At 37.9% G+C, this 72,089-nt stretch overlaps 1 protein-coding gene across 1 annotated transcript; it reads right to left on the bottom strand.

Moving 5' to 3' along the window:
* Window positions 1–4,047: 4,047 nt before the first annotated feature.
* Window positions 4,048–57,816, bottom strand: Ak6 (adenylate kinase isoenzyme 6). Its single transcript, XM_067147540.1, has 4 exons — window positions 57,750–57,816; window positions 46,264–46,415; window positions 37,972–38,117; window positions 4,048–5,050 (listed from the first exon to the last, which is right to left on the bottom strand). Exons 1-4 carry the CDS (start codon window positions 57,784–57,786, stop codon window positions 4,855–4,857), a joined length of 531 nt encoding a protein of 176 aa, XP_067003641.1. The 5' UTR covers window positions 57,787–57,816; the 3' UTR covers window positions 4,048–4,854.
* Window positions 57,817–72,089: the final 14,273 nt, after the last annotated feature.

Here is a 72,089-nt window from a genome sequence, read left to right on the forward strand (position 1 = left end):
ACAGGCAATTTACAAGCAACGGTAAAATATGGTGGAGGAAATGCAATTGTGTGGGGATGTGTTGCATCAAACGGGCTTGATGCACTGAGTTTCACTGAACATACTTTGATACAAGAGGGCTATTTGGCTATCTTCAAAAACAATTTGCGACAATCTGCGGAACAACTTGGTATACAGCGTACTTTCAAGTTCTACCAACATAACAACCCCAAGCACAAGTCGTAACTTGTCAGGGAGTGGCTGTTGTATAACTGCCCGAAGATTTCGGAGACTCCACCACAATCACTCGACCTGAACCCCATCGAGAATGTGTGGAGTTGAATGAAGGCAGCTCTGCAATTGCGGCCACCAAGTTCCCTCACAGAACTGAAGAGGAGACTGCTACAAGAAAGGGCGGCATTAAGCAGTGATTATATCAGGAAAGTTATCGCCAGTATGCCGAATCGACTGGAAGAGGACATAAAACATCAAGGTGGACCTAAGAAGTACCGAATGTATAACAGGGTTGTCAATTATGCGAGTTTAGCTTGCTTTTTGTACAGTGGCCAAATATTTTTGAGGCGGCACTGGAATAATTGTTTTTATTTAATGTACGACAGATGGCATACTAATGACTGTCAGAAGAGTCTGACTTACATCACAATGTTTGTAGAACCTTTGTTATTATGTGTTCCCACATGTTTCGTTGTAGTATATGTTATAATTATAGTGTAAGATTAACTACCCAAAAAAAGTGTGTCAAAAATCAGAGTGACCGAATATTTATGGGACTATCTGTACCTACCTCTATGTTGTCTCAGAATCAGACTGATATGAATTTCCATATTTGGATTCAACCAAAGAGAATGATGCATCGACAAGCATGGATATTGAGCACCTGAAGCAATATATGCTTAATAATAATAATAATACCCACACATTAAAAAAAAAATTTTGGGGTTCGAAATTGGGGTGCGGGTTTTATTTGTGTCAATGTTGGCATTATTTTTTTTCAAAACCAGCCTTCCTAAATTTAGGGTGCGGGATTATTCGGTGGCGGGTATTATTCGCGTAAATACCTATATTTACACAAATATTACCCGCACATTTTAAAAAAAATTTGAGGGTCGAAATTGGGATGCGGTTTTTTGCGTCAAAGTTGGCATTTTTTTTTCAAAATAAGCCTACCTAAAGTTAGGGTGCAGGGATTATTCGCGTAAATACGGTATAAGTCAGAAACAATTGTCACTAGTAATGTTATTCCTTACATTTTTCCTAAATAAACTACAGTTCTCAGAAAGGGAAGCATAAAATAATAATGTGTAATATTCCTATAAAGTTATTGGTTTTTGGACGTTATAATACCAGAATATTTTTCCTGAGAAACATATCCATAGACAAGGTGTCTTTCATCTAGGCACTTTTGAATGCCAATCATATTCAGTCTAACACCCATAAACAGAGGAAGCAAGCAAGTGGCCCATAATTTACACCAGGTTGTCTACTCTTTCCATTTTTTCTTTTTCCTCAGTAAGACACAGGTACCTGTTGGGTAATGAGGCTCCTTTACCAGTTAGACAAACTTGGTAAATTCTTCAGATTGAATCTATTGCTAAGGATCAACAACTCAAGTATGTAAATAAAAGGACACAAGCTTAAAAAAATACAAGTCAAAATATCTACTTAGGAAGATAATAAGGTCCAAAAATTTTAACATCTTAATACCCACTATGTGTATATTTAGTTTAACATCTACCACACATATTACTCAGCATTCAGAAATTTTGTTTAGATAGAGTAATTCATTGAGGCAAGGATATGACAGAAAAATCATTCAAGAGTATTTTAACATTAACAGCAGTAAGAGCTTTTTGGGTTATTAGGCCAAGTGTATGAACAGTGTTTCAAGCAATGGCATGATGTGGGCAAATACTGTGAACACACTTGCCCGAAGCCTAATAACGTAAATATTGCTGAGACTTTTTGATCTGCAGCTGTGAAAGCCTTAATGGCAGAACTGGGATGTGCGACAGAGACTTACATAAAGGGCAGGCTAAAGTTATACATCTCCATATAATGTTCATTTTCCTCAGTAAGACAGGGGTACCTGTTGGGTAATGAGGCTCCTTTACCAGTTAGACAAACTTGGTAAATTCTTCAGATTGAAGCTATTGCTTAGGATCAACAACTCAAGTATGTAAATAAAAGGACACAAGCTTAAAAAAAAAAAAAAAAAAAAAAGGTCAAACTACACTGCAATGGATAAGGGTATTAGAATGTGTAAAACTGAAAGGAACTCAACAGGTACAGAAATAACTGAAAGCTAGTAAATCAGAGCATAATCTTCATGTTCTTTGTAAGCACAATTTTCATTCAGGAAAAATGGGGAGGCAAAGGGCACTCTTCATTATTTTTAATCCAGGGAACACAGTTATTATTTATAGGCAAGAATAGGTTAGATTGCAAACGTATTTGAACAAGCTGCTAGAGTATTGCTTATTCTGAATACAAAGGTGTATATTTATACACTGAAACTCCATTTACATGTTTCTCACTTGTACATTTTTCACAATTGTACATTATGTACATTATACTGTACTAGTTTTACATGCATAATAATCCCATTATTACATTTTTCATTCATTCGGTTTCACATTTGTGTAGCATGTGTTTTATTCCCAGTGAGCTGTTTAATCTCATTTATATGTAAGTTATCTGGTTCAATGATTTTTGTGTCCTGAGTCAGTTGTTCATACTCATCAAAACTGGCAGACTTAACATGGACCTTGAGAAATGCATAATGACTTGATTTCTGAGGGGTGATCCCTGTCATGGAGGAAAATAGAGCAAGGGGAGACTAGCAGTACTACTTACATCAAATGTGGATGGATTAGATAAACTACGCCATCTAGTGATTAGGAAATTGCAGAATTCCTGGTGTTTTAAGGGGGTAAAGTTCTTTCCTCTGGACTATGAAGCCAACAAGAAGGCGTGGAGGACTGGTAACATATTTACAAAACAACTGGAAAATCTTAATGCCCTCGTATGTTGTGAACAATTGTATTGTCACTGGACAATTAATCAGCACATCCTCCATCCTTGCAGCTCAGCAAAAGAGTTGGTGTTCTTTCGTGCAAACTGCACGAGTCATCGTCAGCCTTTGGACTTGGGCATCATTGCTGCCACTAAAGCGAAGTATCGGAAGATGCTTGTTCAACATACTGTTGCTCAAATACACGCTGGGAAACACAATCATAAATTTGATCTTTCAAGAAATTTACAAAATTCAGACTTTTAGTTAGTGTACTTAAACCCTAATTAAAATGTGAAGACAGCTTTCTACAGTGCATACTGGATAAAAATTTATTAATCATAACTTTTGATGATCCTATAAAGTTCTGTACCCAATATTTTACATCTCCTTTGCAGGGTATGAAATGTATATACACTGTCTATGACCAGATGCAGCCAAAGACAGCATGAAAGTGCTTCTGCAAAGCTGGAATGAGGAAAGAAGGAACTGATGATGAAACTATCAAAGATTGTGGTGAATTGTTCGAGGAGCCAGATGATTGCGATTGGGCAAGAATTTCATATGGAATAGATTTTACTGATTTTGTTGACTGTAATGATGATGATGTCATGTGTTCCACCCTAAATGACCAGGAAATCATTATGGAAGCTTCTCCACCAGATGAAAGCATCGGTTCAGATGAATCTGGAATATCAGATGGTAAATCTGTGGACCCTATATGGCCTCCCACACTGGCAGAAGCATTTAATGCACTGCAAATAACCCAATATTACACCAGATCAAAAAAATGCTTGTGATGGCCAGATGGGTACACTGATTGCATATGAACGTTTAATCTATGAGATTTTTTTGGTAATATCTGAAGTCATCTTTTTTCAGTTTTGACTCGGTTAGTTTATAACTGTTAGGTTCTCAGTCTGTTGAAACTAGGATGTGCAATAGCCCAAATTAAGGGTTCTGTGCAGGATAGTTTCAACAGATCGAGAAACTAACAGTTATAAAATAATCTACGAGTGCAGTGCTGCTTCCAAAAAACTAACCAAAATTGAACATTTTTTTAAACCTCAGTAAATGCAGTTGTAATTAAACATAATAGTATTTGTATCAAAGTATGCATTACGTACAACTGTGTATGATTCATTTTCTATGTATAAAAAGTTAAAATTTAAAATTCATTACAGTAGTTTCATATTAATGCCTTTTTCATTTGTATGCTATTTTTATGGTTCTGCTTCAGAAATGTACAAATAAGGTCCTACTGTATTAAATTTAACTTTAAAAATATAATATTATTAACAGAATTACCAGCCTCATGAGTGTAAGGGTGAGATCACAAAGCCTACACACACTTTCATATCATTATAAGCTTGAACTCAAGAAATAATTTGGAGAATTCTAATGACAGGCAATGAATTTTCATTGAGCACTGTCCAAGTTCATTTGGATTTGTAGCTATAGAATGCAGATAACTGCTAAATGCATCAGGGTACATATTTATGGAGTGGGCAATAAATAATAAGCAACTACTATGTTAATAGAATTCTGGTGCCATGCAATTTTATAGAATGCTTTTCGAATGAGTATCTTCTAGTTCCTGGGTTAATAATTACACTCTGATTAAAAACTAGAAGAGGATGTTTGCATCCTCCAGGTCTGTGTATTTTTCTGCCATGTCCTTGCCTCCTCAGTAATACTCTCTTTCTTTCTGAATGCTTAATATGCACAAAATCAGTCATGTTCCACTCCTACTGCACCTTGAAAAGCAGTCAAATAGTTCTTAAGATTAATTACCACATGAGCTGTCAGTCATGTTATAAGGCAACAGATCAGTGGCCGAGTTATTAACACATCGAGCGGTTCTGCTTCCACTGTTCAATCCATGTAGCAATTTTGGTAATATTCTCTTCCATTTCACTCACAGTATTACTAGGTAACTCATGGACGATATCTGGCTCATAAGAACTGTGTGCTTCTTCCAGGATGGTTTGGAAAATTTCACACTGTACATTATCTTCCAGCTTCTTTCCATTATATCCCCTGGAAAATAGAGAAGGCAATGAAAAATAAAATGAAATAAAATAAAAATCATTACAGCTTTGTGAAATTCACAACTGCACATCATACAAATGAAGAGTGGATGTGGTGGTTGTTTTAGGAAGAAGTACAACTAGGTAACCATCCTCAAACCCAAGATGATTAGGACCTAATACTTTCAAAATTTAACAAAACTTTATATGTATTCTAAGGGCACCTGGACATGAAATCTGCATGGTTTGAAGGCCATTCAGTAGGATCATATCTAAGAAACTACTGTTCCAAGATTACCGAACACTGCTCACCTTTTAAAATTAACTAGGGCAAAATACAAGCATAATATGAACTATCTCCCTTCGTTATTAAAAGAGATGTAAATAGCTAAAAATCACATTTAACAATTTGAATTTCTGCCAACATTTTTGGTACAATTTTCGTGGAGGATATTCATTAGTAAGTCATAAATCATTTGTGCAAGTTAATACCACTAGTACCTATAGTAACGACTTACAAGTGTATAAAAAAAGTATTTTATGCTATTATCCCTCTGTCGGTCGCAACTGATACTGACAGACACAGGATTAAGGCCGCTATTAGCCGTGGGTGACTAGTGGCGCAACTAGTCGCCGGATGTACCTCCCCGTGCATACGGAAACGTCACTCAAGTTCGTGTTCTCACACCAGCTTGATGCAATGCGGACGATGGAATGCAATTGAATCAGCGATCCACCTAACCTTTCTTCACTACCTTGTTTGGTCTCGTGCTGTGGCACTTACTGGCATAGTTTATTTATTGAACATGGAGACATCAAATAAACTACAACAGCAAATGAAGGAGATGGCAAAATAATTTGAAAGTCAAATAAATAATGAAGACCATTTTTGACTTAGATTGAAAACCGGTCACTTGGGATTCCAGAACTGAAGCTTAGGCCTACACTGACAAAATAAAAACACGGAATTCTTGGAACAGCATTTTAAAGAACTTTAGGTGAGTATTAAATTTTTTTTGCTAGTGGCTTTACGTCGCACCGACACAGATAGGTCTTATGGGGACGAGGGGATAGGAAAGGGTCAAGAGTCGGAAGGAAGCGGCCATGGTCTTTATTAAGGTACAGTCCCAGAATTTGCCTGGTGTGAAAATGGGAAACCACGGAAAACCATCTTCAGGGCTGCCGACTGTGGGATTCGAACCCACTATCTCCCGGATGCAAGCTCACAGCTGCGCGCTCCTAACCGCACAGCCAACTCGCCCGGTGTGTGAGTATTATAAAACGTTTACTACTCTTATATGGAAATACAGTATGTAAAGCCCATATAAATTCTATAATCGTTTACATTTACAAGTAGCATTGATCCATTATATGGCTCTATTAGTGAATTACAGCTCAACTGGGAAACACTTGTTTAGTCCTATGTCATTTTCCGTTATTTCTTCTTTCATGTGGCCAAGCAGTTCGCAAAATGACGACTTTGACATGCGCAGGTAATTGAAAAATTTACTATCATTCTCATTTAGATCGTCAAACAATGTATAATATAATCCTCTAGTCAGCCGAAAAACAAATATAGGATGTTTCTGCACTTTACTAACCCTTAGGTTTTTCCATTTTAATAGAAGAGCAAGAAGAAGTTCTTTGTAGGACGCTATTCCCTCAACTGACTATTCCCTGGTATGAACCGAGCAAGTATTCACAAGTTGCGCCACTGATCGCCCGGTACTTAAATCCACTGGCAACTAGTGGCGCAACTAGTCGCCCACGGCTAATAGCGGCCTAAGTCATCGGTTGCTACCGCTCCAGTGTGCGGACCTAAAATTCTCATCTTTTCACCAGCCTCACTCCTAGCTATGTTCGTCACTCACGTGACTGATAGTCTGTGTCCACTTGCTCTATAAGCCAGAAGTGTTTCATCTGATCTGGTAGATCATTGCGACTGCTCCCGTTACGATTTATGTTTCATAGAGAGGCACTTTGCAAATACTTACGTCCCAATTTCTGTTTATTTTAGATTCACCATCCATTATGGGCAGTAGACAGAGCAGAAGATATGGAGGATGTTTAAGGACCGTCAAGCTGGAAAGTGAAAGAATCTAGATTTTGAAAAAAAAGTGGAGATGACTTGTTTTCAAACTCGTCGATCCAATTAAATAACATCCCAAAAACACACAAAGACCTAATTGTATTGAGATTCACTCATACAGTTACAACAGTCCTTGGAATGTACGATAGTGTGTCAAAATGAGATAACATATGGGTTATTTTAGTTTTAATCAGCTGTCCGATAGCTACAGTACTGCCATTTAAATCCTTCTGGTAGGCACATTACACAGATCATCCTGGAATTCTGTAGCTACTGAGTTCCCAGAGTTGCTCAACAAACCCACCTCTCATCTAGGTACACAGTTATAAATTCACTTGCTTGCTATTGTTACACAACAGGAGAGTTCAATCTTCGTACGGCAGTAACAGATGTTGCTAATTACTTTTGTGCTTGGATTATTGTAGTACTGGGAGGAAAGTAATCATCGGGGTGTAAAAAGGCAATCATATGGGAGAGATTTATCGTTAATGAATGGATAGTTAAACTGAGAGGAATTGATTACCTAGCAATCAATGGCTGTTTGACAAAAGAGGCTACACATCTTCAGAGTGGAAAAATGCTATGAAGATCAAAGGAAATGTAATACCTGTACAAGATCTACCACGCAGAGACACTGCAATGAGTATGAAATCTTTATGCATGTTCTGGGATCTTGTCATCACGGAGAACTTAGGCCAGGGACACTTCCTTCCTACTCCTAGCCCTTTCCTAACCCAGTCGCCATAAGACCTATCTGTGTCGGAGTGGTAAAAAAAAGAAAGAAGGGAACGTCCGTCATCACTCAGTCAGGAAGATGATAGCAAATGGAGGTATATGAGGAAGTTCATTGTCTTGCTACAGGATATTCTGTATGTCAAATGGACGTTACTGTAGTTGACAGAAAGAAAGAAAGAAAGAAAGAAAGAAAGAAAGATAGGATGTGCTGTTGTAACTGATCCAACAGGTTTGAGGACAATGCTGAACAGCCAAACAGAATTAATTTAGAGCAGAAAAGTATATAAGAGCCTACAGTTCCCTACCCAGAGGAAAAATACAGTTAATGGGAACATCAAAGTTATAGGATTAATGATAAGTGCCAGAAGAACTAATTCAAAATTTTTAGTGGATACTTCTAAACTGTACAAAATTAACCTAAATTTAACATCAGATATAGTTATTACTATGTAGAAACTACATACTACATAGAAACCACTACATGCGAAAGCACTTGTACCAGAATTAGCAAGGAATTACCATAATACATATAAAATTACATCCCCTAATTTATTTCTGAGCCTTGTGATTTTTGCTATTTCAATATGGCTCTTTCTAGCTAATTCACCAATGACTTGGAAGACATAATATTTTGTTGTCGATATACTTTGTCCTTGTGGCAGCCTCTTCATGGGGGAAGTTGAACTGTATATAATGCTGAATGTTTACTTTTATGTAATGTATTATACTTTGTCAACTGGCAACCTCTAGTGAGATGAAGGTGAAATACATTTTTCATTCTCTCTGGAATTTATGCCGTGACCAGAATATTTTATTGCTACAGACGGGATTATTGTTGTCACATGAAATAAAATTCATCATTAAAGGCCGTATTGTCAACCTAATACAAGTATTGGTTCTGTGAGGAAATTCCACCTTTAATTATAGTATTGTAATTATAGTATAATATAATTATAGAATTGTTAAGATGAAATTTCCCCAAAGAACCAATACTTGGATTATTATTGTTTCAGTAATCGCTGTATGGAGATCTCATTGTATATTTATTAGATACTGTAATAGGATCTCATCTCTAAACATAAGGTAACTTGATGTTTTCGGGGTGTACAGACCTGGAAAGGGTGGCTCTGACGCTCGCGCAGAATTATTTGATAACATGATGGCTATGGGAATGACAAAGAAAGGAATGTTATTGTGCCAGGTGATCTCAATTTACCAAATGTTAACTGGAAAGATATGAATGACAGAAAGCATGACCAACAAACAGCAAATAAGTTCATCTGGGAAGGATTGCTAAATCAAAAAGTGTTTAAACCAACTAGAGGTGAAACGTAAACATTCTATGTGATGGGTTTAAAGCAATAATTGTTGAGGAGCGTAAAAACAGGTATGTACCTTCAAAATTGGTAAGGAACGAGAAAGACCCACTATATTATAAAAGAGATATAAAGGGATTAAGGAAAAGGTGCAGGTTAGAAAGAAACAGAAATGGTTGTGGAAGAAAGAAGAGATTGAAGGAATTTAATAGGAAACTGAATTTAGTAAAAAAAAGTCAGCTAAGGATAATATGATGGCAAGTATAATTGGCAGTCATACGAATTTAAGGGAGTGGAAGAGTAGTATGTATAGGTACTTTCTGGCAAAAACAGGTTCTAGGAATGACATTCCAGGGATCATTAATGAACAAGCGGAGTGTATATGTGAAGACTTACAGAAGCAGAAATATTCAGTCAGTGGTATGTAAAGATAGTTGGATATATAGGTAATGTCCAGGTAGAGGAGGAGACTAATACTGGCGAAGTACTTCAATTTACCTATGAAAATACATTCACAAAGGATACAAAAGTTCAAAGCTAGAAAAGCAGCCAGGATTGATAAGATTTCTGGAGATATCTTAAAGGCAATGGGTTGGAATATCTATGAAGCGGTCATCAGCCAATGGAACAACTGCGGTATGTGGACTAAAATGTGATGTAAATTACTTTGCAAGGGTGTTGGCAGCGATAGTGTTCACAGTGCTATTAGTAATTGAAGGAGTGGAAAGCAATCCTTGACCACTGAGCTGGGAGGATATTGAAAAAATTAAAAAGTTAATAAAGGTCAGTCAAGCAGACACAATGAAGGAGCTAATCATGGAGCAGAGTAAGGACATTCAGGACTTGAAAGACAGCCTGAGAGGTGGCATGGCAGGTATAAAAGAATCCCTGGATAAATATCAGGATGAAGTGGAAATTGCGAAGGAACATCGCTTGATGTTAGAGCAGAGCACATGGGAGTTGGAGATACACTCGCACAACGTAGCAGATGCCTGTTCATATATGGAATTAAAGATAATAGCAGCAAGGCAAATTGGAAAATAATCTTTTGTGTTGGAAATGCTTACAGTAGAAGTGAAAGTAAATGGCACAGAATTTTATGTGGATGACGTGCAGAGAATCAAAAGGACCCAAGGAAATAAGCCGGTTAAGGTGCAATTGGTACCCAGGATGAAAGCCTATCAAATTCTCCAGAATGCCAAGAATTTAAAAGAGACGGAAGTTTGGATCCAGAGACATGGGAGTTGAAGAAAGAAAGGAGATAAGAGTTTTTTGATTCTACCTCGGAAGTAGTGTACAGATAAGAAAAGTGTTCCACTGATCAATACTTATTTATTGTAAATGGATTTACATTAGTACCGGTTTCGGCCTTTCATGGCCATCATCAGCTAATATATAATTATATTACAGCCATTAGACAAAATCACAAAGATGTTGTTATGTTAGAACATCCGGATGTCTATGGGTATGGAAATGAAATATATTGCAATAGTGTGAAATTAAAATAACTATGATCAAAGGTGGTGGTAAAGGTTACATTAAACTAGAACCTATTGAGTGTATATTAGACATGAGTACATTAAACATATTAAAATACATAGGCCACAGTATAAAACACTTAAAAGGTTAAACACACTAAAATATGGTATATATATGTTAAAAAGCTTATTAAAATTTGAGTTCATGTTGCGTGGATTTCATTTTTCAATCTTCCTTGTGGTTCCTGTGCTTCTGTATCATGCTGATTTAGTTATATGAGGCAATCTTCGAGATTGTTCTATGGCTGATATAGAGTCATATTGATACGTGGTAAGAAACCTTGTCATGAACATTTTTTTTGTACTATGTAATCCAACTGTTGATGTACTTCAGAAAGTTTTTTATGATAAACTGCAAGACTTGAGTTTAAATTTTAATTAGAAGCTGTTGGTGGCGACACCTCTCTCGTCTATGTTCGTGTTGTGGTAAGATAAGCTAATATGCGTATGAAGGAATGCTCGGTGTATGTATGGAAGTGAAAGAGTACTTACTATTGTTGTTGTGGAACACTTTTCTTATCTATACATTGAATCCAATCAATACGGAAAATGAAATTTATAAATAATAATAATACAGAAGCCAACCACGCAAAACGTAATGCATTCAAATACCAAAACCTGAAAATTAAACTAATGAACGCAACCAAAAGCATTGCTTTTTTGAAAGAATGCCTTTTCAAACAACTTAACACCAAAATTTCTCCAGAAACCCCAATTACCATAAGCAAAAGCCTACCTTAAAATTCACAAAGATAATGTACCCATGAGACCGATTATAAAATATAGAGCCAGTCCAACCTATAAACTATCTCAATTCATTCAAAAATTTTTGAAAAAGCATTATTCATTTTTAGCAAACAAAACAATACAAAACTCAATAGATTTTTGTAACAGAACCAAAGAACTAAAGATCGAACAACACCATACCCTTGCTTCATTTGACATAACAAACATGTACCCAAACATTCCTATTAAACAAACAATCAAAATAATAGAATCTAATTTAAAAAACCACAGCAACTTGAGCACTTTAGAAATAGATGAATTCATGAATCTACTTGAATTTGCCATAAACAATAACTACTTCAGATTTCATGATACCACATATCAGCAGCAAGGCCTACCTAATTCTAATATGTTTAATGTGCTCATGTCTACTATACAATATTTCATTTCCATACCCATTAGACATCCGGATGCTCTAACATAACAACATCTTTGTGATTTTGTCTAATGGCTGTAATATAATTATATATTAGCTGATGATGGGCATGAAAGGCCAAAACCGTTACTAATGTAAATCCATTTACAATAAATAAGTATTGATCGGTGGAACACTTTTCTTATCTATACATTGAATCCAATCAATATGGAAAATCAAATTTATAAATAATATCTACCTCGGGAGAGCGAGAAGAGAGAGCCTTACAGCGTTCATAAGGGGCAGGAGACTTTTCATCATAGGCGATGGTTGGAGAAAGAACTACTCGTCATCTCAGCTGGAAGCCTTAGTGCGAGAAGGAAGAGCAGCACCAGCACAACATGGAAGAAAGAATGACGACGTGCAAGAAACAGGGGCGGAGGACGTGTCAATGAGTTTGCTGACAGCTACCGAAAATGAGGGCGTTGTCACCAGTGCTGAGCGGCGACCTGTGAGTAAATGCTTAACACTTGATGTTGAATCAGGGGCTAGCAGCTGTAGTACACCGATAGCTGTAAGAAAGCAGTAGCAAAATAGAAACAGAAACAAGGACGGAACTTGAAAGACACATGGGCTAAGAAAGGGGATCTCGTAGATGGAACAGGAAATAAACGGGAAGGAAAGATGCTAGGGATTTATAACTCTCCTCATAGAAGTATAGTCCAAATTGATAAAACAATAAACACACAAAGTAAAATGGGAAATGTGACTGATAACAGAAAAGCGAAATAACTAGTATGGAGAATTGGCGTAGTTAACATACACTGTCTGACAAAAAAAGTTAGGCACCCAGAAGGAGTGGTCCAATATTATCCCATTTCAGTATACATGCATACCATTGATGTGTGAGTAAATGATTGTTAGATTTACAAGGATCTGTAATGTGTAGAACACCCACCAGAGTGCATTCCTGATGGTACCGTCCTGTTGTTGATAAGTTGTTACCAATCGATTTCTGTGAGTCAGATAGTTAAGCAAGATGTGCAGAGAGGACTACGCATAGTACGAAGCACCCGCGATGCCTCGCAGACACATTAGACAACCTACCCATCAATTGACAGCATTTGACAGAGGCTGCATTGTGGGACTGCACAAGGCTGGTTGGTTGCATCGTGCAAATGCCAGGCATGTGGGCCATTCAGATGTCACAGTGGCCCAATGTTAGACCCGATGGGTACATGAGGGCACCCATTCACATCGTGCAGGTTTGGGTCGACCAAGAAACACCACCCTGAGGGAGGACCGTTATATGGTATGCCAAGCATTACGGGATGCCATAACTTAGGCATCTGCCATCCGCGAACATGTACTGGAGTCTCTACAACTTGCATCTGGTGGATTGGGGTCCTACTGCCCCAAGTGTCAGTTGCCATTGACAGCAGAACACCAATGCCTGCGTTTGGAGTGGTGCCTTGCCCAGGAGGCATGGACAGAGGGCGACTGGTATCACATCATGTTGAGTGATGAGTCCCGCTTCTCCATAACCGCTGATGACCATCGAGTGCGGGTTTGGCGGAGTTGAGGGCAGATCCTGCCCATATTGTGGAAAGACACATAGGTGTAATCCCTGGCATCATAGTGTGGGAAGCCATAGGATATGCATTTGGGTCACCTCTAATAGTGCTTCGGAAGACTGATGGTACCGCGATACGTTACAGACATTCTGCGTCCGCACGTCCTACCTCATATGGCACAGCACCCTGGGACAGAGTTCCAACAAGATAATGCACATCCACACACAGTACGTGTGTCTCTGGACTGCCTAGAAAATGTTGAGGTCCTCCTGTGGCTAGCAAGATCCCCAGACCTCTCATCATTGAACACATGTGGGATGACATTGGAAGGGGACTCCGTCCCAGTACCAACCTGCAAGATTTGGAGGGACAGCTGCAATAACTGTGGATGAACTTGCCTCGGGAGAGGATCCAAAGGCTGTTTGACATCATTCCGAACCGCATAAGGGCATGCATTGCGGTCGGAGGGGGGTGCGACACCTTACTGACCTCCACAGACAAGAAATGTGTTCCACCTATCAATACTTATTTATTGTAAATGAATTTACATTAGTACCAGTTTCGGCCTTCCATGGCCACCATCAGCTAGTACATAATTATATTACACCCATTAGACAATATTACAAAGATGTTATTGTGTTAGATCATCCGGATGTCTAATGGGGATGAAAATGAAATAAAATAAAATATATTATAGCAGTGTTTTGTCTATGTGGGGTTAAAATATCTGTGATCAAAGTGGTAACGAAGGCTACAGTAAACTAAAACCTATTGAGTGTACATTGGACATATTGAGTACATTAAAAATATTAAGATACACAAGGCACAATATAAAACACTTAATAAGTTAAACACACTAAAATATGGTATATATTTATTATATGTTAAAACGCTAATTAAAATTTGAGAGTTCGTGTTGCGTGGAGTTTCTTCTTCAATCTTCTTTATAGTTCTTGTGCTTCTGTATCTGTGTTAATTTAGTTGCATGAAGTGATCTTTGAGAATATTCTATGGCTGATATATGTCATATTGATTCGTAGTGAAAATCCTTGTCGTGAAATTTTTGAGTAATTCAACCGTTGATGTACTCCAGTAAGTTTTATGACAGACTGCAAGACTTGAGTTTAAATTTTGATTAAGAGCTGCTGGTGGCGCACCTCTCTCGCCTGTATTTGTGTTGTAGTTATTATTATTGTTGTTGTGGAGGTCGTGTAGCGATATGTTTGGAAGCTTGTGTCGCCACCAACAGCTCTTAATCAAAATTTAAGCTCAACTCTTGCAGTCTGTCATAAAACTTACTGGAGTACATCAACGGTTGAATCACTCAAAAATTTCACGACAAGGGTTTTCACCATGAATCAATATGACACATATCAGCCATAGAATATTCTCGAAGATCACTTCATGCAACTAAATTAACACAGATACAGAAGCACAAGAACTATAAAGAAGATTGAAGAAGAAACTCCATGCAACGCGAACTCTCAAATTTCAATCAGCGTTTTAACATATAATAAATATATACCATATTTTAGTGTGTTTAACTTATTAAGTGTTTTATATTGTGCCTTGTGTAATTTAATATGTTTAATGTACTCAATATGTCCAATGTACACCCAATAGGTTTTAGTTTACTGTAGCCTTCATTACCACTTTGATCACAGATATTTTAACCCCACGTAGACAAAACACTGCTACAATATATTTTATTTATTTCATTTTCATTCCCATTAGGCACCTGGATGATCTAACACAATAACATCTTTGTAAAATTGTCTAATGGGTGTAATATAATTATGTACTAGCTGATGATGGCCATGGAAGGCCGAAACCGGTACTAATGTAAATTCATTTACAATAAATAAGTATTGATAGGTGGAACACATTTCTTGTCTGTACAGTGAATCCAATCAATACGGAAAATGAAACTTATAAATATTTGCCTTTTTAGAAACATGGATACCCAAAGGGAGGGTCTTATCATGGAAAGGGTATGTTATGAGAAGGGTAATGAAAAGAAAGAGAAGGGCATGAGGGAGAACTCCTGAAGGAATATTACTTCCAATAAAGGAGGAGGGACCGGGCAAGTTGGCCGTGCGGTTACGGGCATGCAGCTGTGAGCATGTATCTGGGAGAGTGGGTTTGAATCCCACTGTCAGCAGCCCTGAAGATGGTTTTCCATGGTTTCCCATTTTCACACCAGGCAAACCAGGAAAGAGGGTGATCCTCATGTTCTTGAACAGTACTGTAAACTAAGAAAGGAATACAAAGTGTTATTATTAGAACAAAAGACGATCACTCGGTTGCTGTGGAGTGCCAAACAGATTTGTAATGTTATGCAGAATCGAGTGCTTGTATGTGATTCCACGTTAATCTAGACACTGCTTGTGCATGACACTACGCGAAAGTCAAGCCAAACATTAATATAATTGATGCAATTTTGCTGACAATAATGAAGATTATTAAATAAACAGTATTTATGTTTTAATTTGGAGCGCCCACGGTTCAAATATGTATTAATATTATCTAACTAGCATATATCTAAGTTAAATTAGCTGGGCGGTCTGTAAAAATTGCAGGGCAGTGCGCCCATTAAAAAGGTCCTGGGAAGAACACTGAGTAAAGAAGGAACAGAGCCAATGAGAGGTAGCAGAAATAGTCGGGATAAAGAACGGAATGTATATGGCGATAAACTCTTAGATGTGCTGCAGAAAATCTATATATTCTAAATGGGTGGTGGCGGGATGAAAAGGGATAGCTACCATATATTACAACACATTGATTTGGTTGTGCGTACAGGAGATATTTTAGAAAGGGTAAATAAAACCCACAATTTTATTTGATACGCTTGTTTCAGTTATAAATAATTTTAAATAATTCCTCACTAAACTCTACACTTGTCAACTTGGTGCTCGAGGTGAGTTTCCTTCCTTACTATCTTTTTAAAAAGCGCTTTCTCTGTCTCAGATTTCGTAATGCTAACATACAGTTAAAAAAAAATTGTCTCTACTTTTAGGTCTGTGTTGGTTCGAGATCGTTTTAAACTCATTCAAATCCGCCTGTAAATTGAAATTCTCAAGGTATCTCGTCAATCAACGCACTGCTTCAGCCCTACAATAATATTGGATCAACATTTAAATACAGAGCTAATACTTATAGCACATCATCAAATTAAGCTGTTTTAGAGCAACTGTGCAAGGACTGTTGTGACATTAGATCTTTTATTCTAACAGAAGAAAATCTGTACATTATAGATAGTTCTTAGATTACATATTATGAGGAACTGTTTCATGTTAAAAAATGGACAATTATAAGTTATTCTACCCACGTAAAGAGAACACTATGCTAGAAATCAGCTGTTAGTTTAGTATTTTAGAAAGTGCCTAAGGACATAAAATTTTTACTCTTATTACTCTTTAAGGCTAGTCGTACATACTTTATAGCTGTATGAGTTTTGCCATACAAGAAAAGTTTTATAAAAAATGGGTGTTACAATTAGTTTTATAATAGTTACAACAAATCGATAATGCAAAGAGCTTTAAATTTAAAAATTTGTTTGAATGTTTTATGATGTGTCTATTATCCCATAAGGATTAATCTAGTCTCTGTATTTTAATTACACAGATTTTAAGTAACATACATCATTATAAAAATTTACAACTTAGTTTAGAATGCTCTGTTCATGTTCTCACACCGGTACAAGTGTTTCATGTAGCTACTTAAAAAAGCCTTGCAACAATTTCCTAGGCTGATGATGGCATAGAAAGGTGCCGAAACCGGTCCCAAAATGACAGATAATAAATATGTGATATTTTAATAATCACAATATTTTATTGTATTGAACAAGTGGAAACCTTTATCCTTATCTGTATTTATGAATTTATAGTATTAATGCTTCTGATACAAACAAATAAATAAAACTGTAAATTTTGATTCTATACAGAGCAAAAACTGAAATTCTTGACATTAAATAGTGAAATGTGTAAAACTAAGAAATTGGAAGTAATTAGAGCCCTAAAGGCATTCAGGAAAGAGGGTGATCCTGATGTTCTTGAACAGTACTGTAAACTAAGAAAGGAATACAAAGTGTTATTAGTAGAACAAAAGAGGATATGGCAACAGGAGGAGACAAAATTTGGGTTGATTATTTTCACAAATTGTGAGGATGTCATGATAGATGGATAAACAATAGAACATGTATGAATATCTCAAGTGCTCTGGAGATACGTATCCCCTGCTTAGATGAAATATTAGAATATGAGGTTTTGAGAAATGGTAAGAAAGGCCAAATGTCGGAAAGCGGGGGGGGGGGTTTAGTGGGGATGAGAAGCAAAGAATGGTATGAGCCTAATAATATCAGTAAGTTATTAACTGAAATTAGAAATTTATATAGAAGAATGTTGCAAGATCCTGTAATGCGGGTAGAGCAGACTACGGATAGATATTTGAGCTATGAATCGGTTAGTCAAGAATATGTTAATATTGGTTATTAGTATAGTGAATATTAGTATTATTATCATTGCCATTGTTGTTAGTACTCCATAATGTAATTAACTGTTAAATTGTATGTAATGGGTCAGAGTCCAATAGATGGAATGTTTCTTCCTCAGTTGATAGTGTTCCATACTTGTAGGATGAGAACATTCATTCCCCCATCCATTCATTCTTTAAAAAATGAGGACTCTCTCTGCAGTTACTGGTTATCCATTACTGGGAGTGCAGTTTCCTTTGCTCTTCATGCATACATGAATTCTATTCATTCATTCATTCTGAATGGTATAGTCTCAAGAGCTAAAAGGTTTCCACCTATTAAATACTCATTTATTGTAACCTTAAAAGGTTACTTATATTTGAAACTAGTTTCGGTCTTGCTAGAGAGTAGAGACCATCTTCAGTCACAATCATGAAGTTCAGGCAAGACATAAATTATAATACATAAAATTTATAAAATGAGTGTATGTTGTTTTGTTAACATTCAGTGCAAGACAAGTAAAGAGGTGAATGATAGACACTCTTCATGACCACACTTGTCCTTTTTTATTTTATCCAAATTCCCTCCAGCAATTACCCACCATTCCATATCCCTCAGACTACCTTAAGGCTACATTATACCTCCCTTCTCTTCCTCCTCCCATCTACAACTCAGCTCTATTCTATTTCTTTGCATTTGCTCTTTCAACTTTTTCAAGGATCCATACTGAAAACAAATGAACGTTTCAACACTGTCCGACTCGGCTGAATAGTCAGCGGACTGGCCTTCGGTTCAGAGGGACCCGGGTTCGATTCCCAGCCAGGTCGGGGATTTTAACCTACACTGGTTAATTCCAATGGCTCGGGGGCTGGGTGTTTGTGCTGTCCCCAACATCCCTGCAACCTATCTTCCAACACGATAACACACAGTTACCTACACATAGCAGATGCCGCCCAGCCTCATCGGAAGGTCTGCTTTACAAAGGCTGTAGTATTGCTAGTATTTTAAGTGTTTGACCTGGTCTTTTGGGAAGTGCATTCTTCAAACTGAAAGAAAACTTTCAGAACTTACATTAGAACAAGTGTGATCGTGATGAGTGTTTATCATTCAACTCTTTACTTGACTTGTACCAAATGTCAACAGCACACACTTATTTTATAAATTTTACCTATTATAATTTATGTCTTGCCTTAAATTTATGATTTTGACTGATGATAGTCTCTAGCAAAACTGAAACTAGTTTCAAATATATGTAACTTTCTTTAGGTAACAATAAATGAGTATTGAATACGTGGAAACTTTTAGCTCTTGTTTTACATTATATTGCTCTTCAGTACGGAATAATATGAAATTTATTACCTATGGGATAGCTCTCCACAGCTGTCAGTGGTTCATAGCTATACGCCGAGTGCATTTAATCAATCCGTTCATGCATTAATTCATAAACTCATCCATGCATTCATTCATCAACTTATTCAATTAGGAACTCTCTCTCCAGTTGGTGGTTATCCCTAACTGGGAGAGACATGTTTATTCATTCATGCATGCATGAATACAATTAATTAATTCATTCATTCATGCAGCCATTCACTTATTCAATTCATGCATAGTTTCTGTTGAATGTGGAGGAGAAAACTCTACAGACTTATGACAAATATATAGCAATCGGTTGGAGTATAGTGACATATCTGAAAAGCTTATATGATTACTGTTAAAATCCCTGTTCCCACCGGGAATCGAACCCAGGACCCTCTGGACCAGAGGCCAGCACGCTAACCATTTAGCCATGGAGCCGGACATCACACAAGATGAAACATTATTATTATTATTATTATTATTATGTTATTATATGGTTGAAATGGGCGAGAACCAGCAAGAATTAATATACCAACAAGACACTACACCCAGCTGCAAACTAAGAAGCATTTATTTTGAAATGGACATGTTTTAACCTATTTTCTTCCCACTATGACAAAATTGGATTAACCATTTACAACTGATGCAACTTGAAGTAAAAGAAGATCTATTATTTTAAAAAATTTAAAAATATAAGAACTATACAAGTGAAGGGTATTATAGACATCAAATATTACTATTTTTAATATGTCATCATGCATATTTTATCATTAATATAAAAAACCGCACATCATCGTAGAATAAGTAATGTATTAAATTAATGTATTTGTTGTTTTATCTTTTTAATGTGAATGTTCTTCAGCTGAAGATGATCTCTAGGAGGTGGAAACCGGTACTGTATTAATGTATTTTTAATGTGAATACATACATTCAAAGATATTAAGTACGGTATTGATTAGATGGGAAATCTCAATCCATAACTGTGTAAGCAGTATGTTCTGAGATGTCAATGGAAAGATGGCATTTAATAACATTAGTAGATGAATAAACTTGAGTGGAACTTTGAAAGCTATTTAAGGCACAAAAGATTGTAATATGAAGATAAAGTTGGAATTCAAGAGAACAAATTCGGCAAAATACTCATTTATAGGAAGGGGAATTAGGGACTGAAATAATTTATCAATGAAAATGTTTGATAAATATTCAAGGCTTTGAAATCATTTTAGAAAAGTCTAGGTAAACAAATTAATAGGGCGACAGCCCTAAATGCATATCAATAATGACTGAATAACATATGAAATGTGCGATTTGTTGAGTAATCCATTGGTGGGTTTTGAGTTTTGTATAGAGAAACATTGATATCATGGTAGTTAAACTTTCTTGAATGTACAATTTATACTTCCCAAAAATTTTCTGTTAATTTTCTTAAGTTAAAAAAAAACCTGAACTACTGAGCGGATTCGTCTACAACTCGGATTTAAAACAAGTTTCAAGTAGATGCGTGATCGGTATCACCAGTGCCCTGCTGGTGGTTCCGATCAGTTGAATGTTATTCAAAACCAGTAATTTCAAAGAATGAAAAAGCAATTACATAAGTGTCATCAATAAATATGATGGACTGTATATTCCAAATACTGATACCATAAACCAAAACATTCCTTCGAAAATGTTATTTGTAAATTTTGATCAGTGTCACCTGTCTTAATTTAACCTAATTAAATGCGTGAGTGTTTGCTGCAACTGACAAGCAGTTCTTTGGATAATGGTTGAACTGTGAAACGTTGGTGATCAATATCAAATCTCGCCCAGATGAGTATTATGAAATAGGGAAAATGGCCAACTTGATGCTAACTGTTACAGTACAGTGAGCGTCCTATAGTTTGCATTGGGTTAATTCAAGAGTCTTCAACAGTGCATTTGTTAAAGTTGTAATTTCAACAGTCAAACTTTTGTCAGATAAAGTAAATCATCACTTCTGCAGTGAAATGAAATTTTAATGCTTGGGAGAAGAATACTGTGACGGATGTCTGCTATTTTCTTTACTATATCTTGCCCGTATCGCCCTCCCGAGTGCAGTCACCATCCAGGCAGGACAAGTTAGGAGTGAAATGCTGGCCTCTCTCTGACGTGTCTCTGGAAGCCGCAGACACTATAAGAAATTTTGAGAGGACTGGAGATCAAGAATGCTCCTGGTGAATCTGCCTCCAGGGTTATTCTCGGCTGCTAAGGCCGACCCGTTGGGTGAAGTCAGGCTCAGTTCAGTGTCAGAGTGCTAAGAGACTGTTACTGTGAAGTACTGAGTACTGTCATGGAGTACCGTGTACCGAGTACTGTATGTGTACTGCCGTGAAGAACTGAGCACCATGTGTGTACTGCAGTTCAGTTCATTTTTGGAGTTGTGTTCCAGCTGAGTGTCTGCTGTAAAGTTGTGTTCAGCTCTGTCTGCAGTCCATGAGCGCTGTGACAGCACGGGAGACAGGCGTGTGTAATTGAATGATGATTGATGAGAGTACGACGGACGGACGAACAAGTGCAGGGATTCATAGTTGACAGAGTGTGCATGACTGAAACAATATAGTGTGTAACTGTGTACCAGTGAGACTGTGTAAGTCTGTAGTACTTGAGAGTATAAACCGAGAAACCACTCCCGTCGCGTTACAATATCTTGGATAAACATATAAGCTTATGTTCAATGAAGTACGGGCATTTGAAAACTACTGGCAGATTATGGAGACTTCCTCCGAATGAAGTGCAAGTCGATGTTGAGCTGTTTTATGGGAACAATGGGAGAGCAGAAGCCTACGACTGGGAAGGCATAATATGGTGTGAAAATTGGAAACCATGGAAAATCATCTTCAGGGCTGCTGATAGTGGGGTTTGAACCCACCATCTCCTGAATGCAAGCTAACAGCTAAACATCCTGAACTGTGCAGCCAAATCACTCAGTAAGTCAATGTTGATTCTGATGACAATGTTTTGAAAGCATGTGTGATTCTTGTTGTCAATGATGTCATTATTCAAACATTTTAGTGAACAACCCTTTACAGAAAAGGAAGAAAACAAATTTCTGCCAGGGCTAATTGACTGTACTGTATCTAGATAAATGTTACCTTTCATATTTTACTTTTTTTTTCATCCCACAACATCAACAAGAAGAATTTAATTACATTTGAAATTGATTAAAAGAATGCAGCACATCTTCTTTGCAAACCTACGAAGGCCAATAGGAAAGTTTTGCATACGCAAAAATGGTTGGCTGGACACCCCTGTTATGGTGAGGGATGAAAAGACGGGTGAAAAACGGTCTACTGTCGGCAGCCCTGAAAATGGTTTTCCGTGGTTTCCCATTTTCACACCAGGCAAATGCTGGGGCTGTACCTTAATTAAGGCCACGGCCGCTTCCTTTCAACTCCTAGGCCTTTCCCATCCCATCGTCGCCATAAGACTTATCTGTGTCGGTGCGACGTAAAGCAAAAAAAAAGTCTAGAAGACAGCAAGGCATGACCTTCACACCAGTTGTTACCAAGCAGTGGGATTGAAAGCAAGTTAAGATGTCAGTGTGGTCTAAAGGTAAATATCGCGCAATTATCCGCTACAATTTTGCTCATGGATTAACTGTTGACCAGTGCCTGGAGGAAATATCTCCTGTGCTAGGGAAAGACTGTCCACATCAGACAATTTTCCGCTGGTACAAAGAGTTCCTGAGGGAAAATTTTGGGGTTGAAGACGATCCTTGTTCTGGGCAACCGTCTGAATCAGTGACTGAGGAAAACATTGAAGCTGTGAGGAAAATGTTGCGGCAAGAGAGGTGGTTGACATATCGTCAGGTAGAAAAGACGCTCCACATCCCTGCACCAGCTATTCATTCAATTCTACATGACCACCTCCATGTTAGAAAGGTTTGTTCCCTTTAGGTGCCCCATTAACTTTCAGAGGAACAAAGGGCACATCGAGTGAAATGGTGCCGAGAAATGCTAAAACAATTTGAAAATGAGACTTTGCGTAACGTCAATAGCATCGTTACAGGTGATGAAACTTGGCTTTATTATTACAATATCCCAACAAAATCCCAGAACAAGGTGTGGCTGTTTGAAGATGAGGGTACTCCTGACTGTGCAAAAGTCAAGGTCAGTGAAGAAAAGGATGATTGCAGTATTCTTCACTAAACGGGCCATCCTGACTCGGGTTGCGCTAGAAACACAAAGGACAGTTACTACGAAGTGGTACAGTGAGACTTGTCTGCCTCAGGTCATCCGGGCTCTCAAGCAGCACCGTCCAAAGTCACGGCTCAACACTTGGCTCTCAATTCAAGACAATGCTCCAGTACATCATGCTAATGTAACAATGGATTTTCTTGCGAGATCAGGGTTGACTGTGCTTGATCTCCCTCCGTACAGTCCTGATCTTGCTCCATGTGACTTCGCACTCTTCCCAGAAGTGAAGATGAAGCTGAAAGGGCAGCATTTTGCATCCGACGAGGTGCTTCTGGCAGCATGGGATCAAGAGTGTGAAAATGTAACCGAAGGAAAGTGGCAGAGTTTGTTCAGTGACTGGAAATTATTTTTAAAAGTCTAAAGCGTTCACTCACATTACAAAACTTTCCTAGTGCCCTTTGTATGAGTGTACCTCTTACAAGGCGTTATGTGAACGAAAAAATTGCAAATAATTCCTGATTTTCTTTTCTGTGTTTATCCCATTTTTGTTTTCTACCCCCCCCCCCCCCCCCCCTTCCCCTGCAAAAATCTGGCTTTCATTATATCCGACTTTCCCACTTTAAGTCTGAAGTTCTAATCATGATGGCCCATCAAAGAGTGTCACTACTCACCCTCCTGATGAAGCTGGGAAGCAGAAACAAACTCATCGGGGCTGAAAAGAAATGGATGCAGAACTAGACTGATGAGAGCCCATCTATGTGAATACAGCAGTGTATGATTATGTGGGGACTATCCTTGTTCTTTTGTGTTTTTATGTATGTACTTGTCTCTCTTTTCTGTTGTACCCTCTTCCTACACTGACCAATCATTATTCTATATGTTTTTATGTTACAAGTCAAGTTCAAAGAGGATAGAATAGAATAGAGATGAAATTGAATGATAAATTTCAGTACCAAGCCACTTGGCACTAGCAGTTTCAGTCTCTCATCCGAGATAGCGCCACAGTGCGCATTTTGTGCAATATCTTACCACTATTATCGACAGATAGCGCAGAGAAGCGATCTCCGGCGCAGTGACGCATATCCAGGTATGCTTACAGCTCCTCCCCTCTCCTTTCCCCTGACCCTCGCCCCCCCCCCCCCCGGCGATAATAATGCAGTTCTACTACTTCCATGCCTAATACATTGTAATTCATATATTTTTATTTCCAAGTACTTACTATGTTGTAAATAATGATCTGATACCCCTAGTTCGTATGGCGTACTATGTTACTGACCACATAACCACATAACCACATAACCACACACCTCAAAGCAGCTTTAACTTCAAATGAATGATTGACACATTAACACAAAGCTGATATTATCCCTTCGAAAGCAAGACAGCAGAGCACACCAAATGCAAGAGAATGGGGTATCACATCAATATCCAAGTACCACATGAAAATTGTTGTATGTCCGGCGCTCCCTTCTCGCTCCGCCAGCCAGCTGCACGCGCGCCTGTGTATCATTCTGCTAGCTTCGACGCGCAGCCCTCAGTGCGCGTGTCTGACCATCGAGTGTACTATAAATAGGAGCTCCCGGCCTGCTCACTTGCCCACTTGCCCCGGTGTCCAGCTCCAGAATACACCCTACGTCGAGCACGGAGGCTACTCCTCTTGAAAATGTGCTTCGACCAGGTGGACTGAATTTCTGGCAGTACGAGGTTTCACCTCTGGTCACCGCTCCCTTACCTGTTTCCGCTGCCTATGTTCCGTAATTCTTTTACAAGCCATTTTCATTCCCTAACTTATGCAAGCTCCCTTAGTTTCGCTAAGTGGAATTTCTTCAATCAATTGAACTTGCTTTTTAGGAATTCAGGCACTTCAACAAACAAAGACTCTCATAGACATTTATGTTAGTGTGCCAGATAGTTCTCGACTATCAAAGTGTCAATTCACAAAGACTATCTTTTCAAGATAGAAGTGTATATAAAGACTGCAAACCTGTGCATATTGTATAAAGACAGACTTTTCTCAAGATTCAATATTCCTTTTTGCTTCAAAATAAATTTCAGTTATTTGTGTAAATATCATAAAGTGAAGCAAATAAAGTTGTGTTCTGTAAACTTCAACCTTGGTTACAACACAAATAAAAATAACAGAATTAAATGCACTGAGACAGGAAATATATAGAACTACATTAATAGAACCATTCAACTTTCAGCCCCTGATGTGTACTCAAACAGGAAATACAGGATTTCAGGAGGACTGGTGAAGATATATTTCAAATAAACAAGCACAAGAAACAAAGATTTACAGCACAAGCACATGAGCACTTGGAATTCAAACACAAATACTGTAGCATCATGGGAACTATTGATTAAAATCGATATAAGTTTGAACAAGGTTAATCGATTGGGTAAAGTCGAATTCGATGCAATCCAGCAATATTATCTCCACAAAGCTTGACGTTATATGACTAATTAATTTGTTAGAAGGGCCCACTGATTGAGGTTAGACTTGAAATACTTCACTTTGAGACAAACTGCCTTTAATTATTAACATCGCTCATTTCATGCTTACTTGTGTGCCATCTACAGAACCTGTATATAATTATCTATACGTTATGAATGACCTCCAACGCCATCTAAAAGGAGAGACTAAAACTACCTGAAGCTAGCTACAGATTGGAACCATAAGCCCCATTAGACTTTCACCCCCCTGGTCAAGTTCCTATCTTTTCATACAAATAATTCAAATGGGAAACTTGTATTAAATATATGTCCCGTAAACTGGAAATAAAGAAGACAGCCAAGAGCAGAGGGAAAATGTAAGCATGAAAATATGAATGTGAATGAATAGAGAAGGGAATGTACTAATTGATTTTTGTCAGAGAGACAAGTTCATTATGAGGGAAGGGATGGGGAGTCTGAAGACTGCCAGGTATGGATGAGGAGATGCACTAACTAAAACACGGACTGACAACATATTTAAAAAAAAAAAAAAAAAAAAAAAAAAAAAAAAAAAAAAGAGGTAAAGTAAAATAACTGATGAATGTTACAGACATGTTAAGGAAGCTTTTGAGGTGATCGTAAAGCAGTGATAATTATGATTAAAGTATGTAGGATTGTACAATTACATGAAAGAAGGGTAAGGAGAATAAGAGAGTGAAAACTTGAAAGAGAAGCAGTACAAGCAGAATTTCAAAGGAACCGAAAGAACTAGGTTGTAGAGGAATTAACTCATATCTGTTATTTGATTGGACCTCACAGTATTTATTTTTATCTTTTTAGCTATAAATACTCATTGTATTAAGAATATGAGTAATGTAGTTTCTTTGACAACAATAAACCATGTTAGACAAGATTGAGAATTACACTGTTTGTGAACATAATTTCCCAACATCTGGTGCCAAAATCTGGGAAAATATAATTGGAATGTAAGGATATTGCATTGTGAACTGCACTGCTTAATATTATTATTGGAAGTATGCACAAATGTGCAGAGTACAACAAAAGAAATAATTTAAATATTATTTCTATTAATAATTAGTTTTGCATATTCACTTATAGTTTTTGTTCACTTTGTACACAGTTCGATGTGGTAATGATTACACGTTTTTGCACACAGTTGGAATATGCAAGTCTTCATTGGATTGTGGTACACCTTGCTTTTGCAGAGGTGATGATGGAAGCCATGCACAGACAGTCTCGTTAGTACGTGTCTCATCTCAATTTTGCTGACGTCCAGGTCCTATCGATCATCGCACCTGTGCTGTAGAATTCTGGCCGGATATCTAGGCGGCGGTCTGTTAAACTTTGTAATTCTTGTTCTGGTGCTATGGTAGATGGGAGCACGAAGGTTGTTTTCAAATCCTCTAGCAGAAATGATTCTCTAGCTAGTACATATGTTAGGCAGGATGTTGTTGATTTGGATACACACAAAGCTCTTTTCAGGAAGCATGCTTTAACTCTTTCCAAAGTAGCTAGGTTTTTCCTGGTAAGGTCAGGCCATATAATTTCAATTCCATAGGTTAGGATAGGAATTGCTGTTTTCATGCTAAGTGCTTGTATATGCTTGATATTATTTATTGCTAGGATAGCTTGTGCAGCTCTTTCTGTTATGTGTTTTGTAAAGCATTTACCGCTAGGTTGTAGCTGACTCCTAAATATTTGAAATCATTGACTATTTTGAGTTTGCTGTTGGAGATAGTAATTTCTGTTCCGTGAGGTATGTTACCTCCATTTCTAAAGACCATCATTTCCGTTTTTGTGTTGTTAATGTAGAAGTTGTTGTTTTGGCACCATTTTACAATTGTATCTATGGCACTCTGTAGTTTGTGCAGATTTGTGGAGCTGACTACTATGTCGTCTGCATACACAAAAATGTGAATGTCTTCTCTATCTTGCGTTATCTTCAATATTTCCTCAGTTGCTAGGGTGAATAGTAGTGGACTCAAGGGGTCTCCCTGCAGTGCACCATTTGTTTGCCTAATTGCATGTGAAATGGAAAGGCCGTTCGATATCCTTATAGTGTTGTATTGTAATATTTCTTTGATTACTCTTGTCCATATGTTTTCTCTTCCTAATACGTTTTCAAGTTTGGATATTAGTCCTCTGTCCAGTTAGTCGAAAGCCTTTGTGAAGTCCATAAAAACGAATAGAACTTTTTTTTTCTTTTTCAAGTGCTTTTTTTATGTTGCCTAATAATAGTTCTACTGCCATTAGTGTTGATCTATTGTTTCTAAATCCGAACTGAGTTTCAGGGAGGATCTCATCAATGGGTTTCTTCACATGTTCCATTATTAATGTCGTTAGAATTTTAAAGGGAGCATTTTTTAGTGCAATGCCTCTATAGTTGTAGGGATCTTTTGGGTCTCCTTTGCCTTTGAATATAACTTTAATTATGGAGTTCCTCCACTGTTCTGGTATTGTTCCAGTCTCTATGCATTTATTGAATAGCTTAGTCCATGTAGGGAGCAATGATTTTATTGATGATTTTATATGCTCAATATAGATCTTGTCTGGGCCTGCGGTTTTCTTGTTCTTTGTTCTATTTATTGTCTCTCGGACTACTTCTGCTGTAAATGGCATCCAGTCAGTTGGGTTTGTTCTATTGCCATCTTCCGTTCTGTGGTTAGGTAAATCTGTTTCTTCCTTTTTGTTCAAAATGCTGATGAAGTGGTCTTCCCAGACTGTCATATTTATGTACTGTATTGGTGGACCTTGTCGTGGGCAAAGTACAATGCATGGATCCTTTTTTGCCTCTTCAGGCAGTTGATGAGCTTTTTCCTCACTGTATGCTTTTTTCTTTTCCTTTATCAATGCTTTGTATTTTTTCTTTCAGTCACATACATTTCTAGTAGGGCAGGGTCTTGGATGTTAAGCTTCACTTGGTGTAACTTGTCTAGCACTTTCTTTCTTTTGTTGAAACATTCTTTTGTCAAACCACTTTTTACTCACTTTAGCGTTCATGTTGATTGGCTTGTGGCTTCTGACAGTTCTTCGTTCTCTATTAGTGTTTCCATGCTTTTTATTTTGCAAGGGCTTTCTTTCAGTACATCTATGTCTAGTTTCCCAGATATCTTCTGTGTGTTATCTTGATTTTGTCTCTTGGATGGGAAATGGTGAATTCCATTGGGAGGTGTTTCCGTATGGGAGTCAATGAGTTTGTCCAGATTGGTCTTATTTTCCCTCTTTTTTGGCTCTTTACAAATAATAGATCAGGCCACGGCCGCTTCCTTCCAATTCCTAGGCCTTTCCTGTCCCATCGTCGCCATAAGACCTATCTGTGTCAGTGCGACGTAAAAGCAAAATAGCAACAACAACAAATAATAGATCTATTGCGTGCTTGCCGTTAATGGATATATATGTTGGAGTTTTGTTTTTATTTGTAAGTAGGAAACCCTGTTCTCCGAGCTTTTCAATGATAAGGTTTGCCTTGTCGTTATCAGTGTCTATTCTGCTATTCAAATCTCCTGCTAGTACGGTTGGCTTGCTTCCTTTACTGGTTTGTATTAGATCACTAAGCTCGTCTATTATGTCCAAGGCATTGTAATATAGTTGGAAGTAAGCGGCTATGATGGTGAGGTTCTTTGTTTTCACAAGTAATGCATTGTTGGTTTGAGTGGTGAAGGTGATTGGTGTCAAGGATGGTTTCACCAGAATGGATATTGCTCCTGAAGGTCTTCCCAGTTCCCCCTTTTTTTGCCATGAGATGTGTGCTATAGAAGTGTGGATGTTGCCAGTTTTCCAAGAGGAAAGTTTCTGTGAATATTACTATGTCGTACTTGCTTATGGTGTTATCTGGTGGTAAGGCCATTGCTCCCCTAATTCCTTCAACGTTCCATAGCAGTCCTGTGTATTCATTATGTTTGCTGTCTTTTTCTATTTTGTTGGTTGAGGCAGTTTTACATGCTATCTTGGAAATTGTCCTTTTGGTTTTCATTTTGTTCTGTGGTATGTATGATGTGGCACTTGTTGTTCCTTGATTGCTTCCTTGGGGTATCTTCGTTAAGTTAATCAAGGAGGGCTCCTTCAGTTTTCTGTTGACTCCGAAAGAACCTATAGCGTCTGACTATTACATTAGCTGGCCAGAACCCTGGGTCTGATACTGAGTTCATATATTTAAAGGGGATGCCAACTTTCAATGCTTTATTGAGTCCGCTTTTGGATATTTCTTCATAGGTTATGCTTCCTTCAATCACGTTTCTGATTAGGAATTTTTCTACTGTCTCCTGTGTGGAATTTGAATTTATCTTTCCCAGGAGGAGCCAGGCTGTCTTTTCGGCTGCACATAGTTCGTCTTCATGTTGATTCGTACCGATCAGTGCTTCTTGTTGGTTTCTTCTGGGTTGTGTTCTTCCATTCCTTACTTCTCTCCAGCCCTCATTGTTTCTTTCCTCTTCTATATTTCCGTTTGAGTGTTGATTGTTATCCAGGTTAATTTGCGTGTTGTTCTGTATTTGAGGTGGAGTCGATGTTTCCTTTTCAGCGATTGCTTGTTCTCTGTGTTCAGAAATTGTGGTATTTGGGTTGGAGATGTGGTTGTTTTTTCACTTTCTCACTGTCTGGGTCGGTTTTGCATTGTTTCTTTCAGATGGAACATTTATTGCTTCTTCTTTTTGTGTTTTATCTAATGTTATGTTTAATTTTTGTTGGATGAAATCGGTCATTTTCTCTATTTTCCTTGATAACTCCTCTATTTTGGGGTTGTTTATCGCTATCCCTTCTATTTTCTCCATGATCTCCTGAGTCATGTCTCTCTTGTACTTCATTTCTTCTAATATGGCTTTGCAATCTCCGCACATCCACATTACTGTCGGATTTTTTATTATGGACACTCGAGTTTAGGCTTTAATTACAAACGAACCAATAGGCCTATTGGTTTGCGAGTTATACCAATATTTTCCTTGTTTAATTCTACATTCATTAGCTTATATAAGGCACCTTGTTTTTGACATTCATTAAATATTTTTTATTTGTGGTTGTGTCCGACTCGTTGGCTGAATGGTCAGCGTACTGGCCTTCGGTTAAGAGGGTCCCGGGTTCGATTCCCGGCCGGGTCGGGGATTTTAACCTTCATTGGTTATTTCCAGTGACCTGGGGGCTGGGTGTTTGTGCTGTCCCCAACATCCCTGCAACTCACACACCACACATAACACTATCCTCCACCACAATAACACGCAGTTACCTACACACGGCAGATGCCGCCCACCCTCATCGGAGGGTCTGCCTTACAAGGGTTGCACTCGGCTAGAAATAGCCACACGATAAAAAAAAAAAAAAAAAAAAAAAAAATTTGTGGTTGTAATAAATATTGCCTGCATTTTTGGCTTCTTCTGTAGGAAGCGCTCACTTAGCAATATACACAAGGAAAACTACTTGTCTGATGGTAATGAAATTTTTATATGTTATAACCACATGTATTTGTAGTGTAATACTCAATTTACAATTTTCTTCAACCACCCCAAAAAAAGTTCTTATCATTTTTCGAAAGCAACTTTTTCTCAGCCCAGGATAGACGTACAGCAACAAACTTGGGCTTGTTTTGAAGCAGCCAGTCATGGTTATCAGAAACTACAACAACTGTAACCGTACAATGAAGTACCAAATTTATGAAGAGTAATATTGAAGGGAGGTTTTGTGTACGCCAGACCTTGCGATTAACAGCAGGCCGGGTGGTGAAATCGGGCGCAGTGTTGCCGCGTTCAGTAGTAATCTCGCGCGCAACAAACACAGCTTTTAATTTACTTTCAACTTGCAATGATTTTGAGTGCTATTTGTTTCTTTCAATGTGAGCGGGAAAAAGTAGGGGACAAAAGGTTCCCTGTGTACCAGAAGGCGGCAGATTGCCTTGGATTATTGCTGTCGTCAGTGAAGAGAGTAAGAGGCACTTCAAAAGAGAATGATGGAAATACGTCATCCAGCTCAAGAAAGGAGTAGTGTGTGAGACCGATGCGTCCGAAAATCCATCTCAATGATTTTACTTTGGGCACAATATGAAGAAATATGCCCGATTTTTATATGAATAAGATATTTCCCACAATTAAAAGCCTCCACATGAAACTGTTAGAAAATATGGCGGATTTTCCTGATATGTCAATTTCTACAATTTTTAAAGTAGTTCAAAGCTTGGGATTCAGATTCAAAAAAATAAAAAGGTAACCAGTGCCAATTGAATCTCTGACAGTTGCTACATTCCGACATACCAACCTTAGACGAATTAGAGACTTACGAGCATAGGGCTACAATATCTTCTTTACAGACGAGGCCTGGTGCGGACAGCACCATACTGTGAAATATGGGGGGGGGGGGGGGGGCAAGAAAACGTGGGTGAAGCTTTAGAAAACAACTTTGACAACTAAAATCTGTACAGAGGGTACATCAGCAAATTTACGGATGGCGTGGAGGGTTCAAAACACGCCTGGAGCTGGGAAACGCATCATAATTTTTAACACCGGAAGTGAAGGAGGTTTTTTTGACGGTGCAGAACTTTAATTTATTGGCAAGAAGGGAAGGGGTGGTTACCACAATGAGATGAACTCGACTCATTATGAAGAATGGTTCACGAAAGTCCTGAGTTTATTGCCTCAAAGGTCGGCTGTCGTTATAGATCAACCTCCATATCATACGATAGTCGATCTTTCATCTCAAAACACGAACATGTCATGGCTGAAACCTGAAATTATATCTTGGATAACATCAAAGAACATCCGGGAGATAGTGGGTTCGAACCCCACTGTCGGCAGCCCTGAAAATGGTTTTCTGTGGTTTCCCATTTTCACACCAGGCAAATGCTGGGGCTGTACCTTAATTAAGCCCACGGTCGCTTCCTTCCCATTCGTAGGTCCTTCCTGTCCCAGTCACCATAAGACCTATCTATGTTGGTGCGACGTAAAGCAATTAGAAAAAAACAAAAACAAAAAAAAAAACATCAAAGAATATTTCACTACCACCTGGGATTGACGATAATAACAAATTAAATAAATCAAAGCTGATTGTCCTTGCCAGGGCTTATTTTCTACTACTGTCTGAAAATGTCCTTTATTTCGAGCCAGTCATAATCAACATGAATGACAGCAGCACAGATTCATCGGAACACAGTGATTTTTCAGACCAAGAAAATTGATAGAATTAAATATTGTAAATATATGTACACAATAATGCAAATAACTCTTGTAAAAATTGTACAGTGTGATATTTCTAAATTAGGAAGTCAACCATTTTTAAACCTGCCACTGAAGGTCCAAAGCCCTTATGAGAAAAGGTGATGGGAAGTGGAATTTATAAGAGGAAATAAAATTAAAGGTTGAAAGTAAACGAAAAGCTGTGTTCGTTGCGCGCGTGATTACTACTGAATGCGGCAACACTGCGTTCAATTTCACCAGCCGGCCTCCTGTTAATCGCACAGTCCGGCGTACACAAAACCTCCTTTCAATATTACTCTTCATAAATTCGGTACCACACTGTACGGTTACAGTTGTTGTAGTTTCTGATAACCATGACAGTGCTTCAAAACAAGCCCAAGTTTGCTGCTGTACGCCTATCCTGGGCTGAGAAAGAGTTGCTTTAAAAAAATAATAAATTTTTTCCGGGGTGGTTCAAAAAAATTGTAACTCGAGTATTACACTACAAATACATGTGGTTGCAACATATAAAAATTTCATTACCATCAGACAAGTAGTTTTCCTTGTATATATTCCAAAGTGAGCACTTGCTAGAGAAGAAGCCAAAAACCCAGGCAATTTTTAATACAACCACAAATAAAAAATATTTAATGAACGTCAAAAACAATGTGTCTTACATAATCTAATGTAGAATTAAACAAGGAAAATACTGGTATAACTTGCATTGCAATGGGCCTATTGGTTCGTTTGTAATTAAAGCCTAAACTACCGAGCTCGATAGCTGCAGTCGCTTAAGTGCGGCCAGTATCCAGAATTCGGGAGATAGTAGGTTCGAACCCTACTGTCGGCAGCCCTGAAAATGGTTTTCCATTTTCACACCAAGCAAATGCTGGGGCTGTACCTTAATTAAGGCCATGGCCGCTTCCTTCCCACTCCTAGCCCTTTCCTGTCCCATCGTCGCCATAAGACCTATCTGTGTCGGTGCGACGTAAAGCAACTAGCAAAAAAAAAAAAAAAAGCCTAAACTCGAGTGTCCATAATAAAAAATCCGACAGTAGATTGCTACTGGATTTGCTCAGCATTCTCCTTGTTTAAATCCTGCACAGTCTTTACGGTACCAGAGCGAGCAAGCTCCATCACATTTTACGGCTGCAGAATTTCCATCAAATTCCTGTTTACAGGAACTTCAATCCTCTTTCGTCTAAATTTCCGTTTTCTTTGGAGTCATCGCTGTGTATATTCTTTGACTTTTGGTGTTCTTTTCGTTTTCCTCTGAGAATTCCTCTTAGCGAGAAAAGCTATTTTTGCTCTCAATTATCGCAAACCGGAATAAGATGGCGGCTTATCGACGTAGCACACGTGAGATATTTAACGGTTTCAAATACACAATATTACACTGTTTTTCCTATAACTAATACGGCTTGAGATGTCTCTTTTTATGTTACTATTAACTATTCCACCTTCATAACACAGCACTCGATATATATTTTAAAAATACATCACTTTGAAACTTGCACTGTTGTGATGGCAGTTACACTGCATTTTTAAAGAACTCCCGTATACTGAGTGATACACACGATTAAGCACAGTTATAAATTAACACATAGCACTTATCACTCTTAAAACAAGCTATTCCACGTAGAAGTGAACGCACAAGTTCCCTCCTTTATCTTGGAATCCTAAGAACCCTGGGCTGTTGTTTACAACTATCTTTAAACACATATACAGATGAAATCTTGTACTGCTTAATAAGGATAATTTTGCTGATTACCTTCTTGATCGGTTGACATACAAGAAGGAGCCAAAATTCTTCCCAGACTTCTGTAAGGACAATACGAACGTCGAGATGATATCACATTGCAGACCGGGTGCCCTTCACCCCATGCACATCCCTGTTCCTGGCCACTTTCTAATAAACTGTCAGAACTTCACTAGCTTTCGAAGGACTACTTCCTGAATAGTTGTTGAAATGCAGGTAGGTAAGTATTTGTTGAAATCTATTTTGGCTCATAGTTTTCGGAAATATGGGGTTTTCTGTTAGGGGATCGGTTGGCCAGTATTCATTCAGACATGATTTCTTCACCTGCCCTATCAATATACACAGAGCAATATTTTATTAATTTCCCTGCTAGTGACATTAGTCCAATTTAGTGCTTTGCGGGATACGTTATGAGAATGTGAATTCTGCTCATAGAATAAGTTTGTCTGCTCAGCCACATACTGAAAAAATTCCTCACCAAACATAAGTCCTGCTACTTGGCCTAGTTTCCAGATTCATTAGGCCATACCTTTATACCAGGAGCACATTCAAAATCCTCTAGCCTAGGTTCACTGTTATCCATAACCCAGTTGTCAGATGGTGGTGGTGGTGATTATTGTTTTAAGAGGAAGTACAACTAGGCAACCATCCTCTATTTAACACTAATCAGAGAGAAGAAATGGAAGGGGTCCGACACTTCGAAAAATGAAGATATTGGCCAAAGGAAGACAAGGGCCACGAAGGGCGTGAAAATGAAAGACTCCCTAGCCCTCGCAAACCTAATAGCGTCGGGGTCTGAAAAGAACAAGAGTTGACCAAGAGAGGTCGGATAGGATAGATGAAAGTGAGGAGCCTGGCACAAGTAAGTGGAAGCAATGCCGGGACTCAGTTGAGGGCCCCGTGGTCGCCAGCCCACGTTCCAAAGTTCAGAGCCCCTGGGGCCCCTTTTAGTCGCCTCTTACGACAGGCAGGGGATACCGTGGGTGTTATTCTACCGCCCCCACCCACAGGGGGACCAGTTGTCAGAAAACACTACATTATTTACAATATTTAAAATATTTACACCCGTAACACAATTATCAGACTCGTTCTGCGCTACGTGAGTTCCACACCTTGAAGATAAGTCTATATTCTTGTCATCATTGGAAACATTTCTGTTAAAAGATATTCCATCATCAAACTCTAAATATTCCACATCATTTGGACATTCGGAGCCTGTATCAGCATATAATTCGCGAATAACTTCATCCTTGTCTAAACACGTGCGATTCCTGGGCGCTGCCATCTTGCATGGCTCTTCGAACTTTGTAAACATGTTGTCAGGAGATGCAAAGAAAATCTGTGATATGAAGAATAATCAAAAAGAAATGCAACTATCGATTGTGTAGAACCATACATAACAAAGCTCTATCACCCTTGACCTCCAAATAGTTCCGGTATATCTCAAAAGATAGCACTAAACTTCAGTCTGCTGCTAACACGAGATAACTAGGGACCGGTCTGCATCGTGTTAAGAATGGTCTGAATCATAAGTCAGATGAAGCAGTGTTACCATATAACAGACATTGGGATTCCTGTAAATCTTTGGCGAATTGAAAGTGTCCACCGCTGCAAATCAGCCCCTTTTCCGGGAAAGGATTGAATCAAACAGTTTCTGACTTTCTTGGAAGTGGCAAGCTATTCTGAAAAGCATGCAATTCAGTGCTCAAGGATTCCAGTTGTAACCCCTTGATTGAATACACTCGTACTGCAGCGAGCTCGGACGCTTATAGTTCTCCAGCAGATTTTTGTGCTGAACTTGTGGCTTGTCAACAGATGAAGGAAGCAATTGTGCATGCTTAACATCGCAATCGCAGCACAGCACTGGAAATATTCAGAAATGGCTCTTACTAAATATGTGTTGTACATTATTCCCTTAGTTTATAGACAATCCTCTTCCATAGTACATAGTTTCTGTACCATGTGATAGAATATACTTCAGGTAAATCCTCCTGCTGATACCTGTGTCCATTTGTGATTCCTAATTAGTCTGCTATTATTACACAGGGATTAACATGTTAGTCCTACCCATTTGATCTGAATTCAATACCTAGCTCCTTAACTGGATTTATTCCTTCATCCATCTTTTCCACACATCCACTAACTTCTAGTGAAACATAGTTTTCTTTTTTACAAATGGTTTTACATCACACTGACTCAGATAGGTTTTATGGCAATGATTTGATAGGACAGGGCTAGGACTGGGAAGGAGGCAACCATGGCCTTAATTTGTCAGGTGTGAAAATGGGAAATCGTAGAAAACCAGCCACAGAAAAACATGCCATCTCCCCGAATGCAAGCTTACAGCTACATGGCCCGAAATGTGCAACCACAAATCTGGATAGAAGAAAGTGATGATTATGACTCATAAAGGGGTGCAAATAAGGATAAAATATTTAGAAGCCCACCAAAAAAATGTACAGACCCATTTTTCTTACATGATTTACTGCTTATAGAAAGACTGGCATGATTTCTTGAATCAAGTCTCTTGTACCTGTATAGGGCTAAAATTTGTCACCCTTGTTAGACATACAGTATATGCATTAGTGGTGAAGTACTTTCAACGGAGTCACCTGTCTTTTTTCCATCTGTTGATTGGCAGTTGGTGTACTCAGCTTATTGGAAACACCGACACAAAGAACGTTAAGTGGTACATTTACATTTGATGCACTACTATAGTCAATGCTTTTGAATTTTTAGGAAATCTTTAGTCTTTTTCTAAAAAAGAACATTCTATTTGTTTGATGCAACATACCACTGGTTACTGAAACAAAATTGTTGTATGTAATTTCAACAAAACTCGTAAATGAGAGATGGCAGACAACTGTATACAAACGACACAATGCCACCTGCTTGTTCACTCCAGTATGTGCTCACCGGTGAACCAAGATCAGGGTAAATAAAGTAATGTATCTGGTCACACATTCGTATCAGAGACATCACAAAATAATATGAAGTTATTCAAGACATTCATTGTAGAATGTGCATTTTTAAATGATTTTCTTTAATTCTATCCCTTGTAATAATGGAAACTTAAGGCCCTGTGGAAATAATGTGGACATCTGCTTATTTTTACCCTTGGATTGATAAATCATATTCTATAAGGGAAATTTAAAACTAGTTTAATGAGAAAACACATCTATGAACTTACCTTTGGACCAAACGGTCATACAGAGTTGTATTATCCGTTCGCAGAACAAATACAATATCAAACCATCGTTCGGGGAAGAAGTCACAGCCATGATAATCAACTATTTTTCCTCCATCTGCCATCAATTCCTCCATCTGGTCAAGAACCTTAACAGATTATAAACACATGTATGTTCATAAAATACAATTTTACTATTTAAAAAACACACACAGAGAAAGTAAAGAGGTGGAGAACAATGATCTACCAGCTAAGTACGCATTAACAGGATACATTTATGAATTAGGATAGAATGATTTGGGAACTGCACACACGCAGTAAACCACAAACATACAGTTAAAGGAATGGTTTAAAATACCGTATTTCTTCAAGTAATCCCTGCATATTTTTTAAAACAAATTGAGGCACAAAATTGGGGTGTGGGTTTTATTTGCATCAAGGTTGGCAACACGTTCCTGGCTCACCTAGATTTTGATGTTAGGTGTATAGTTATGCTTTGTGTAACCACAGATGGAATAAAACTGTCCCCATATGTCATATTTAAAAGGAAAACTATTCAGACCTTTAATTATAAATGGCCTTTACATAAAAAAAAAAAAAGGTATTTTACAGAGTAATTTAAATTCAAAATGTTTCTGCCTCATTACAGAACGTGTCTTTCAGAGCGTGCAGGGGTAGCTTTCAACACTTTCACTCACATCAGTCTGTCTATAGTGTGTTTCATAGTTGCTAAGTTCAAGTGAAATCATATATTCTTTTGTATTCGGCGTTTTAAGGAATGCCACATATCACGTAGCAGGCAGTGTGCAAAGAAGCAGAATCCACTAAGACTGGTGATGCCGACAGTAGGCGAAAAAGCGTGGCTCATAATTATAATAAATTCGTACGTAAAGAACAATATTGTCAAGGCCGATGAAATGGCATTTTATTTTTTTATGTATTTTATTTTTACTGCCAAGCCCAAATGGACTTATGGTTTTAAAGGAGATGGGGTCACTGTACTGCATTACAATGCAGATGGAGGTGAAAGACTTCCTCCCTTTGTCATAGGAAAGTTTGATAAGCCATGATGTTTTAAGGGCGTCGGGCACTTTGCGTGCAAGTAAAAGGCATCTAAAAATGCAAACAGTGCAGTAAACCAAAAAATAAAACACTTGCATACGGGAGCCAGCATAATTTGTCCTCGTCTTTGAATGGTGTCTTTTTTTTCAATGCGTAAGGTTATGTTTGCCAGTGAGTTATCCATGTGCATTATTTGAATAATGTAAATGCACCTTGTTGGATACATTTTGGAAATATATTTTTTCCATGGCATTTGAAATATTTAAACTGTGAATCAATGTTAACTGCATGCAGTAGTGGGTATCGCATATCTGCCAACTTTACAAAACCAAAAATCGGGAGATTTTGATATGAAAATCAGGAAAAATCAGGAGATACAATTGGTCAAAACTGCTTATTCTACATGTCTTGCACAATATAGTACTACGATATATTTATAACACTTATTGTCTCAAAGCCTGACTGTTGCTATACGAGTCTACAAGGCTAAAAACTACACATCTCTATTCCCTCACAGGAAGTATGTGAGTAAGATGATCGGTCTCTGATAAGCCTACCGAAAATAGTATAAACTCATGCTCCACATGTGTGAATCAGTCATGCACGCATTACTTAGCAAATGCATAGATTAATATATTGCATCAAGCGCCCGTGCGTTTATCCGAAGCGCAATGCTATTTGGATCAAGTAAGAAGCTGATGTACTCGTGCTTAGCTACGTAATTCTCAGAAAGACTGTCCTTATAGTTTTTTTTTTTGCTAGTTGCTTTACGTCGCACCGACACAGATAGGTCTTATGGCGACGATGGGACAGGGAAGGGCTAGGAGTGGGAAGGAAGCGGCCGTGGCCTTAATTAAGGTACAGCCCCAGCATTTGCCTGGTGTGAAAATGGGAAACCACGGAAAACCATTTTCAGGGTTGCCGACAGTGGGGTTCGAACCTACTATCTCCCGAATACTGGCCGCACTTAAACGACTGCAGCTATCGAGCTCGGTGTCCTTATAGTTTTCCGAACTGATGTCAACATAGGTCATTACTATGACAAAGATGCCAACTTTTAACAAAGGCAATTCGTAATGCAGCCGTCAAGGCATGGGGTAAATTTTTTTTTTTTTTTTCCGAGATCTTACTAACTTACATATCATTGAAAAATCAATGAACAACATACATTTCAACCAGATGTAACATATTCAAAGACTGGCATATAAAGAGTGTATGATTCTTGTCTGCTAAAGTAACAGGTGATCTGCAGTACATATTTGAGTGGTTGAAGGATCGTTTATTTTGATGAGTACAGTAGTTGCTCGCTTAGCAGCTTGTAGTTCCTGTTTGGTAAATGTGCACCGTGACATGCTTTTTCTTTTGATATCATGTGCATCCTCTGCACTAACAGAGCACTAAACGGCACGGAGTTCATATTAGCACGGAATTCAGTCTTGTTCTTCCTCACCATGCGCATCTGAAAAATCACGGCTACACACACTACAAAACACGTGTGAATGAGATTTTGAGGAACAGGGTCATTTCTTCCAGTATTTCTCCCTAAATTTTCGAACTTTTTTTGGTTTACTAGTGTCACTAGTCATGGTAACGTCATCACACATATTTTCCAGCGAAAGAAATTACTTCATTATTTCAAACCTTTTGCATTTCATAACTCACGATTAACATATATCCTAGAATAGCAATATATGTAATTTTCGCAACCAAAATCGCAATAAATACTTCAACAGTCACGCACACAGTATTCACAATGAAACGGAGTTTGTCACCACTTTGCCGCCAAAACAAAGTCAAAAGAACTCGCATACTTGTTAGATTAGTATTTCTGAGAATAATAAGCAGTAAGTTCCTGTGATAGGGAACTGAATACCATCAGAAAAACACTCTATCCACTACTGATGTACCAATAAAATATTTTATTTGACTTTCTTATTGTTATTCTAACAAATCAGAAATCGATTTTACGTTCAATCCAAGGCACTTTCCTGAAGATATTACCCCCGTTCCCACACCTTTCAGCCCTGGCTTAAACGTAGTCCCTCCTTCTCCGCTTCATCCATCCCGCCTACCCCGTCCTTCCCCTACATTCCAAATCTTCCTCACTCATATTCCCACACAGCAGTCATACACTATCTGCCACGCTCAGCACACTGCTGCGCAAGGTGAGTAACCTTTACTTTGTTGTTCAAACCTCCCCTTCTTCCTTAATCTTTGCGCTAACATTGGCTTTTATCTTATTGTTTATTAGGTCCAATTTGCTCCGCAATGAACTGATACATCTTCATCGATCTTCTTACAAACATTTATTCGACCTTTATGCACTGCGATTGCCTCAGTACCTCAGACCTCTACTTGAAGTTCATCCAATGATATGTTTTTTTAATTTGCTTACATTATGTGTATGACTTATTCCTTTACATTAGTATCAGCAAGGTCATACAACTGTTAGAACTTATGTGAAAGACACACATTTTAAAAATAATTAGTACCTAAAACCTATTAATTTTTACTTTAGCAGCATATAAATGCCATACTCTGAAGCATTTGTGCTTGTTTACGTCATGTTTATAACTTAACAGCGTTAAGCAAGGTCATACCATCACCAGAACTCACGTGAAAGATACACTTTTTAGACCAATTAGTACCTAGAAATACATTAGCACTTCTCCAACAACATGTTCTGAAGCATTTATTTTACGAACTTTTATCATATTTGTAACGGCATTCAATTTGCCATAATACTAAAAATTTAATTTGCTTACATTATGTGTATGGCTTATACAACTGTTAGAACTTGTGAAAGACATGCATTTTAAAAACAATTAGTACCTAAAACCTATTAATTTTTACTTCAGCAGCATATAAATGTCATACTCAAGCAACTGATTTAAGAACAGAGCAGTCTGCAAGTTTCTACCAGTGTGTAAGACACATTGTATGGAACAAAGATGTGCCAATGAAGTGCAAGAAGGTTTTATACTCGTCCTATTATAAACCTATACGGTACTGACCTATGCTTCAGCAGCCTGGACGTTAACTAAGCGGAACCAGCTCAAATGAGGTTATTGAGGAGCATACAGTGAAAGACAAGACGAGATAGAATACGAAATGAGGAAATAAGGAGAAGCATGGGAGAGTGTAAACTTAAAGAAGAGACTGATATACCAAAGCTAAAATAGTTTGGACACATGATGAGAATGCCAGGAGACAGAATACCAAAGAGAACATTCATGGATACAGAGACTGGAAAGAGGCCCAGGGGACGTCTTAAAATGAGATGGAGGAGCTCTGTTGTGGACTGTATTGCAAATAGAGGAGTTGATAGCAATAAAGTACTAGAAGATGAATGGTGGAAAGATTGAGTAAGGTGGAGGGCTTTGGTACACTACCCTACCCACAGAGAATCTGGAAAAGGGAATGGATGAAGAAGAAAAGAAGACTAAAATACATGTGCTTTTATCATCTCTGTCTCTCCTCATCATCTAACTTTTAAGCTTGTCAATGTCGTATTTGTTATTTTAACTAAAATGTCATGTTAAAAATGTATTGTTTTAGGAACTTTTGACTGAATTGTATAATTGAATGTTTAGGGTCGAAACTGGTACCAAATAAATTTTAATCTGTAATGTAAAAAACTGCATTGCAAAAGTATATTGTATTGAATAGGTGGAATTGTAAATTTTACTTAAATCTATATATATATATATATAAAATAACTTATCCTGACTGACTGACTGATTCATCATTGTCGAGCCAAAACTACTGGACATAAAGAAATGACATTTTGGGCATAGATTCATATTAAGATGTAGGTGCTTGCTAAGAGAGGATATTTGGATATTCCTTCGCTAAGGGGGTGAAAAGGGAGTTGAAATTTTAAAATGAATATATCTATATCTCAAAACTTTAAAAGTTTACAGACGTAAAAATTGGTATTTAGAATCTTCTTTAAAAATAAGGAAACACGTATTTTTTCTCTTTTCAGAAAATCCAATAGGAGGGTGAAAAACGGTCAAAAAGTGTTTGAACGCCTTTAATCAGGATACCGGTACTTATATCTCAGAAACTGAAGATATTACAGACCTGAAAATTGGTACTTTTGATCTCTTTTAAAAATAAAGAAACACATATTTTTTTGTTTTTGGAAAATCCAATTAATGGGAGGGTGAAATGGGGGGGGGGGGTGATTTTTTAAAATGAGTGCATCTATATCTCAAAACTTTTAATGTTTACAGATGTAAAAATTGGTATTTAGAATCTTCATTAAAAGTAAAGAAACACATATTTTTTTGTTTTCAGAAAATCCCAATAGGAGGGGTGAAAGGGGGTGACAAATAGGTTGAATGCCTTTAATGAGAATACTTAAATCTCAGAAACTGAAGATATTACAGACCTGAAAATTGGTATTTTTGATCTCTTTAAAAAATAAAGAAACACGTATTTTTTGTTTTCTGCAAATCCCAATAGGAGGGGTGTAAAAGGGTTGAATGCCATTAATGAGGATACATGTATCTCAGAAACTGAAGATATTACAGAACTGAAAATTTGTATATGGTATTCCTTTAAAAATAAAGAAACACGTATTTTTTGTTTTTGGAAAATCCAATTACTGGCAGTTAAATAGGAGTGACAAATCAGGGTGAATTTTTCGAAAGACTATATATCTGAGAAACGTAAAATGTTACAGACGTAAAAAGTAGGTATCTGGAATTTCCTGTAAATGTAAAAAAACATAGGTGATTTGTTTTTGGAAACTCCCCTTAAGGGGACATAAAAAGGGGTGAAATTTTAAAATGAGAATTTCTACAGTATATATCAAAAAACTTAACATGTTACAGAAGTGAAAATGGTATTTTTTATCTCTATTAAAAATAAAGAAACGTGTATTTTAGTTTTCGGAAATACCACTTGGGGTGGGGGTGGGGGGTGTAAAAGTTACTGAAAATGGTGTTGATTTCTTTTAATTAGGTTACTGATATTTCAAAAATGAAGTTGTTACAGATGTGAAATTTGATATTTGGAATCTGCTTTAAAAGTAAAGAAACACGTATTTTCGGAAAATCCAATGAAGGGGGGTGTGTGTGTGTGTGTGAAAGAATTGAAAAATTATTTGACTTAATTGTATGAGAATACATACATCTAATAAAAATAAAGCTGTAATAGACGTGAAAATTGGTATTTGGATTTCCTTTAAAAACAAAGAAAAACGAGTTTTGTGGGGGGGGGGGGGGACCATCTTGAGAGGCAGGAGTGAAAAGGAGTTGAATTCCTTTCACGAGGACACATAAATCAAAAACTGAAGAAGTTAGAGTCGTGATAATTGGTAATTAGAAGATCCTTTACTATTAAAGAAACAAGTAATTTTTTCCGGAAAATTCACTTAGGGGCGGGGAAGTGTGAAAGGAAGTGAAAAAAAGTGAATTATTTTTATGTGGATATATCTCAAAACTGAAGGTAATAGACATGAACATTTGTGTTTGGAATCCCCTTTAAACATAAAGAAACACGCCTTCTTTTAATTTTTGGGGGGGTAAATAAACTTAACGGAGGCAGGGTGTAAAAGGAGACGAGACCAACTGATTTTACTGTTCATAATGTACTTATAAGGAGCCTCCGTTGTTCAGGCGGCAGCGCGCCGGCCTCTCACAGCTGGGTTCCATGGTTCAAATCCTGGTCACTCCATGTGACATTCGTGCTGGACAAAACGGAGGCGGGACAGGATTTTCTCTGGACACTCCGGTTTTCCCTGTCATCATTCATTCCAGCAACACTGTCCAATATTTCATTTCATTTGTCATTCATCGATCATTGCCCCAGAGGAGTGCTTCGGCAGCCGGCACAATTCCTATTGTCGCCGCTAGATGGGGCTTTATTCATTCCATTCCTGACCCCGTCGAATGACTGGAAACAAGCTGTAAATTTTCGATGTACTTATTCTGATCATAAACCGATCATTTTTAATCTTTCCTGGGTTCGATTTCAACAGCCACCTTTTCCTTCGGAGAACGATCTTAGATTACAGTAGACTCTCCTGGCATATAAATAAAAATGTAAACACATTTGAAATAAACGACAGGAATGAGATTGACCGTCAAATTGTTCACCTCTATAATAAGGTCAATAATGCACGGAAGTATGTCATTCGTATCGCCAGAAATCCTGCACACTTACCTACGCGCGACAATGGTGCTGGTCACATTGTCAACAATGACAATGGCAGCAGATGTAATTTACTGCCAAGTAGCGGTTTTGCAACTTGCTGTGAAGTCCAGAACATCTAATAATAATAATAATAATAATAATAATGATGATGACGTTCTGGACCGGCGTCAAATTGTGCGAACCGTGCTGGAAACAGGTCCTGGCCTGGTAATGACTACGAATACAGTCCGGCCGCGGGTTCAGTACCGCCAAGGCACCCAAGACGACACCAACCCGGATCTCCTTCAGGATTTGATCCATACTAAAAATGCTTATAGGAAAAGATGGCAAAGATTTAGGGACCCAACTGACCGCATGGAATACCTGGACCTAGCTCGGGAAGTACGAAATCGATTGCTGGAAAGAAAGATTGAAAAATGTGAGTAACTTTGCCGTAATCTCTCAGAAAATGAGTCAGATCGCGAATTTTGGCGGATTGTCTCAGAAAACGAGTCAGATCCCGAATTTCGGAGGATTATATATAAAACGTTAAGCATTCAATTATAAATTTCATAATAATACCGTAGCGAAGCACAGGTATCTTGCTATTAAATATATATGTTAAAAGAAACAGTCCCTATGATAGGGAACTGAATTCCATAAAAAACCACTCTATTCACTATTGAATTGTAAAATTTGGTATATCTAATTAGCGAGATAACGATTTGTTAATATTTGTATGTTTCATTGAAAGTTTAAGTCGGAGGGTAAGGGGAAGACAATCACTTTCAACTACCCTGAGATAGTTTTGAGCACCAATGATAGCATATCTCTATCAATTGTGGTAATTAAGATATTGTAAATATTCTTCAATTATTGTCACACCAGCAAGAACCATCTGCTATCAGACTAGTGTAGGTTGAAATTTAACAGAAACATCAGCAAGGTTGATACACACTGCAGATGCATTTGACATAATTATTTGACATACTCTATTTTGTCAAACATTAACGAAAACTTGTAGTACATAAATATCTAAAGTCTATGTATTAATTTAATCAATGGCATACTTCCATTTTTGCTACTAACCTTATCTTCGTCTAAAATGGGACACTGATAAATAGCATCATATTCCTCGAAGCAATTATTTTCTTTTGCTATCTGACCGACATCAAGCCATTCCAACCCAGTCCGTTCCATAAGTTGCTGGCACAAAGATGATTTTCCAACACCGGGAGTACCTGTAAACAACCAAAGGTTTGACAACTTTATGAAAGAGAAGCAACAGGGATATAACGGTCAGATATTCAGATATAAAACTGATGCCTTCAATGTTGAGCATTAAAATCTAAACGCCATTCAAAAGAGAAAGGATTTTGATTTAACACTCATCTGCAGTAACTTTAATCAAGAATTGAGCCACAAATGACTCAGGGCAGTTTGGCTGAGTATCAAGCAAGTTGGCTATATGGTTTGGGTCATGTAGCTGTGAGACTGCATTCAGGAGATGGTGAGTTCAAAAATCACTGTCGGCAACCTAGAATATGGTTTTCTGTAGTTTCCCATTTTCAAACCAGGCAAATGCTGGGGCTAAACTAGAATTTAGCCCAAGGCCACTTCCTTCCCTGACCTAGCCTCATACTATCCCATCATCACCATAAGACATGCCTGTGTCAGTGTAATGAAAATTTAAAAGGTTGTGTGCCAGTAGAGAAGGAAATCTCTGGTAAGTAAGGTAGGGAAGGTACATATCACAATACACTACACAATTATGATATTTTTGTCAACTGAATTTTGTTATGAAACAATATAGACACTAACAGAAGTGGTATAAGTGATTATGAAGCTGTTTTTGTCATAGTTAAAATTAAATGTAATAATTAGGAATGTTCTAATAGTAGGAACATCAAGCAGTACCATACAGTTCAAAAGACAGGCGTAAGGGAGTTTAAAGGAAGTAATTACGATCAGTGAAAAATGATAAATAAAAATGTAAATAGCTTTTCGTAATGGCTTTAAAGGAACTGCTGAGGAGTGTGAAAACAGGTATCCTTGAAGGTGATAAGGAATGGTATGCCTAAAGACCCAGTATATTATGACAGAGTAATATAAAATTTAAGGAGAAAGTGAAGGTTAGAAAGAAATAGAATGATTGTGGAAGTAAGGACTGAATGACTTGCTATGAAATTGAATTAAGCAAAAATGTCAGCTACATGATGTAGCAAGCACAACTGGCAGTCATGTCAATTTTTAGTGAAAAATGGAAGGGTATGTGTAGGTATTTTAATGCAGAAACAGGTTCCAAGAAGGACATTCCAAGATTGAGCGAGCTGGCCGTGCGGTTAGGGGCACACACCTGTGAGCTTGCATTCAGGAGACAGTGAGTTCGAACCTCACAGTTGGCAGCCCTGAAGATGGTTTTCCGTGGTTTCCCATTTTCACACCAGGCAAATGCTGGGGCTGTAACTTAAATAAGGCCATGGCTACTTCCTTCCCACTCCTAACCTTTCCCTATCCCATCGCAGCTATAATACCTATCTGCGTTGGTGCGATGTAAAGCAGACTGAAATAGAAATAAATAAATACAGACATTCCAAGAATCATAAATGGCCAAGAGGAGTGGATATGTGAAGATTTACAGAAGGCAGAAGTATTTAATCAGCATACTTAGAGAGAAGGAACAAGAAAGGGAATACATAATACGGTGAACACAACAGCAGGTCAGCGTGGGAAGAGGGAGCAATAGAAAGAGATGATAATAATAATAATAATAATAATAATAATAATAATAATAATGTTATTGGCTTTATGTCCCACTAACTACTATTGTGGTTTCCAGAGACGGTGAGGTGCCAGAATTTAGTCCTCCAGGAGTTCTTTTACGTGCCAGTAAATCTACCAACATGAGGCTGATGTATTTCAGTATCTTCAAATACCACCGGACTGAGCCAGGATCAAACTTTCCAAGTTGGGGTCAGAAGGCCAGTGCCTCAAACCGTCTGAGCCACTCAGCCTGGCAGGAGGAGAAAAGGTCAGGAGGAGAATAAGTCAAACATGAAAAGATTTAAGGATAAGGACAGTCACCGTGTCTTCATAAAATGCTGTCTTTGAATAGATAGACTTGCTCTCCTCCAGAACCCAGTTCTTCTACATCCGTCTCTTCTCAGCCTCTGACAAGATCATTTCTGCTTTCCAGCTTCAACAGGAGGGCGAGTAAATGGCAGTCTATGAAGATGTGGAAAAAGCCTTTGTCTTTATGTGTTTACATGTTTGTGCTTGTCTCCACTTTCTGTTACTTCCTCTTCCCACGCTAACCTGCCATTATGCTCGTCCTATTATGTGTTCCTTCTCTCTATGTATTACTTGATTTGACATTTATTTGTTCCTTTCCAATGCCAGTATGTTAAGATTTTTTGGTATAAAGATAATGTACTGGTAGAGGAGGTGACTAAGATTAGTGAAGTACTGAAATTTAGCTATGATAACAAAGATATTTACAAAAAGGTACTAAAGTTGGAAATCAGAAAAGCAGCTGAAATTGAGTGGAACTGATAAGATTTCTGGGGATATATTACCATAATGGAAGTACTTAATACTGATTACTCACTGAATGAAGGAGCTATACCAAAATGAAAGAGGAATTGCAGTAGTAGCCCCACTACACAAAGGAAAGGATGATAAACATAAAGTGGGTAATCCAAGGCCAATCAGCTCTGCATGTACTGAAAAAGCATTCTTTATGATTATATTAGACAAATTTGCACAATTATTAACTGGTTTGATAGAAGGCAATTCAGATTTAGGAAAGGCTATTCCAGTGAGACTAAACTTATAGGATTCCAGCAAGATACAGCAGATATTTAAAATTTAAGGTTTTTGATATGGTAGATCATGGAAGACTTCTGACAAAAATGAGGGCTATTGACTAGACAAAAGAGTGACTGAAAGGTTGGTTAAATTTCTAGAAAATATAACTCGGAGAATTAGAGGTCACTTTAGCGATCCTTTTCACATCTTCTACCTTTACAATACAATTTGCGTCTTTATTAACAAAGCAAAGCAAAGCAAAGTCACCTACGTACAGGCCATGAAGGTCCTTGGAGGAGTGGAAGGTAAAGGCTTCCACCATTGTTAACCTCGGCACGTGATGGGGTAGAGTGGTTAGCTCTATGCCCGGCCGCCTTTGCCCCCAGGAATTAACATGGTACTCATTTTTGGTGTAGGCTGAGTGAACCTCAGGGCCATATGCACCTCTGGAAGTGGAAATCTTGTTTCTTAAATTTTACGACTTTCTGACGGGGATTCTAACCCACGTCCTTCCGGGCGAACCGAGCACACCTTTACCGCCTCGGCCAGGCAGCCTCTCTTTATTAATAAACTACATTAAAACTGATACGTTTCATCCCTAGCGGGACATCATCATCATAATCTTAAAATAATCAAATTTATTTTAAATTGTTCCACCTATTTAATACATACAGTTCTTTTGAACACTTATGACTTATACATTATAAATCATTATTGGGACATGTTTTGCCCTGTGTAGCGGGCATCATCAGCCTATACCTCTTCCTCAAAAACACAAATATTCAGGATCCCGATTATTTTTTCCTTAACAGACTACATTACTATTTTTTTTTTGCTAGTTGCACTAACACAGATAGGTCTTATGGCGACGATGGAATAGGAAAGGCCTAGGAGTTGGAAGGAAGCGTCTGTGGCCTTTAGTGAGGTACAGCCCCAGCATTTGCCTGGTGTAAAAATGGGAAACTGCGGAAAACCATCTTCAGGGCTGCCGACAGTGGGATTTGAACCCACTATCTCCCGGATGCAAGCCAACAGCCACGCGCCCCTAACCGCATGGCCAACTCGCCTGGTACTTTACTATTTAAACTTGCAAGATATAAGTTAAAAATACATTTCAGTGTGTCTATCTTAATTAACTGGTGGAATGTTTGTAACGGTATATAAAATTCTTAATATACTAGCTGTTAAAATGTTCAGTGGAAACACTTGTTTTGTAACACATTAGAATGTCTTCATAAAGTTGGCCCTATTATATCTTATAGGTCATTGTCTCTTATAGAATAAAGATCACATTTACACACAAGGAAATACCACATAATTTACATTTATCATCATCCACTGGATTAAGAATCTGGTTAAAAATGTCAAAATGTTAATTAGACATCTTGGTGATGGACAACATAATTATACGTAAAACACGTAGATAATATGAAGGATTAAAATAGTTTATCCAGTTTGTGGTGTTATGTTTGGTCCTTTCTATTATTATTATTATTATGAATGTTGGCGCCGGTATTGTTGAGGAAGCTTCAGTTAATCTTGATGAGTAGTGTTTATGAGGTTGATTATCAACATGTTGGGTGTGTCAATTCTTGCCACAGTTCTTGTTGTTAGTCTAATGGGAGACTTTCGGAATTATAACTTGTTGGAGGAAGAATTACTTCCAGATCAGAAAGTAAAGATGTTTAAGCGTCTGTAACAAAATTAAAAAGGTTGTTTTAGAAGTGAAATTGATAGTGGCTGCAACTAAAAACTTTACTACAGACCTTTCTGCTTAGCTCCTCTTGTCTTGCGTGGCAAGTTTGTATTGCTTGCAATACCGGCTCAACTGGATACAACTGAGCTTGAATTTCGTGTTTTGTAACAGTGTGATGTCTTTGGTAGGGGGGGCGTGGGGAAATGAGGGATGGGTGGAGTGTTATGCACTTGGTTTGTCGGTGGGGGCGTGTGTGTAGGGGATAATTGGGAGGAAACCGTGTTGTTTGAAACTATTGGAGTTGTAGAGGGGGAAAATTTGAAAATATTATTGAACATGCATCCCTTCATTTTTAATTTAATTTAATTTGGGTATTATTTCGAAAATGGAGTTCTTGTCATCTGATGTGTCATTTAACTTACGGTTTTTATTAAATTAATGGTCCAAAAAATGTGTATATATTTTTGTATTCATTCATTCGTTTCTTGTTTAACTTTTTGAGAATTGTTAGGTCTTGGGTCTATTGTTGTATAATGATGGCCTGTATCTTTCATATGCATGCTCATTGCAGAAAACTTATTGTGTTTGTTGGCATTAAAATGTTCTTGGTATCTCGTATGAAAGCTGCGACCTGTCCAATGTATGAAACTAAACATTACGAACATGTCAGTCTGTAAATTCCTGTACTTGTGTAAGGATCATTTTTAAGGTTTACAACTTTATGATTAAAAAATTTGCTTTGATTACAGTTTTGGGTTTTGTATGCTATTTTGACATTTTGTTTTTTAAGGTAGATGCAGGGGTTGTTATACGTAAATGCAGCATAAATGGACTTATCTGGTTTGTCTGGAGTGAGGGTTGTCACTTTATTAATGATCCTATTGATCATTTCCATGCTATATCCATTAAATTTGGCTAGATTCTTTATGTATTTCAATCCGGTTTTTCAGTTTTTGGGTGTAAGGGGAATCCTAAACGCTCTGTAGATTAAACTGTAATATGCGGCTTGTTTCTGTGACGTCGGATGTAATGAATAATTTTTTTTATTGTTATTGGGGAGTTTGCTGGTTTTCTATATATTTGAAAATTAAAACTGTTATTTAAGCATGTTGTAGTAATGTCCAAGAAATTTAATGAATTGTTAATTTCGCCTTCTTTTGTAAATTTTATATTTTGTTCTCAGGAATTGAGAAATTTTAAGATCTTGTCACTATTATCTAGTTCATTATCTATTATTACGGATGTGTCATCTTAGATAATGTAGCCAAAGATTAATTCCTTTTACTTCTGTCAATATTTTATTTTATTCTAAAAAGTCCATGTATATGTCCGCTAAAATTCCTGATATGGGGTCACTCATTGACAGGCCTTTTTGGTGGTATATTTTACCATTAAAGGTAAAATAGTTGTTTGTTAATACGAAGTTTAATAACTTTATGAACTCTTCAATTCCAAAATTACTTAGATGGCTGTGTTTGGCAAGATTTTCTTTTATAATTTTGACAATTTCATTTGTTGGGATATTGGGGTACATGTTTGTTACGTCGAAAGAGCACATTATGTTTTTAGGTTGTATTTTGAATTTATTTAATCTATCACAAAAATCTATTGAGTTTTGTATTGGGTCGGTTTTATAAAATTTGTAATGTTTTTTGAGGAAACTATGTAAAAATCTTGAGGATTTGTAAATTGGGCTATTTCTACTGTTTATTATGGGTCTTATGGAGGGTTTATTTTTTGTGAATTTTTGGTAATACTCTTGCTGTGGGTATTTTGGGGTTCATGTTAATTAGTTTTTGTTGTTCCTGTTCTTTTAGTAGGAATGTTGAACTTTTCAGTAAAGTGGTAAAACAATGCTGTGTTTCAACTAACAGATCTTTGTTGACTATTATGTAGGATGTGACTGAGAAGAATTCTTCTGTTTTTTAAATGTAATTGATTTTGTTCATCAATACAGTTGCTCCTCCTTTATCACCTTTTGTAACTATTATATTATTAGTTTCTATTTTGGTTTTTAATTCTTGGCTCAGTTTATGGTTGGAGTACTCAGAGTTATTTTTTTATTTCCTTGGCTAAAATAGGAAGTTTTTTTCCTTATCTCATATCTTGTCTCATTCTGTTGTTCCAAAGGAAGTTTAGCTATGTTTGATTCAATTTCAGCTTATGTTGCAATGGTGTCCTTCTCTTTGTGTGAACCAGGCCATTTGAACTTAAGTCCTAAATTGAGGGTAGTTATTTCATCATCAGAGAGCTGTGTATTCAACATGTTGATGGTGAGCTAAGTGTTATTGGTTATGGGGTTATAGTTTGTGTTTTCTTTGTTCTGGCTATTTTTATTTGGATTGGAAACTTTTAGCTGTACAAGTTTTCCTTCTAATGTTCTTTATTACCTAATATTTTTGTCATTTTATTGTTTACGTGAATTTGGGAAGAATACCATTCAAATGGGGCTAAACATTGTGAGACAGATAAATGTGTCCTGTATAGCTGAATGTTTAGGTGTGTCTTCTTTTTGTATAGTAGTTTAATTTCATTCTTTAACCAGATTTCATTAACTTTGTTTACAGTATTGACTAAGTTAGTGGTAGAACATTTCCTTTGTGTTCGTTTTAAGAATTTAGGTATTATGTTAACTTTTAAACATTTTTAAGAAAATTAATGTCTTTTGTTAATTTACCGATTTTGATTTTGAGGTTGAGATATTTTGTTTAGCCTGGTTGGCTTTTACATTACAGGTACCAAGTATCGAACCCCCTTAAAAAACAAAATGTCAAAATACCATACAAAACCCAAAACAGTAATCAAAGCAGATTTTTTAATCACAACATTGTAAACCTTAAAAATGATCCTTACACAAGTTCAGGAATTTACAGACTGACAAGTTTGCAATGTTTAGTTTCATACATTGGACAGACAGCTCGCAGCTTCCATACCGGATACCAAGAACATTTTAACGCCAACAAACACAATAAGTTTTTTGCAACGAGTACGCACATGAAAGATACAGGCCATCATTATGGGGTGAAAGTTCCTTTTGGGGATCATTGTAAGTATCTAGGCGTTAATATAAGGAAAGATCTTCATTGGGGTAATCACATAAATGGGATTGTAAATAAAGGGTACAGATCTCTGCACATGGTTATGAGGGTGTTTAGGGGTTGTAGTAAGGATATAAAGGAGAGGGCATATAAGTCTCTGGTAAGACCCCAACTAGAGTATGGTTCCAGTGTACGGGATCCTCACCAGGATTACCTGATTCAAGAACTTGAAAAAATCCAAAGAAAAGCAGCTCGATTTGATCTGGGTGATTTCTGACAAAAGAGTAGCATTACAAAAATGTTGCAAAGTTTGGGCTGGGTAGAATTGAGAGAAAGAAGGAGAGCTGCTCGACTAAGTGGTATGTTGATATAGATATTGATTCCCATAGGGAATCTGAAATTATTAAGTGGTATGTTCCTAGCTGTCAGCGGAGAGATGGCATGGAATGACATTAGTAGACGAATAGGTTTGAATGGCGTCTATAAAAGTAGGAAAGATCACAATATGAAGATAAAGTTGGAATTCAAGAGGACAAACTGGGGCAAATATTCATTTATAGGAAGGGGAGTTAGGGATTGGAATAACTTACCAAGGGAGATGTTCAATAAATTTCCAATTTCTTTGAAATCATTTAGGAAAAGGCTAGGAAAACAACAGATAGGGAATCTGCCACCTGGGCGACTGCCCTAAATGCAGATCTGTATTGACTGATTGATCGATAAAGCTGGAGGTAACAGCATGTAACACTGTGCACATAAACCAGCTCAGGTGGTGGTCAAGCTAATGGTTACTTGGCCAAGAAGGGTAAGAGAAATTTTTTTTGCTAGCTGCTTTACGTCACACCGACACAGATAGGTCTTATAGCGACAATGGGACAGGAAAGGCCTAGGAATGAGAAGGAAGCAGCTGTTGCCTTAATTAAGGTACAGCCTCAGCATTTGCCTGGTGTGAAGATGGGAAACCATGGAAAACCATTTTCAGGGCTGGAGACAGTGGGGTTCGAACCAACTATCTCCCAGATGCGAGCTCACAGCTGCGCGCTCCTAACCGCACGACCAACTCGCCTGGTCGGTAAGAGAATCAGAAGATGACCAAGGTGACAATGGTCAGACTCAGTTTTTAATAATTTCAGGGCAAGAGGAGTGGAACTAGATACCATAGTGCTAGCTGCAAAAAGATAGTTGTGAAGGCACTCTGTTTATTCACAGAGGCTTGTGCTACTTACAAACAGCATAGGTAGAAACAGCCCTGATTTAGACATTATCATTTTGAATGCCACTGACAATGAATACTATAGACCTTTATTAGTCATACAATTACAAAGAAATAAGACTATAACTTCCCAATGTGGGCGTGCATGTTAATGTGCTACGGCTATGGAGCCAAGCTCTGTATTCAGAAGAGACATGGGTTTGAGCCCCACCGTCGGCTGTCTTGAGAATGATTTTCTGTGCTTTCACGTTTTTACTTCCAGGCAAATGCCAGGACAGTTCCAATTCATAGGCCACAGCCAATTCCTTTCACCTCCTTATGCAATTTCATTCACCATCATTCATTTCATCTTCATTAGCTCCTCAGCTAAGGTTGGCAACAGAAAGGGCATTCGGATGGCTGGCCATATAAATTCATCTCACCTCATCCCTGACTCCATATCAAAAAATGGGACTAACGATTAGACCAACAACTATTTCTTTCAGATGATCTCATTTGTAGCCCTATTTCAACATATTATCTGCAATATGGCTTACAAGGTAGAGGTCTGCAAGGACGAAATTCTTAGGCCTGGTCCGACCTGAACCAAACCCATGCCCGATAACGGATTACAGTTTAGCACCCGGTCCAGCCCGTTTATTCAAAATATTATATATGGAATAGGCCTATATTTTAAACAAAATTACAAGAATTTAGCAACTGAAAGTGTTATTATTAATTAAATAATTAAAAATATTGTGCAGAGAATGAGAGATGTGCAATACACATAGCCTATTTTGCTTTACGTCACACTGACACAGATAGGTCTTATGGCAACGATGGGATAGGAGAGGCCTAGGAATGGGAAGGAAGCAGCCGTGGCCTTAATTAAGGTCAGCCCCAGCATTTGCCTGGTGTGAAAATGAGCAACCACGGAAAACAATCTTCAGGGCTGCCGACAGTGGGGTTCGAATCCACTATCTCCCAGATGCAAGCTCACAGCTGTACACTCCTAACCGCACGGCCATCTCGCCCGCTGTACACATAGCCTAATGCATAATGTAATGTGTTTGTGCACTGTATTATCATTAGAAGGGGGGGGGGAATATGAAGACACTTTACGTTTTTAATCATTTCAGGGCAAGAGGAGTGGAACTATATACCATAGTGCTGGCTGCAAACGGATGGTTGTGAAGGCACTCTGTTTATTCACAAAGGCCTGTGCTACTTACAAACTGCATACACGAAAAAAGCAGTCTTTTATGCAGACGCGTGAAGAATCTCTTTTCAGTTTTGACTAAGTTAATTTATAACTGTTAGGTTCTTCAGTCTGCCGAAACTAACTTAAGAGTAAATAAATTTATAAACTACCTGAAAGAAAAAACATATGGTAACGTGCAAAAGGAAAAATTTAATGAATTACCATCATTAAAATTAAATAAGTTGTTTCTTTTCCAGGTGTAATGCAACTTTCAAGTGGTCCTTTTGATTCAACTGACATTACTCCACTTTCAGTTTACACTTTTAATGAACAATACTAGCCTAAGACAAAAAAAGAAGAATGACCTTATGGTTATGAAATTTAAAAGTCAGTAACACAAACATCCTCCAAAAAATGCCAATCCCTTTCACCCAGAAGTGTTCAGAGTCGCTAGATTAACTACTACTACTTTCCCCACCACTTTCATCTAGCCAGTCCTGTGGAGTAAAGGTGGGAGGCCGCAGGTTCCCGGCCAGATCAGGGAATTTTTACCTTGATCTGAGAGCTGATTAGAGGTCAACTCTGTCTATGTGTTTAAAATTGAGGAGCTATCTGATGGTGAGATGGCGGCACCAGTCTAGAAAGCCAAGAACAACAGCCGAGAGGATTTGTAGTGTCTTGTAATCTGCAGGCCTTCGGTCTGAGCAGCAGTCGCTTTATAGGCCATGGCCCTTCAGGGGTGTTGTGCCATGGGGTTTGGTTTGGTCACATCTTCAACTTCACTTGAGCCTACACCACCTAAATTTATTGCAATACACTTAAAAATTGTATTTGGAAGCTCTCACAAGAAGACAAAATGATTGGGCAACAAGAAGGAATAGAACTATTCATGAAACCAAACTCTTGCTATTAATATGTAATGTTAGATTATGTTAAAGAAGCCGATCGTTGCCAATGCAGTTATCTCTTACATGCTAATGCATATACGGTATTCATTACGGTACGAATGTGTATTCTAAAATGAACGAGATTAAAGTTTATGTTCCGCCAAAGACACCCATATACTGATACCAATTTAGTGTGTACAAATTGTGGATGTTTGAAAATATACCAGAATACCCGCAAAAAGGAAAACAGGTAAGTGCAATATTTTGTTTATTAGTTACATACCGGCCTAAATGCAAACTGATGGCCGAGTTGCAACTTTGAAAAAAAATCGTACGTTAATAAAGATCATGAACTAATTTTTTACTTTCTCCATATCGCCGGGCTGGCAGAGATTAAAAATGCTGCTATATGTGAACAGAATCCAACTCGGAAGAGCTCAGTTAAACGCGCTCATTTATAACTCAACACGCCGAAAGCATCATACGTAGCTTTGTTCTGACTCAACGATTCAATTTAAACATCGTGAAGTATAAATATATGAATCAGATCTAGAAACAATATACAACGACATGAATACATTTTTACGAAAGTAATTATTATAACTATCTTGGATTGCAAAACCCACAACAATACTTATCTTTCTGGACACGGCATTTTAACATTTTTAAACATGTCTTCTCACACGTGTTATGCTAGTGTTAGAGAATCACTTATAGTAAATTACTGTGGGTTTATGACAAAGTAAATACCTACCGGTAATTAATATATTCGGTAAAATACGCTGAGCCATATTTCCGCAGTTAGGATGAATTCTTGGAGGTTATCGCCACTGCAGTGATAGCAAAACAAACCCACGTGTTCAACTATCTAACAGTGCTACCATCGAACGAAACAAAAAATTACCAAACTATAGTCGCTGTGCATCGCATAGAAAAGTGGAGATGGTAGTGGTTGCTGTTGGAAGTGCAAGTAAAACTTGGCAATCATCCTCTACACGGAAATAAGAGATTATGGGCTAAAATGTTGTTTCCTGAGTTATATTATTGTTGATAAGTGTTCAGTACATGTTTAAACATTTTTATAGTACTGTATCCCTGGTTTGAGTGTATTAAGTATTAGATGTGTGTAATGTGATCTATGGTGCATTTCAATTTAGGTATAGTGTGGTGCATTTAAAGTCATTCCCAAAAAAAACTTAAGTAGGTACATCGAACCAGCTGTACAGTTATAATTTTGTGAAAATACTATGTTATGTTCAATGAGCTAGAATATCGTAGAGGGGCGGTATGCCTGACATCAGCGCTCCTTGCGGAGGTAGCCATGTTTCGAGTTCGAGTTGTCAAAGCACATCAAATTGGCCGATAACATATGATGAGGTACCGGTAAGTAAACTCGTGTTCTCATCCCGAGGTGGTGCAGCTCTTTACAGACACACCCCCAATGGAGGTGAGCTGCAGGTACCATTTGAAACACATACCAGCACTCCTGGCATTCTTAAATTTCTTGCAGTGTCGGAAATCGGACCCGGGCCCCCGAGGACGGCAGCTAACAACACTAACCAATACGGTACGGAGGAGGACATATGATGAGGTGACATGGAGATTGTCCATTTAACATTGTGTGCTTCAAGAAGTGAAAAGATAGCAGTATAGCCTGAGCGAGCGACGAAAGCGGGCGTGTTGAGTAGAGGATCCCGGTAGTGAGAGAAGGGAAGTACTGGGAGGGGGAGTGCAAGAAACAAGCGAAAAGTTTAAGGAGGATGATTTGTGTGGAACAATACACGGCAGTTATAGGAAGATGGCAGGGGAGAAAGAAGAAGTGAAAGTTGGAGGAAGCAGAATGGACTAGGTCTGCCAGAGAACAAGAGACACCCCAGGGGTGCTCAGTTCGACGGCCGCAGACACAGAAAAAATATGAAAGTGGCAGGATTGACGTAAGGTTCAGAAAATAAGAATGTTCTAAATGCAAAAAACATATTACACATTTATTCAATGAAAATAAAATATTAGCCATCCTGACATCTATGATAATGAAAATAATCGCTACTTTACGTTAATTACTGGGGCTCTTGATGTAACAAAAAAAATACAAACACGTAACTTATTTTCCCTATCATTCTAACAGAGTCTTTGAACATAACATAACTTTTCTTCGTTTTAAAGTATTCATTTTGGCAATTTAAAGTCGAATTAAATATTAAAGAGGAATGAGGTCTGGCGTATCATTCCTCGAACAATCTGGAAAAATGCATTAATTTTAATAAAGTAGAATAAAGAAATATCCAAGATTAATTAATTAATTTTACTACCTTGACAAAATAAGAGTGAAATTCTGTTTATCAAAAATTTTGTTAACATTAAAAATGAAAATTTGAATTTGCCTTTATTTTCTACAAGTTAATTCGAGCCGTCGAGTATATCTGTTCACGTCTTCCTACTTATCTTCTCGTGAGAACTAATAATAACTTATAATCACTTGGTCATTAACTGAACAAAAATAGCATTATGACCTTACGAAAATTAATAAATGGAGAAAAGTATATCCTAAACGTGGAAATCCCGTCCACAATCAATTAACACTATCAAAGTGTCACACATCAGCACACCACAAATGCATAGGAAATAATTGTCTTACAACTAGAAAATCTCTACACCTACAAGTAGCTACTGAAAATATCAAAGAAGAAAATATCTACAATATTTACACATCATCATCGGGTGTCAATCGATCTCGCCACTCTCCTATTAACACATTCCAGTATGTTCAAAAGATAGAGTCTCCTCGGGAGTACGAAATATTGAAAAGTGAGCATGCCGGGTTTCGAACTGAATATCATTAGAATATTTAATTGAGGATCTGTTCTAAAGACCTAAGGTCTTACAGTAAATTTACACGTACCATATACTTGGAATTATTGACTTTCACGAACACTATTAGGATATTATCTCGAATTATGGAGTACATCGTTTAATATGGACTTATCCTTATCATCAGAAGACATTATCATCTTAACTACACCTCATAAAATCTCGAAGATTCCATATTTCCATTAAATCATGATCAACATCATGTATAACAATATTACAACATTAGCATGTGAAAAACTCAGTTTCGCGAAGACTCATATCGTACGTACAAATTCCTCAAAAATTACACGTACAGTACAACATCACGACGATCCTAACTCATCGTAACCCATTATCACTCATGTGTAGTCATGAAAATTATAAGGACCTATCACCGTCCCAAAAATACGTAATATCCTCCTTAAATTTGTCTCGACGATTAACTAATCCATTAATAATCACATACCATCAAGCATGTACTCTAAATAAATTCATACACACGATTCGGAATTTTCCTGATGACACGCTATCGTAAATGTAAGGTACAAGTAAAAGTCCTATTTCCATGAAAATATTAAAAATATTAGAAAAATATCACCTCAATAAATTCGTCAGACACAGATCAGTACACTATCGTAATGAAATTCGTACAATAACAAAGGATGGTTTCGATAACACATGGATAACTTCAATTGAACCACCATCGTCAAGCTCGTCAAAACGTGGTCATGAATCAAGCAAGTATGCAAATTATCTCACATCTAAGAAATACCAGTGAAATGTCGTGAAAATAAATCAACCAGATATTATAGAACGAATCTAAAGAAAGATGAAGAGTAGAAATAAAGAGCTACATAGAACAGATATAAATCAGACGTAGTCGACTTAACTTATTTAGATGTCTTCACATCTGGAAGTACGGGTTCTCAATCAGCCATTCTAAGTTGAAAGTCTCTGCATTTCGGCGCTGCTGACGATAGTCGATGGCTTAGAACTTCATGATGAAATACGTGGAGTCCATGGCACGAAATTCCATCTTCTTCAGGCGATGATAACGTAAAGGTCCTCTTCCACGTTCACTCGTGAGGTTGCTGAAACTTGTACCAATGTGTTAAAACAAATCCTGAACACACACGTAATTTAGAATGAAAATAACACGTACTTTATAAACTGTTATCTGCTCTTTCGACGTCTGTTTACTGCACTAACTCAAGTCGTAGATTAACATAATTATAGGAAGCGTCAAACACAGGAATGAGTCCACTATCCCTGAGGATAGTATTCCTCTGAAGCTCTACGTTGAAGTCCGTTATCGACGTACACGAAGTAACTGCAGATCGTAGACCAGGAACATGTCAGCATGTGAGAGCTTGTACTCATATGACTTGCCTTAAATATCGTGCGTGGCACGCGTGGTCGGAAGTGAAGTCAACTCAAGTCGTGAATTCTTCTGGGGTTTGATTACGTAATTTTACCATCATTCTAGGCGAAATACCGTCGAAATTAAATAAAAATTCAGTTTTTAATTTTTATAATTTACACATGATATTATTAACACAGTTCAGTTACATATAATTCATGAGTACTTTCATAATTATGCATATAACGCCCCAAAGATATTATAAATATTTCATTTATTACCTATCGATGTAACTGCAGGTGAACACACACTGGTTACTTTTTATCTCTCTCCCGCTTTTATTTTTATTATTTTTTGTCAGTCAGCCAGCTCCCCTCTTCGAGTCAGGAACTAGTTGTCTACCACCTGGCCAACGCCACACCCGCCTCGCCGACAAAGCGAATTCCCAGTAGCACACTAACCCATATTCAGTCAGCTGAGACCTGATTACGGTCACAGTATGAAGGGTGAGATGATGCTGACAGCTGCGGTGATTATAGTAATGCTATGGATCAGAGGAGTTGAATTGAATCCCGGGCCGATCTCCAGTGGAAGCATTAGTTGGGAAGACGTGAAAGTAATTAGAAGGGTAGTAACATACAGGAATGCATGCTAATATTTCAGGATGAACAAAGTTTCAGCTCTCCTACTTCGGACAACCGAAGTTGGAAGATGGAAACTCCAAATCGATCAGTTATCCGTTCACTAAATAAGCAGTTTAAAATTTATTATAGTGAGTAGAAGAAAACATACGGAAAATTAATAATTTCTTAATTATCATCTCTGTATGGGCTAGTAATAACGAAATTTTGTAACCATGTATGTACATAACACAACTTTGACACACAGATATGGAACATTATAGAGTTCAAGTCAGTAATAAGTAAGGGCGACAATAGTTATAATTTTAGTATTATGTTCAGTTTTTATATTTGTACAGATTTGTTCCTTTATTCCTTACGTATTGTATAATTTTAATTAGTAGTATTCAGTTCATTGATATATAAACCGTGCTGTATTCCTTCTAATGAGGTTGTTTGTTGTTTGTCTACCTATTTTTGTTAGTTAGTTTGTTTTAGCTGCTAACGTAGAGTTGGAAGAGGGTGAGGTAGGCCTGACCTATTTCAAGCTAAAGTGTTGATTCGGTACGTCTGCACGTGTAAAGTAGAGTAAGGTAGTGAATAGTGTTAGGTTAGAGGAAGTAAGTTGTCAATGAGACAGCGAAAGATGATCCGAGTTATGGCATCCGTGTCGGTAGAAGAATACAGGCGTGTCAGTCTACATATAGAGCTGGGCAATTCCCACACATGTGAGCTGTTACATGAAGGAGTGGTGAGGAAATAACAGCTTAAGGGGTCTATAAGGTATCGGTTTCCGAGCCTCATGAGACATGTCTGGTCGTGACATCCCAGGGAAGGGTTGTAGCAGTTCCTCACCAGGGGTGATGTAGAACCTGAGTTTTTAGTGATAGTTAAATCTAGAAAGTTGATTTTTTATTTGATTCGAATTCTAGTGTGAATTTGATATGAGGATGAATATTGTTGAGTCTTAAGAGGGTGTTGGAAGCGTTAATTGATTTTTCGTCCATGATTACGAAAATGTCTTCAACATATCTGACCCAGAAGTGAATGTTTTCAAATTCATTGTCAAGATGCCTGAGGCCCGTGATCTCATTAACAAACCATCCTTTTGATATATGACATTGTTGAAAGTGAAAAATTTATTGTTGACAATTTGTTCTATGATAAATCCTTGTATCTCTAGTTTGCTTAAGTGTCTATTTTTGTTTAAATTGTTTTTAATTATCTGAATTAATTTTGATACTTGTATGCTTGGGTACATATATACAATATCGAAAGAGTGGATCGAATAATCGGGTTGCATACTGAACTTGTTTAGTTTTTCTACTAGCTCTGATGTGTTTTAGTAGACTTTTTATATAAAAATTGATAATGTTTTCTTAAGAAACTTTGGATGAATTGTGATATTTTGTGTAAGGGGCTTGGACTGTAGTTGATAATTGGGCGAATGGGAACTCCGGCTTTGTGTATTTTGGGGAGAGCTTTAGCAGTGGGGAGACCTGGGTTCATATGTATGAGTTTGGATTTTTCCTGTGCAGTAAATAAAAATCAAATGTTTTTAAGAGTTTGTTTAAGTAGCCTTTGAATTTCTGGGTGGGGACTTTTTTGATTATAGAAAATGATCTATCTGAAAAGTTTTGTTTTTTCAATATATTCTTTTTTATCCATGATTACTGTTGCATTGCCTTTTTCGGCTTTGGTTATGATGAATTCGTTGTCTTTAATTTTCTTTTTGAGGGCGTATATGCGCTTTTGTTCAGCTATTTTTCCCTATTATTGAGGTCATTCGCGGGGTTGGTTAAATTGGAGAGGATGTTAGTGTCCTTTTAATATTGATTCTAAGTTCATTTTGCGTATCTTCCGGCATTTTGCTTATGGCTGGCTCTGATTCTGTAATTATAGTGGTGGCTATATTGAGGTTGTACAAATTGGACCAGTTGTGTTTCGGTCCTTTGGCCAAAGTTAAGTGTTCAATTTCGCTTAAGGGCGTATTTGAAAGATTTACGACAAGTGGGTGAAACTGCTTACAATCGAACGTGTTTCTGTCGGAGTTTCTAATTTGATTGTTATGTAGTTGGGAGTTTTTTAGCCTGTGCAGTTTTTCTCCAAATTTGACTGTTTCTTGGCTAGTTCGTGGAATAATTTGTTTTCTACTTGGTGACAGAAAAGTGTCCATTGTGCGTTTGAAAGTAGTTTAGTCGCTGCGAGGTGAGCGTCATGTAACTTATGATTTTTTTTAAATCTTCCTATACAAGAATTTAATTTCGTCTCTTAACCATATTTTTGGTTTTGTTTTGAGTTTTGGGTGAAACCCGATGTTTCTTTTTACTGATTTTTAGAAAATTGAGTGTCAAGTTAAGTGATATACATTATTTTAGGAAGTCGACGTCTTTGCGTAATTTGGCTATCATTAATTTTAGGCCTAGATATTGAAAGGCTTTCTTTTTTGCCCTTTTGCCTGGGAAGCTACATCATCAAGGGTTATGAATTTCATGCTGTTGGTCCTTTTTGAACTAAAAATAACATATAAATTATGCACAGTAAGTTTTCCACCTATTCAATACCAAGATGTATTTACAATATTTACACTATATGGGACTAGTTTCAACCCGCTTCGGGGTCATCATCAGCCATTTTAAAACATACACAATGTTAGGCGAAATCCTAAAACATGTTTTTAACAATAAGAATCTTATGAATATATAAAAATTGCAATATGAAGTGTGGTTGAAATGTTGCAAATGAAAATGAGGTGTTACGTGTGATGCAGGTGATTAATAATTAATACAAGTAAATTATACATACTAAGAAGTCTGGAATAAAAGTGCAAATAAGGTGCTCTGTGTCGTAAAAATTTATACACTCATGGAATTCAGTAGGTCCTGGTAATAATGAACGCAATGCAAAAGGACACATGTATAAAATATACAAATATATACAATGTCTGAGTAGCAAAATGTGTATTTGATACTCTCTGGATGAAGAGTCGACTTTAGACTAATCATTTAAAACTCTTCACAAGGAGCATATTGGAGAAACAATTAAACCTGCATGTCGATAATTTCACATGTTGATAGTAGATATTCACGCATCCATTCCTTCTTTTCACAACCATTTAAAAGATCAAGATCTGCTGTTGACAAATGAGCGTTCATGATCATAGCTAGAAAGCGATAAGCTATTCCTTTTTCTTGTCACTGCAGATCTAAATATGTTCTTACCATTGTGTCTGCTTTTTGTCTTCATCTGTTTGCAAGCAGTAAAGGAAAGGTGGGCTAAATACTAAAACTGACGAGTTTTGGCGACCACAACACAGTGCAACCCAACACAGCCACCTCTTTGAACACAAATTTGTTCCAGTTCATCAACTATTAATGATCTTGTCGTGAAGAAATATAGCGCTTTCCTCTCTATCACAATATCTTATAAACTAAAGAAAATATTCTCACCTATAGCATATATAAAGGTTTGAGTTTACTAGCGAATGACCTTGTTAACGAACAAGTCTAAACATGCATAACCATGTCGACGTCGACGCTGCATTTTAAAACAGCGTGACCTTTGTATAACACATGCTCAGTCCCACTATTATCATTATGGACATATACATAAATTATGTACAATGTCTTTGATGCGCAGCTCTGTTACAAAGTTTGAAAAGTGGTACAAGGCCTGAAACGGAGTCAACTCTGGCACAGGTGCTCCACTAAGAAGAGATGTGTTTCAGGAGGAGGAGAAAGAGTAAGAGGATAAGGAGGAAGTCTATGAGGAGGAGGAGGAGGTAGTTATAAGCTACTAGTTTTATTAGGAAGATAGAACTCTCTCTGTTAGGAGGAGGATATTCAGATAGATAAGATAAGAAAGTAAAACGAAATGCGTAGTATAAAGAGCGTTAAGTACAATCTTTACTTGTAACATGCTATACATTATATAAGAAAGATAGACTTTAAAGGAAATGCGTTAACACACGTATTCACGTGACAAACAGTTCTACTTTTAACAGAGGGTCAGTTATGGTTATTCTACTACCTCAGTGGATTAAAGCTTGACACAACTGTTTTCGTCTCTTAACACGCTCCTATCAACCTCCCATAATCATCTCTTTTTCTTTTCGATGTCGACCGCACAGTATCCCCCTGCTTCTAAACACATACATACAAAAGTTTAAAATTAGCGCCTATGTCATCCGTCATGCATACATGCATGCGACACCTATCCGAAGGATGGAGAACTGCTTGTTATTTCTTTAGATAGATAGCGCCCCCCGCAAATCTACTTTACTCCACGGCTAACAGAGTTCGTGAGTAATCCGTTTTGCAGCAACTTGGAAACTCACTGTCAGAGCGTACCTGAAGCTGATATACATGCGCACATGCGCTCTAGCCATTCACCCCTTGTTATGTCCCTAGCGGGATCTAATAATCATTTGTTTGCAGTGACTACCGCAGTCGCAGCGAGAGTGCACTGTTATGTCTCTAGCGGGATCCTATAGTCATTTGTTTACAATAACTCACGAAAGTCGTCGTAAGAGCGCATTCTTATGTCTCTAACGGGATATTTGTTAACAGTAGCTTATGAAGACGCCACGAGAGTGCGCTGATATGTCTCCCCGCCCCCTCCCCCCACACAGCTGAGCGAGGATCGAAACTGCGAAGTTTGCGACGGAAAGCTGGTGTCTCAACCTTCTGAGACACTCAGCCTGGCAGGGTAAGGGGCGTGGTGGTATACAATTTCAAAGTATTAGATTTGGTGCCAAAAAGCCTCGATTAAATTCCAATCCTCTCCGCAGTGTTCATATGGAGTGAGGGCATATAACGCTGTTGATGGTGAGTTGCCCGTCAGATGGAGACATAAAGGCCTGAGCAGATCTCGCGATGCTATTCGATAGGAGAAGTCTATGTGTCACTACCGGATTCTACCATCTCCCTTCCTACTATCATATATTATGTGGTTCATTTCATCTTATTATCTTCCCCGACGAGATTGGCTTCAGGAAGGGCATCCGGTTATAAGAATCTATCTTGACAGAGTCATCTCACCACAAACCCGACACCACAGAGAAACAGACAAGGAATGGACACTCGTTAGGTTACATCATGCAAGCTTAGCCAGCTGTCCGCAATTCAAATCACCCACGCGGTGACGTCACAACTCTATCAGGAGAAGGCCTGCCTGTTCGGTTATGTAAAGATAAGCATGCATTTTTAATTCGCCCGCGCTTATTACGTCACAGCTCCATTAATCCTCCAAGGGGAGACGTCAAAGAGCCTGTGTGAAGTTAAGTTACCGTTCGTGGCCAAGGTTACCACCAACGCTTTGACGTCACAGCTCTGATAGGAGAAGGCCTGCGCGTTCGGTTATGTAAAGATCAGCATGCATTTTATATTGCCCGCGCTTATTACGTCACGTTCCTCCAAGTGGAACCCGTAAATAGCCCGTCTGAGTTTAGGTTAGCGTTCCTCGTAGTGATGTTACGTTAACACGTCATCCTCAAAGGGGAGCCGATAAAGAGCCTGTGTGTGAGGTTAGGTTAGTGTTCGTGCGCAAGGTTAGGTTAACACGTCATAATTACAACTTAACCTCATCCGCAGGTCACCTAACCGATTTGTAACTCCTCCATGGGTGCCCAATCGATTCGGCTCCTCAAAAGGAGTTTAGCATTGCCCTCGTACGTAAGCGTATGACGTTATAATCTTACCTAGCGGTTAAAAACACTCCTCATTGGCCAGTTAGGTTGGCATTGTCCTCGTACGCATGAGTATGACGCCATGACTTCACCCAGAGGTTAAAAGCACCTCGGATTATTCCCTGACCAAGAAGGCCCCTCCAATGGAGTCTGTGAGTTTAGGCTTACTCTCGTACGCAAGGTTATGACGTTATTCTGCGTCTTAACATCACTGAGAGCTCACTGAACCCGGATAAGGACCTACATAGGCACACTAATAGGAGTCAGCACCCCCATAGGTACACTATTAGGGGTCAATGACCTCGTGGGGAAGTGCTGTCTCAGCACGCATTCTTTTAGAACATACTTTTCCTTTCTACTGTCTTGTCATGGTCGCCAATTTGAGGTAGGTGCAGCGATATAGTTAAATATAATACCACTAGTATAACTGACTTCACTTATGCATAATTTCACTCAACACAAATAAAATAACTCTCGAAATATATATACAATAATTTACATTCTCTAATAAGCCACGAGCTGTATCAACAATGCAACTCCATCATTCTCCTCTGACTAACTCACTCACCTAACTCATTTCTTCCAACACCCTTCATGTACGACTATGATTCTAGATCATTCTGATTCCCTCCCTTACAATGTAGTATCACTACAAAATACTCCGAACAAGTGGCTGCGCTGTATGGGTCACGTGGCTATCAGCATGCATTCGGGAGATAGTGGGTTAGCACCTCACTCTCGGCAGCCCTGAGGATTGTTTTCCGTGGTTTCCCAATTTCACACTAGGCAAATGCTGAGACTGTACCTTAAATAATACCATGAACGATTCCTTCCCGCACTTAGCCTTTTCCAATCCCAGCGTCGCTATAAGACCTATTTGTTTCGGTGCGACGTATAGAAAATTGAAAACCACAAGATATTTGAAAGATTGCACACTAACATTGAAACGTCCTTGATAAGTTCCTGTTCTAGAACTATCATGAAACATGTTTGTCATTGTGGCACATGATTTTAGGATAGGAGAAACACTTAGAATATATGATATGTCTTTGGTGAAGATACCGTAGCTCAATACATTAATACACGCACACAAACCCGGGAGTTTTCCAGACCTAATTGGCAAGCACGCAAGGTAATTTACACTGATAAACATGATGCAACCGCAACCTAACTGTTATGTTCTGAACACTCTAGTAAATATACTTATCCAGTACTTAACATTATTTTATTAGGATATGCATTTGTTGCACAGCATGGCGTAACTGTTTATTACAATGAAAGTTCCGATGAGAAGAACAGCTGTTCTCTCCAGAGATTATACATATCTGTGTCGTTTCGCTGTAGTTACTAGCGCGCTCACTGTATTATTAAAAAAATACACTACAGTCTTCCACACTTAGAAATGTGTTTTACAATGAATTTTAAATAAACACTTTGAAGCTGTGAACTTATCAGATAAGGAATATAGACGAATTAAAAAATAGAGGGACCAGATAATCTATGGAATTTTGAAAAAGGTACTTCACTTCTCACAGAACAGTCGAGCTGTGTTGGTTCACAAAACAAAATCACGGAACCGCACAGGCAATCGAGTATCTCTTGATGATCTACGGACACGTACATTTGTTGGAACATCGGGATTCTGTAGTGGTGTCACTGGCGTATCGGGGGTTGATGGATATTCTATTGGAAGAGCTGGATCTTGGCGTAGTGATACTATTAAATCAGAATTAACCGAGACATGGCAATCTGGAGCTCTAAGTACGTCGTATGACTGGGCTGGTTCAAATATAAGTGATTTAGGTTGAATCAGTGTCCCATGCATTTGGTTAATATGGCGTTTCAGTGTCCTTCCTGATTCGTCCTAAATAACTAGGTAGTGTCGCTGACCATACTTCTTTACAACCTTTCCAAATTTCCAAGTGTACTAGTTATTGCAGAAGAAGCGCACCTGGACTCTCTCCCCCACTTGAAACGATCGTCCTCGTTTGGCTATGGATAATGAAGGTTGAGGTTGGATAGGGTTCAGGTGTAGCTCTGCTGCTGACTTTCCACATGCAAGGGGGGTAGCACGGTATCGAAACAGAATCTTTTGTATTTTCTCGTATATTGGGACATTATCGTCTGAGGCAGAACGGAGATGATTCTTCAATATTTGAAAATGTCGTTCTGCAAAACCATTAGTGGCTGGGTGACCAGGTGCAAAGAATTAAAAAAATCCATTTGTTGAACAATAGGTGCGAAATTCATTGCTTTGAAAAATGGCTGCATTTTCCGAGACAATGCTTGCTGGAAATCCATGAGAAGCAAATATACGGTTTAGCAACACGATTGTGGAGGTACTTGTTGGTGCATCTCGTAAAATTTGCTCTTCTGCCCATTTCGATTTGGCGTCCACACAAATCAGAAACTTGCAGTTCTCAAAAGGTCCTGCATAATAAGTATGCACACTTTTCCAGTTCTTTTTTGGTTCGTTCCGTGGATGCACGGGTGATTTTGGTGGATTTGCTCTTGTCAATGCACATGTTTGATATCCTTTTACTAGGCGTTCAATGTCTCGATCATTTCCAGGCCAATAGACGTAGCGACGGGCCAGCTGTTTCATCTTCATGATGCCCAAATGAGTTTCGTGAAGTTCATTTAAAACCTGATCTCTTTGTCTGGAAGGGATAACAACTCTATCTTGTCTAAACAGCACACCCTCATTCAGAGTATATTCTGAAACCATCCGTTCATTCTGTAAGTCAAAAACAAGTTTACTCAGTTCACGATCTTTACGTATTTCATCCTGAATGGTGCGAAATGGGATTCGTTCGCTGCAAATTAAAAAAATTAGATGCGTAAATAACTGGTTAACTTCATATCCAATGGAGACATCTGTTGAAGAATGGACTTGCTTTAGGGAAGTCCGCGATAAACAGTCACTATTTTAGTTCTTTGCACCCTTCTTAAATTGAACTGTGTAATCGAATTCCGACAAGAACGAAGCATATCGTAGTAGACGAGCAGATGTCATCTGTGGTAGAGCTTTGTTTTGCTGAAAAATACGAGTTAGCGGTTCATTGTCAGTCACTAGGGTGAAGTGCCTGCCAAAAACATAGGCGTAAAAGTGGTTGACAGCAAACATAATTGCCAAATCCTCCCTGCCTTGTTGGGTATAGTTCTGTTCTGATACAGTCAGTGATCGTGATGCATACTTAATCGGCCTTTCTTCTCCATCAATTAGATGGCTGAGGACAGTGGCAACACCTGTGGACTTCCATCTGACGTCAGAACTATTGGTAATTTTGGTTCATAGGGCGTTAAGACCCTATCGCTACACAACACTGCTTTTAACTTGAGGAATGCGGTTTAACATTCCGAAGTCCATGTGTAATGTTGGCCTTTGCGGAGTAGGTACCGTAATGGATAGGACATGGTGGAGAAATCTGGTATAAACCTGGAGTATGTGAGTAGTCCCAAAAACTGCGTAGTTTATCAACGTTTGTAGGATGAGGCATGTCATTAACAGCTCTAACATTTTCGGGGGACTTACTAGTAGTATTATGCTGGATAGCATGGCCCAAATATTCAATTCTCTCTTCAAAGAAAGAACACTTAGCTCGGTCGACATGCAGATCAAAATCAGATAATATCTTCAGACATAACCGCAAATTGTGTGTGCACTCCTCCAGAGTTGATCCGTGTACGATTAAGTCGTCAAAATATGCTTCTATTTTTGGAAGTCCCCTGAGGACTTGTGAAACGATTCGGTTAAATTCGGATGGCGCTGTTTTAATTCCGAAACTTAGACGATTCATTCTATATGTTCCACGATGTGTAGATATAGTCTGGATTGTACCACTTTCATAATCAACTGCCAAGTGTAGAAATGCTTTGGACAAGTCCAATTTACAAAAATATTTGAAATTACGCAGGCTGTTCAACACATTATCAATTCGCCTTATGGGGTAATTTGCACCAACAAGTTTCTCATTTACACCACATTTGTCATCAACACACAATCTAACTCCTCCATCTGGCTTGGGTATGACGACCAAAGGTGACTCCTGCCCCACCAGCAAGGTAACCCGTACCAACCCAGCTTATCGGCAGTAAAACTGCACCACCCAAGATGAACGCCCAGTGCAAGAGAAACAAATCAGGAAGTGTCACAGTACACTACACACCCAGAAACAAATGGAAAATACAGAAACAGAGTAAACTTACCTCCAGGTGGTAGAAAACAACAACAAACCGGTGGATCAAGCTACCAACTGTCAGTGTATCAAATAATTATACAGCAGAAAACATGACAAATCTTTCCTTTTTAAGAAAAATATAATTCGTAAACTCAAAGAGAAATTAACAGAACAAATTACAGGTCATACACGAAGTTTGTTTTATCAAGATAAAAGATAGGTACCTGAACTAAATAAAATCAGTTTGAAATAGAGGAAGAATAAAATGGTTATTAAAACAACATCAAATTAGATTAAATTAAAGTAACCTGACCTCACTAAACCCACAGAAAAACTCCAATTAAATTGAAGTTGAACACCAGAGGTAAGTTAACGGAATTATTTTAAAAACCGCCGGTCG

This window comes from Anabrus simplex, chromosome 5 (assembly GCF_040414725.1).
Source record: "Anabrus simplex isolate iqAnaSimp1 chromosome 5, ASM4041472v1, whole genome shotgun sequence".
Classification (NCBI taxonomy): Eukaryota; Metazoa; Arthropoda; class Insecta; order Orthoptera; family Tettigoniidae; genus Anabrus; species Anabrus simplex.

Excerpts from the sequence above, each read along its gene's own strand:
- Ak6 (XM_067147540.1), bottom strand. The coding sequence starts at position 57,786 with ATGGCTCAGCGTATTTTACCGAATATATTAATTACCG. Across the intron at positions 46,416-57,749 it reads ACCGAATATATTAATTACCG|GTACTCCCGGTGTTGGAAAA; the intron begins GTAGGTATTTAC and ends GGTTGTTTACAG. Across the intron at positions 38,118-46,263 it reads CCATTTTAGACGAAGATAAG|GTTCTTGACCAGATGGAGGA; the intron begins GTTAGTAGCAAA and ends TAATCTGTTAAG.